Below are 72,089 nucleotides of genomic sequence, written 5' to 3'. Positions count from 1 at the left end.
AAATGCCTTGTAGTTCTAAATCCCTTCATATTAGAGATTTACATAAGCAGTGATTCTCAGAACAATTATTATTTACTATACCAAGCATGAATTCTAAAATGTGTGGCTCTCAAATGGATTGCCAGAACCCTTTCACACCCCACAGATATATTCAAGACGTTTGATGATGTCTGTTCTTTACTGCATACAAATAACTCATTAGTTTTGAGTTTTCTTAAATAAAGAATGAAAGGCTGCAGAGTGGTGTGTTTTGTTCTTTGTGATGTGGTAGACACACCTCCCTTTCTCAAGATCTTTACTATAATGTCTGATGTTTCCTGGTTCTTTCTCTAGTTCCTATCTTCTGCCCCTCTCTTTGTCACTCATCTCCCCTTTCTCCAACATCGCTTCTTAACAAAACTTTGAAAATGCAAGTTCGTCTTAGTCAGTTTTATATTGCTGTGAAGAGACATCATGACCACAGCAACTCTTATAAAGAAAAACGTTTAACTGTTGCTTGCTGCAATTTCAGAGGTTTAGTCCTTTAGCCCTGTGGTAGGAAGCATGACAGCATGTAGGCAGACATGGCGCTGGAGAAGGAGCTGGGAGTTCTGCATCTAGGTTTACAGTTAGCAGGAAGAGAGAGCTTCACTGGATCTAGTTTGGCCTTTTGAAAACCTCAAAGCCCATCCCTAAGGATATACTTCTTCCAACAAAGCCTATTACTTTCAAATAGACCCCCTGGTGACCAAGTATTCAAATCCACAAGCCTCTGAGAGGCAACCTTATTCAAACCCCCACACTGTTTAATGTGACTATTTCAATGTGGAATGATAGTGGATAGCCACTATCATTCCTAGCTGCCTATCCTTACATAAATTGTGTAAGATAGGGGAAGCATAGGATTTAGGAAAGAAGGATTCATTATTCAGGGAGCGAAGTTCTCAATAGGAATCAAAGAGCAGGCTGCTTGGTTGTTGGAACTGGGAATACTGCATGGATGTGGGTGTTTGAAGGTCTGGGCATAAGGCAGGGATTGCAGGAGAGTCGTTACTTCTGAGAGGAAGAAAATCACAGCAAAGGAGTCAGAGTGACAGAAAGCCAAGTGTTGTTAGGGCATAGTTCTACTCAGCCCCTGCCCTGTGTGTCTTCTTAACAGCAGACCAGAGAAAGAGTCTCAGGGCTTAATTAGTCACTGTTTTCTAAAATTGGTGAAAACAAAATATAAATTTTAAAACAAGGATGATGAGATAAAAATGAAGGAAGAATAATATGAAAAAGGAGAATGGTAGGGAACACAGGATGGGAAACTCAGAATGGCTACATGGTTACTAAGTCAGTTCCTGTTATGATGCACACCGGAGATTGATGGGATTCTTTCATTTACAATGAAAGAAGAAACCAGCTTTCACAAGGACACTTAAGTTTTTTTTTCTATGAAGGCTCATAAGGTGAATGATGAATAAAGGTAATAGTAAAATGTAACAAAAGATAATATTCAGAAAATATAATAGCACAAAGTCAAGTAGCCTAATTTAAAATAAACAAAGGACTTGAGTTGACAGTTCTTCAAAGTAAACATATACATGGCTACCACGTATTCAAGAAGATCACCAGCATTAGGCATTAGGATTATGCTAATCGGACTACAGTTAAATGCTGCCTACTATGTGGTAGGTTCCCTAGAGCTCCAAGTGGGTAAATATTGTTAACTGGCAAGGAAGTTGAGAGATTGGAACACTGAAACACTGATTATATGAATGTCCAGCTGAATAGTTGTTGTGAATGGTTTGGTGGTTTCTCCACTCTACGACACAGCAATTCAAATAACTAAAATTTGATAAGTAAACAAAAAAAGAGGACAAAACTTCTTAGGCCTTCTATTCACAAGAGCCAAATGATATGGGCAAGGCAAACTTCATACATAGATGAAGGCATTATTAAGATGCAGAATGTCCATGTAAAAAATATTGTTTAGACATAAAAAGAATGAGAGTCTGACACATGCTACTATGTGGAAAAAGCTTACAAGAAACATACCAAGTAAATCAGCCAGGACACAAGTCCACATGTGCCTCTCTATTTGTATGAAATACAAACCATCAGAAAAAATCCGAAGCCCAGAGTAGGTTATGGTTTGCTCTTAGGAGGCGCTGGAGAGCAGGAGGGAATGGGTTTCTTTGTGGGATGAGGAAAATATCTAAGAAGTGGGTGGAGGTAATGATGATACATCATTGTGTTATCTACTTTAAAATGGTTATATCATAGTATATGAATTTTAACTCTCTTAAAATAGAAAAGTGAAATTTGGAACATGTAGACAGATGGAGGCTCATGGGCTTTGTGAAATTCTATGGAAAATCTCAGAGCTTGGATTTTTATAGAAAGTTGGGACTCAGAAGAAGGAAGTCTTCTCTGATAGAGACCCTAACCCTGAATTCAGCTACTCCGAGGCTTTTAACAAAGAGGGAACTCATATCTGAGAGCACTAAAACAAGTGTGGAATTGGCATGCTCATAGCATGACATTGCCCATCAAACCTCTAATGTGAGCAGAAGACCCACCCTCTGTTAAAACAGAGGCTGTCAATGTGCCTTTATACACAGAAACAGGTCATTGTTCTAATCACAATCAGAATCTGTGTTCAGTGTCAAAATCCTCATGTTTGAGTTTCTAAGCCCCATTCCACCAGGTGAGAAACACTAATGCAGACTTTGAATATCTTGGTATCTTGATAAAACTTTAACGTCCAGGACATAGAACAATTAGAAAACGTGTGAAGCATTTCTAGCCACTTCCTGTATGATTTTTTCAGTAGAATCAATGAGACATTTGCTGACCTATTTCATTAAGTTGTCAATCTAATCAGCAAATTTCAGTTAAATTAATAAATAAGAAATAAATATCAGGACTGTGTGTGTGTGTGTGTGTGTGTGTGTGTGTGTGTGTTTTCCAGACAGGGATTCTGTAGCTTTGGAGCCTGTCTTGGAACTCACTCTGTATACTAGACTGACCTCCAAACTCTCCCAAGTGCTAGGATTAAAGGCTTGTGCTACCATTTCCCATATATATATATATATATATATATATATATATATATATATATATATTTTAATTGTACCTATTTATCTGTTGCCTTTCAGGGTCAATTTTTGTTTATAAGAATGAAACTGTTTTTGAAATGGAAAAGCTTATTTATAACCTGTATAACCAGTGGTTTATCAATCTAAGTTAGAACTGACTATGCTATAGGCAAAGAATCATTGTTGGATTGAAACTCTATGAATCAATGTATTTTAAGAATGGACAAGAGCCAACCCCTCATCATTGGGGTCACAGTGATAACATCAAATAGTAAACTCTTTAAGACTTTCCAAAAGTGTAGATGTCCTGGAACTCTCTCTGTCTATAGTTTGGTCATTATCTGCATACCTTAAAACACTAGGAGAACCCAAAGAGACCAGGTCCTTATACTAGAAAACCATATTTGACACTCACTGTAATTGGCCTAGCCCTGCATTAAATGCATTGAGCCAACTGAAGAGCAGAAGATAATTAAGGGGTACGTGATATGGGGATAGGAGTGATGGAGGAGAATCAATCAAACACAAAGTATGAAAAATATAACAATAAACATTAGCCTAGGTGCTAATTAAAAAGAAAGTAATACAATAGGCTGGGCTGGAGAGATGGCTAGGTAGACACAGTGTTGGCAGGGCAAGTGTGGGTGGGGATGGTGACTACCTCTCAAGCCATTCTTTAAGCTCATTGATTTGTTTCCTTTCTTCAGGTTTAAAGTGCAAGCAATGACCAATTTATGCTGCAAATCATGTTATATTCTTCTTAACTCATTTCTAGAGAAATTGATCAAGAGTATGATTGTAATCAGTAGAGGAACAATCATGTGTAAAAAGGCCTCCTTGGATCTCATATACAATATTGATCTCAATACTTAGATTTGTAATTTTTAAAGTGTACAAAGCTCTTCTGTACTACGTGGTTAACACCTTAAATCTATAAGTTGACTTTTATGTGCTCATTTCATTATGACTGCTCTAGGACCAAGAGTTGGTTGACCACTGCCCGCCTCTCAGGTGCCAGCATTATAACTCATAGGTCACTGTGAGATATTTAATGGTGTTGAGGTATGCACTGCATTGAAGTACAGTTTCTCTAATCAGAACATCCCATCTCACGTTGAAATAGTATTATTTTTGCTAGTGTTCATGGAAGAAGATTTCTGAAGAAACTTCCAGAGAAAGATATTTTTCTGACTCTCTGAACAAGAAATTAACCAGGAGAGGTGACAGGAAAGTATTGGGACCAGTGGGGACTGCAGGGCCCAGTGGAAAGTATGAATTCAAGATCTGTTCTAAGTGGAGAGTTTCAACATGACAATTGCAAAACCATCTACCCTGAGCCTAAAATTCCCAGAAGACATACATTTATAACAACAGAGTGCCCCAAGGGAACAAACGTTTTCCCTCTTCCTTCCTTGCTTCCATCCCTCCTTCCTTCTCTCTCCCTCCATCTCTCTTTCTCCTCTCTCTTCATTTCTTTCAATAAATTTACCCTGAACTAAATTTTCCCAGCTAGATGAGAAGTAACCAAGATGAAAGACATGACAAACAAGTGTTAAGAAGTCCCATTGGTGGAATGAGATACAGTTCAGGTAGAGTCTATATCTAGAGGACAAAATATTTATGTAAGTTTATCCTTTTGTGTTGGGCCACGTCCATAGCCATATGTCCTGGTTAGCTTTGATTGCTTATTTAGCACAGTCTGGAGCCCATCTGGGAAGAGAGAACCTCAACTGAAGAATTGCTTCAATTAGATTGGCCTGTGGCCATCTCTGCGAGTAATTGTTATGATTGACAATTGATGTGAGAGGATCCAGCCCATTGTGAGCATCGCCATCCCTAGATGAGCTACATAATAGAGCTAGCAGAAAACATGTTAGTGGGCCAGCCAGTAAGCAGTATTCCTCCATAGTTCCTGCTTGAATTCCTGCACTCATTTCCCTCAGTGATAAATAAGCTCCTTTCTCCCCTAAGGTACACTTGGCTGTGAGGTTTGTCACAACACAAAAAAGCTAACCTGGTCACTGCCCTTAACCCCATGGAGCCAGAGGCAACAGATTGGACCTACCGTGGCAGACATGTTCTTGTCAGCAGGCTCACCTCTTTCAATCCATTCTTCATGGGACTCCTAGTAGCAACTGAGATGCAAGTGAGTAGGTCCTTTCTCTTCCTCAAATTCCTTCCCCTCCCGACCCTGTGGCTGATGGGAGCTAAGGCCCAGTGCCGTTGTCCAGCATCAGGAGAGGGGATTGGACTATCTGTCCTCAGCAGGGAAAGTATACAAATGCAAAATTTGAAGTATGGTTTTTTTTTTTTTTTAAAAAAACATTCCTTTTGCATGTGTGTATGTGTATATGTGTATGCCTATTCCTTTGTGCACAGGAGTATGTGTGCTCGCACCTGTCACATGTGTACATAAAGGGTAGAGGTGCGTTTCCTCTGGAGCCATCCATCTATTTTGTCTTTTGTCCGTCTTTCTTTCTTTCTTTTTGTTTGTTTATTTGTTTGTTCGTTTGAGACAGGATCGCTTACTGGCCTGGAACTATTCAAGTAGGTTACATTGGCTGGCCTAGGAGTGTGCCACTCTGCTTGATGGTTTCTTATGGGTGGGGGTAGCCTGGGGCTAGAGCTCAGGTATTACGTTATCAATTTTTCAGCCTCTCCAGTTCTGGAAGAATGTTGCCCCCACCTAACTCATCTTATTCTCATATAACCACACCCTTAATAACGGAGTGAAACAGGTAAATGAATAGTGTCACCACTTTAGATGGGGTCCCTTCTCAATCTAAGAAACAAAGTGGGGTAGAATCAAGGGTGTTCCCGATGGTGCTTATTCATTAACTTAATTTTCCCTAGCATTTGCACTAGAGACAGAGCAACATGTCTTTGCGTGGCTGTTTAGTGTTAGCATCCTTGCGCTCACATCTGAAGGAGTATAGAATGTTTGCTTCATGGATGGAATAGGGCAAAGTGGGGATTAATGAGTCTATAGAAGAGGAGAGAGGAGATGGGAGGGAGGGAGAGAAGAAAAGAGGGAGGGAGGGGAGAAGAAAGGGAGGGAGGAAGGGAGGGAGGGAAGAAGGAAGGGAGGAAGGGAGAGAAGGAGTTGTTTACAGAAGCTGGAAACAACCAATCTGGATGGAAGACTAGGCTTTCTATCTCTTACACTGACTGCCTTTCCCGGTTTCTAAATATTTGCAATCATCTTGTCAATGTTCGCATCCTCATTCATGAGCACTCAGTGTTCATTGTGGATGAGATCTGCCTGCACCTGAATGTATGGTGTGCTGGGGTTTCCATTTTCTGCTCCCTGCCATGAGGCAGCACACCTGAGTGAACACAGAAATGCTCAGAAACACTGATGTCTTCAGACAAAATGCTCACTTGGAGGGTGCCTTCATGTCATTATGCTGTCAGAGAGATGACATACTGTACAATATTGTGTCTCTCAGAAGTCATTTTTATTCCTGAACAGTATGTCCTGGTTATAGAACTTGATGGTGATTTGGTCACTAGAAAGGACTGGTATAATATTGTATTGGAGGACTGTGCTGCGTGGGGTGGTTGTTCTCTGAATACTCCTAGGACACATCCCATCTTCCTAACACATGGATTCTGAATGGAATGCTTGAGTCAGTGCTACAAGTGTTGTATGAAGTTAGTGTACAGAATGACAAGTGCAGTCTCTGACTTTGCAAAGGGAACCCATTGTAGTTCGTAAACTGCAATTATTTCCATTACATAGAAGCAAAAATAGGCTGAAAGATCAGTTAGCATTCCAATGTCACAGTGCAGAAGGGAGACTACTGATCAGTTCTTACAGAACGTGTTTGTTTCTTCGTTGTTGTTGTTGCTGCTGCTGTTTTTGACACTATTAGTGACTCCTATATGCTCCAACACACCAACTGAATGGGTAGGCCTGAGAAAATTACGTGCACACATATTTAAAGACTACCCTGTAAGAGAACAGCCTTGTGCTCTCATGGTTTATATTGCTTTTTTTCTGTAACATTTGTACTATTATGGAAGCACAGTTCTACTCAAATTTGTAATATTCAGACTTGGTCATGCAAGCTTCTACTGTTTACATGCTGCATGGTGGCTCAGTCATGACAGAATTCCATGCTTACATGTGGCCGCTAGTGTTTTTCTACTTTTGGTGTGTTGTATTTAACGGTAAGCTGAAGTTTGAGATGGTCTGCCATACTATGCTCCCAGGCAGCAATGAGATTTTCTTGCTCTATTGCAGTATGTTTTCAAGCCCCAATGTTGATTTCTCTCCCTGCCACAGCTCAGTGCAAGTGACCTCCCCTTGTCTTCCACAGTAGACTTTAAAGTTGCAGGCAAGGAGGTAGTTGGAAATTTTCTTCTCAGTGTCTTTATGATGTTAGCATTCCTCTGGCCGAAACCACTTCCTTTAATATAAAATTGAAAATTCATGTCCTGTAAATCCCATATAGACTGTAGTTGCAATCACTAAATGGCATCGTCAATTTTGGTCCTATTTTTTTTACAGAAAAACAAGGAAAACAAAAGCAAGGAAAAGTTTTAAAAACCCTTAAAGCCGTCTTTGAGGCGGCTTTCCACCATGCCAGCATCACGGTTGAGTGGAAATGCAGCGAGCCGCCGTGAGAGCCACACCTCAGCGCTGCTGACAAGCCACACAAAAACCCAACTTTTCACATGAGATGAAGATCGCCTTTGCTTCATTTACTCTCTTAAGACAAATTAAAATCAAAGCTATCACCCCATTTGGCCATCTGTCAATGCTCCCGACACACTAAGAGGGTTAGACTTTGTTCTTGGAAGAGGAGGATGTTTTGTTGTTGTAACAAATGGTTTTAGACTTAAGAGACAGAAATAAATCAATGCAATTTATAAAGTTGGGGTGAAAATGTTAGGTGCAGTTCTCTAAACAGAGAATTATATAGGGATGTACACTAATAAATAAAGGACTGAGTTAGCAATTTACAGAAATATGATAAAGATGAAGTAAATTAATGAAAAGTAGCCTATTTGGAGCTCTTGTGGAATATCTTTTGCTTAGTAACTTTCAAATCCAAGATTGAATGTCATATTGGAAAAAGAGTGGCTTCCAATTACTTTTCTGAAGCTCGATTTCCAAACTTTTGTTTAGGGTAGACCAAAAGCCTGAAAACGCAGTCCCAAAGGCCCCCAGACAATTGTCCTCCTGTTTCTTAACAATGCAGTGCCTTTTAACAATGGCTTGGGGTTGGATTGAACATAATGAATCCAGTTTGCTGACCCTGAACTCAGTCAAGCATAAGGACTGTAGCTGCAGGTGGTCAGTAATGGATTTTGTGTGGCCATCGTCTTCAGAGCCATCACAGGGAACAGAGTGCCCCGAAATTCCCTGACAAGCACACATCTCTTGTTCTCACCACCAAACTCCAAATCTACTCCCTTGGCTTATTATCCGTGGTAGGTGAAGCTCGTGCTTATTGGATAAATGTTACCAGGGACTTTGATTTCTTCAGGGTGAGCAACTATTTAATAGCCAGATAGGCATGACTCTGTAAACACATTTTTTTTTATACAAAACTTGGTGATATAGTCTTTTGGAAACTCAGACAAATATCAAGACAAAAACTATAAAAAAAAAGTGTGGTATTTTAAAATGATAACAGAATGATAAAAAAAAAAAAAAAAACTCAGTCAAAATGGTGCCATTTAAAAGAGCACATCATGTTTTCAAGGCTCTATTTGTTTTGATGAAAATTTCATTTAGCTATAATCATTTTTACTATGTTCCTGGAACACGTAGAATGATAATAGCTACTAGAAACTGTGATGGAGAACGTTCATCCAGCCAGTTAATTGGTGCTCAGTTTGAGCAATGTCTATGTCCTTATTCTGCTTAGCGGTCACAGACTTATGTCAGTGTCTTCTACAGAGATCCCAATCCCTGCAGTAATGAGGGAGAGTTAAGTTCAGCAATACTGTCCCCAAATTTGCCTCAGTACAGAACCTTTGGTTTATCTTGATATTTACTTATATCAGTCAAAACAAATTTTGATGACTTCAACTTTCAAACATGCAGTCATACATAGCTAAAATAAATTCTTAGAGATTTCCAGAGTTTTTCCAACACTGTCTTTTAAAAAATAGTTTTTAATTTCAATTAGAAACAATTTCATTTTATATATCAAGCCCAATTCCCTCCCCCTTCCATCCTGCCATGCCCCCCACCAACAGCCCCATCCCACTCCCCATCATCCTAGGAAGGGTGAGGCCTTCCATGGCAGAACTATCTTAATCATCATTCTAGTGCTATGAAGCAATACCATCACCAAGGCAACTCTTACAAAAGGAAGTATTTAATTGGAGGCTTGCTTATTGTTTTAGAGGCTTAATCCATTGTCATTGTGCTAAGGAGATTGGCAGTTTTGTAGACATGTGTTGCAGCAGTATCTGAGTGTACCATCCCGATCTGTACAAGGTAATATATTAGAATGACTTTTAGAGTGTGGTTCAGCTAGTCCAATAAGGGCTGTGTATAAGTAGAAGTAGTATACTGATGACATCTCAGCTAGTCATCAGTATAAGCTGAAATCCCAAAGAAGTAGGTTCTAATGCCAGTGAAGGAATGGGCTTGCCAGTGACTATGAAGTCTAACAGACAAAGAGACCTTCTTACTTCTATTGGCTGGGGTGGGAGCATTATTAGGATTATATATAGGCTGCTGGAAGAAAGTGTGGCCCAGACTAGATATGAATCTTCCCACTTCAGAAGATTGGGCTTCAAAGTAGGGCTTTTTACTCCAAATGATTTAATTAAGAAAAATAAATCCCTCACAGGTGTACCCAGCTGTAGTCAAGTTGACAAACAAGAATAGCCATCACAAGGCTATCCCTTGTCTACTTGACACAAATCATATCTCATTCTGCCATTCTTAATTTCAAATTGAAAACCATAACCAGGTCATAAGTACACCTAACATGATATAGCTAGCCTTTGTACAACTACAACTTGAGCTCGGAAGCTGTCAGAGAGAATTTCTTCCAGGGCACACTTAGAAAACTTTAAACTGTCTGTGCACATCTGGAGTCAGTCAGTCTTACTATTGAGTTCATTGTTGTTCTTAACCATATTCTGAGATGCTATATGTTGGTTTATTTTATCAAAGAGCTCATTCTTTATCAATTTAAAAAGAGCTGCTAGGAGCAAGCAACCAGCATCACCTGTTTCCTTACTTTTCCATATATTGTCAAAAGTTTTATATACAGAGTCACCAAATTTGTTGCCTTTCACAATTTGTGAGTCAGAGATAATTAAATGTATTTGACTCCTTAAGTTTGTAAAGTTCTCATCATAGATTTTGCATACTCTCTGAGGTTCTAGGAGGTGTTTCAGTGATGGGAAGGCCTTCAGTTACTGTAGGTGTTGGCAAATTAGAAAGCCTATTTCAGATACTTAAAAATTCACCATATACACATATACATCTCATATGTATATGCATGTATATATACACAAACACACATATATATGCATACAGATACGTATATAGGATTTATTAGAATAGTTTACAGGCTGTGATCTAACTAATCCAACAATGATTTGTCTACAAATGGAAGGTCCAAAAATACAGTAGTCGATCAGTTCCCAAGGCTGGATGTCTCTGCTGGTCTTCAATATATACCAGAATCCTGAATAAATTGCTCTAATGCCATGGAGGAATGGTTTTTCCAGTGAGATGAAAGCAAGCAGGCCAAGAGTTTTTCCTTCTTTTATAGGCTGTGGTGGGAGGATTACACAGTATTATATATAGGCTGCCAGCAGAAGGTGTGGCCCAGATTAACAATGTATCTTCCCACCTCAGAAGATCTGGACAAAAGTGGATCTTTTCGCATGAAACGATTTAATTAAGAAAAATAATCTCTCACAGGTGTACCTGGCCACTGCAGTTTTAGTAATTACAGATTTTGTCAAGTTGACCACAAAGTGTGCCATCACAGACAAAAAACAAAATATCTAAATAGTCAGGGAAGATGGCACACACCTATAATTGCAGCGCCAATGAAAATGAAGGAAAGAAAGGAAGGGGGTCTAGAAAACAGAGTGAGTATGACTGATTTCTTTGGGGTATACTGTTTTTTAACCTTTAGCACAATCTGGTTCTTCATGACATTATGACCATTTCTTTGATTTCTTCAGGCACTCCTGGTGTAGAGTTGACTGACTAGCTTCTTAGTTATAGATTAAGGTCCAATTCCTAGGCCAGAATTGTTACTAGAAGTCACCAGCATGCTTTCTCTTCCTGCCCAGTGTCAATGAGGATGGAAATCTTACTTGTAACTAGTCTATCAAACTCTGACAGTATGTTCTGTGCCTTGTGTAGTGCCTGAATATTGAATACCACTGAATTCAAGTCCTCTTGCCTAACTCCTCCTCATGGATTTAAAATATGTTCTGTTTTTTTTGTTTTGTTTTGTTTTTGTTTTTGTTTTTCATTTGGTTTTTCAAGACAGGGATTCTTTGTGCAACAGCCGGCTGTCCTGGAAGTCAATCTGTAGACCAGGCTGGCCTCAAACTCAAAAAGATTCGCCTGCTTCTGTTTCCTGAGTGCTGGGATTAAAGGTGTCCACCATCACCACCCAACTAAAATATATTCTTAAATGTATTTTACTTATAGCTGTGCACCCTGCTAAGTCTGAAGACTTACCCCCCACACTTCCTATTTAGACAATTATTCCATTCACTGGTGAACTGGCTTCAAGCTAGTTGAGCTGGAGCTGTGCCTACTGTCCTAGCCAACTATTTAGTAGTTTTAAGTTCAGTTTTGGATTGTCACCCAATTTGCTTTATTTCCAAAGTTTTGCCAACTTGAACCATGAGATTTTATGTATTTAGATGTACATGTTCCTATATAGTAAATAAATAGATATTCAAATGCATCAAGTGTATTGTTTACATTTTTATAGATGTGACCAAATATCTAAGAATTCAAAACTAAATGGAGGAAGGGTTCATTTAAAAATATATACTGAGAGATGCAATCTACCATGTCAGAGAAGGTGGTGGTGATAGGACTGCAAAGCGACTGGTCCCTTGGCCTCCACAACCAGGAAGAAGAGAACAGGAAGAAAGTGTCCAGTGTTTACTCTAACTAGGCTCCTTCTCCTAAAGAATCTATAGCCTCCCAAACAGCATCCCTAGTTGGGAACTTAGTTTGCAAATATTCAAGTCTATATCAGGCATTTTGTATTCAATACACAACATTGAATAACACAATTAAAATTCCAGATAATAGGAATCAAGTTATGGACCAAATTATAACAGCTTTGAGAGCAGAATACATATTAAGTATGCAAAATATTTATCTGTATTATAGCTGATATTTATACTCTTTATGTAATATTATATATCACATATTTATTGATATAATAAAAACAAACCATTCCCATCACCCATATATGTCATTCATGACTTTGTACATGTATTTTCCTATAAACTCCACTCCTTCACCTGCTGTTGGAAGAACAGAGAATCAATCAGTAGTTTTCATTATTTCCTCCCAGGAGCAATGGACATGAAGTATGGAGAGATAGAGACAAAAGATCCTGTCAGGACATAAGAATATGGAAGATGGCACAAGCCATATGTCAATGTGATGACCATATACGTAATCCCATCCAGGACACAAAATGGACAAGCATTCTGATTGCAATACAGGGTGTTTTACAGCAGCAAGGTCCTGGATCTAACAGAAAGTTGCAGCAGCCCTCTGAAGTGGGTAGCAAAGTTCTCTTTCTCATCACTGCAGTGCACAAGCACAACTTATAAAAAATTGTCTGCCTCCATGTTTTTAGGATTAAGGGTCTGTATTATGAATGTGGACAAGATTATTAATATAAAGTACAATTCTGGGTACACTGATGGTGTTTGATGAGATCCTTGGAACATTAAAAAGAAAAATCATGAAAAGAATTAGGCTGGAATAGGCGTTGGAGGCTTTTTAGTGTGTTTTGGAAGTGGGTATATGTATTCCCAGGCTTTGGATCAGAAAGCTAATGGAAACAATTTCCAAGGTGAACAGACAATGTGAGGAAGAGCCCCAGCTGTTCTTTGCATCTGTTGGGAACACATGTCAGAACAAAGGCAAAGCAGTTGATACTGCTCAGGTTATTAATGCCTTTCACACAGGCAGAGCGGAAAGAGAGATGGCCACCCTCAGACACTCATGAATTGGAGGTAACTTTCATTTCATCCATTCTGTTCCTGAGAGGTTGACATTATAATAATGAAAAACATGGCAGGTTAGTGAGATTTGAATTGAGTGTGCACATTTGTTAGCATTGCTGACTGTGTGAGCCCTTTTGTTGATGGAATGAAGTGCTCCATAATACTGTCATTATTTCTTGCCACTTGTATTAATGTTCTGATGAGCACTACAACATTTATATTGCATTATTTCTTCTAGTTGATTAACATACAACCAGTTATATCTCATCTTTTGGTTAAGATTCCTTTTAGAAGAAAATATTTACTCTTCCTTCCCAGAGAGATTTCAAATACAATGCCAAACAATCAAGAACAGATGAAAACTAAAATGACAGATGGGAAAAATAAGCTAGAGATACGGTGATCCCTCAAATTTTCTATGCAGTCTTATAATTTTCAAAAATATAACATATTTTAAGTGATAATAATTACATATCTTTATGAAATACTGCACAAAAATATTTTAGTGTAGATATGCATGTATGTGTATGTCTATGTATTGTTTTGTTTCCCTTGAGACAGGGTCTCCTTTTGTACCTTAAAACTGACTTGCAATTTCCCTGTTCCCACATCCAAGAGGCTAGTATTACAAGTGTGTGCTACCAAAGCAAATTTTGTACGTTAGTGACACAAGGCATTTATGTGTGGTGATCATTTCAAGACATTTAGATTACTGTACAGAAGTGACTAAAAGAGAAGAGGTTAATTTTAATGCATGGGTCAAGGGCTACAGTGAGAAACAGGGACAACATGGTGGTTGGGCAGCTCTATTGGTAGCAGATAGCGAGGGGTCAGGAAGTGACAGCCCCTCACATCTCAGCAGAACAGAAGAGAAGGCTGGAACCAGAAGGAGGGCTTGCATGCAACTCTTAAGGTTCCCCTGTAGTGACTGCCATCTTCCAGCCATGTCTTATGTTTCATGTCTCATGTCCTAGGCTCCACAGCCTTCCAAACATTTCAAATGGAAACATCTCAAAGTATGTAAAAATTCAGCTCAAATGTGGTTTTTTATTTTTTTGTTTTGTTTGTTTTGTTTTGTATTTTTGCTTGTTTTTTGTGACATATCAAATCCTTTTTTTTCCCTAGGCATTTTGAATTAAATGGTACAAAATTGCTAACTATAATCACTAGCCTGTGTAAGACAACTTATTCTTCTGTCTGGCTGTGACCTTGCTCCTATTTATCAATACCCCTCTCACGCTCCCCTTTCTCTTTTTATCCTACCCTTCAGGTCCTTGGTAAGTAGGCTATTCTTTGCTCTATCACCCCAACTCTCTGTGGTTCAGAAACCTTATAGAAATCTTAAGCATGAAAAATCAAATGCTTAAGTAAAGAGCCTCAGTAAAACTTAAGATGGAGAATTGGAGTAATAACCAATTAGCCCTCAAGAAAAGAAAGGAATTTGCTATTGTCTCCCCAATGCTCTGCTCAAGTGCTCTCTTTGGAGCTCTACAGAGGTGACTCTGCTATGAACAGTAGCCAGTGCTGGCCCATCTATCTTATTCCTGCCTATAATTTCTCTCTATCTTTATACTTTAGAGGGTATTCCATTAAAACAATGGAATGTCAGGGGAATCTAGTCTAAGGAGCAATTGCTGTCCTTAAGTATTCTAGTAAGGGGTCACACTGGTGAAGGGTTTGTGTCTTGGAAGGGTTCCTAAATGTTTACAGCATCCTTCAGCCAACTTGTGTCTGCAAATGCAGCCATTCATTCTCTTCTTCATATAACTCCTGGAACCTGAGAGACCCACTCAGAGCAGTGACAGAGGTAGCAACAATGGCATGCTGAGAATGACTTGCACTTGGCTGCTCTTTAGTCATTATTTAATTGACTGCTTAGCCTGTTTAAACATCCTTTGTTAAAGAAATGGTATTTTATGATATTATTCTATGACTATTCACAGTTACTTTTTTGTTATGAGTAAGGTTTTCCCCTGCCGGCCTGGGCCCACTAATGTGTCAGCCACAAATAACACACAGAGACAATGTACTAGATATAATTTTGTTGGCCAGTTACTAATTTCTTATGGGCTACCTCTGTCTTAAATATTAACCCATTTCTATTAATCTAAGTACTTCCACGTGGTTTTATCTTACCGGAGAGAGGGGCCGGCGTTCTTCTCTCTCCGTCCTCCATCTTGGATCTCCTCCCTACTACTCCCTCTCTCCTCCTTGTCTCCTAGTCCTGCCTGTTTTGCTTTGCTATTGGCCAACAATGCTTTATTCATTAACCAATAAGAGAAACATATTTATTGAATAACATCTCTCATCATCACCTCTTTTCTGTCTAAAATAAAAAGAAGGGTTTTTAACATAGCAAAATATATAACAAAACAGTTATCAAATAAGAACTATAGTTAACAATATTTAGTCCATTAACATTTAGCAAGATTTAAAGAAAATATTTCATCATCTATCCTATCTTTGTGAGTCTAATGTCCTATATGTAACTTATCTTTAATCCTAACTAAGGAAAATGATAACCATAACTATCTGTCTTCAACTCCCTCAAAGACCACAGAAGGATAGTACATAAACTCTAGAAATGACAGAGACAACTCGCCTGGTCAGTCACCCAAAGTTCTTCTGTAATGTTCTATCTTCAGCACATAGGCCATAGTGGCAGACTCCTCAGCAAAGCAGGAAACTTTAAACTGTCCACCTGTATTGGCAGTTTGTCAATCACTTTTCTCTGTGTCCTGCAGACTGTCTAGCAGACCCTTCCATGAAGCAAGAACCCTGTAGCATATGTCCATCTTGTATCAGCAGTCATTTTCCTGTGGGTCCTGCATGTCCAGTTTATATAGCATAAAGTCGAACAGTCCAGGCAAGAGTAGTTTCCTGCCCATATAGCAAGTCTTGCCATATTGGGAACAAACTGCATAACAAGTTTCTTCGATGTCCATCTTCCTTTCTGATGCAGGTGGTATTGCCAGGAGCAGTTGTGCCTCACTGTCAAGAAAAGCCCTAAATCATTTTAAATGTCATATTCAGTATATCTTTGAAAGGTTTGAAGAATGCCTATCCATCTCAAATACATCTTAAAAATCTAAGTAACTTAACTCTTAAGTTTTGACTATCATAGGCAAATATCTATAATCTGTACTAATTTATACATTACATTTCTAAATCAGCTATATAAACACAATACCTAAACAAGAGAAATATACATATCACAAAATTGACCTTAAATTTTTATTAATAAATGAATATCCATTCGAAAACAAAGTATTCATATCTATACCACAATTCCATTTTTACCTTTAAAAAGATTGGTTGTGGTCCCTGACCATTTATAACCATCCTATTTAAATAAAAACAAACATTTATAAACAATATTTGGCAATTTGGGAGTCATTCTTTCCAAAGTGCTTCCTGCTGGTAGGGGGCGCTGTCATAAGGGGCAGAAGGAGATGCAGAAATCCTGGTTGTAGTCTGTAAGGCTTCCTTGTCCCAACTGTTTTCAATGTTTGATCACCTGGGACTCTGTTTCACGGGGTCTGGCTTGATTAAACCACATTAGTCTAGAAGGAATCCACAGCTTTTCATTTTCTGTAGAAAAAAATTAGAAATCCTTTTCCCCTGTAACCTGTCCTTAGACTTAAATTTTGAAGTCAAAGCATTTTTAAAATATATAAATTGGATTGATCCAGGAGGATTTCTTTTAACAGTTGTTATATCCTCAGCAGTCAAATGATACAAAGACAACAGAACAGCATATAGTATCCACACTCTTTTTGTGCTTCCCATCTTTATGTAGTGTTTTTTATTACTCTATTTTTTATACTTCTATTTTTTCATTTTTTGAGACAGGGTTTCTCTGTGTAACTTTTTTCTGTCTTGGAATCAACTCTGTATACCAGCTTTACTTTGAAATCACAGAGATCTGCTTGCCTCTGTCTTTCCTGAGTGCTGGAATTAAAGGCATGTGCCAACACACTCAGCTACTCTCTGTCTTTTTAAAACCATTCTTTTCCTCTCCCAAGCCTACATATATTTTAAAACACACTGTAAACCTTTAGTGGATTTTCTTAATGTGAATCTGTCTTTACTACAAATCTTTATCTTTTTCTGGCCACAAGTCTTTTATCTGTTAATTAACGACATTGCTAAAATGAAAGCCATAGCTGTATTAGCTGTGGTCTATCCGAGATGGGGGTAGGTACTTTTACCGCCAGAACTCAGAGGTGTGCTCACTACCTTGGTCTACGCTGCCATCCAGCCACATGCTGCTGGCTTAGAGATATGTTCACTGCCATTGCTAGTTCTCGTTCTCATACACACCATTCAGTTGTTAGCAGAGTTCTTTAAACGCCTTGAGGTTTTTGCCGCTTAAGCCAAGTCAAGAAATCTCCCTTAAGGGAGCCATGCAAATCTCTGTTTATTTCTAGCAAAATGGAGTCCAAATGAGAAAAATGCTGTTACCAAAAAGCCTTGCTTGTCTCTGTTCTTTTGTTTCTAAAACGCTTTTTTAAAGCTTTTGTTATGTTTTAAGTGGAAGTTCTTATTAGGCACGTGGGCAACATTTTCTTATGAGTAGGTTTTCCCCCTCCAGTCTGGTCCCACTACGTGCCAGCCCCAAATAACACATAGAGACTCTGTATTAGATATAATTCTGTTGGCCTGTTACTAGTTTCTTATCAGCTAGCTCTGTCTTAAATATTAACCCATTTCTATTAATCTAAGTACTTCCACGTGATTTCATCTTACTGAAGAGAGGGGCTGGCATTCTCTCTGTCAGTCCACCATCGTGAATCTCCTCCCTAAAACTTCCTCTCTCCTCCTAGTTTCCTAGTCCTGCCTATCTTGCTTTCCTATTGGCCAACATTGCTTTATTCATTAACCAATAAGAGAAACATATTTACAGAATGACATCCCCCATCAATTTTTTTCAAATATTCAAATAATTTTAATTAACAAACTACACAATGGAATGTATATTATTTAAATATCTTGTTTTTGCCATTTTTATTTTTTAATTTCACTGATTAAATATTTAGATATAAATGGTACATTTGTTGACCACTGAAGATACATATTTACAATGTAACAATTTTACAATTAATTCTATTTGTTATGTACTTAGATCATGGGGCTTAACTCTAAGCTATTGATGTTAGGTCATTTTAAGGTCATAACAATATAATGAGATCATTTTTAGGAAGCACCAGTGCTTAAAACATGCTTTGCTTGTTGTGTGTGCTGGCTCCTGTGGATAGCCTCAGTACATGGAAGGCTGAGGTAAAAGGATTGCTGTAGCTAAAAGGGTATTCTGCATTACGTGATGAGTTTCAGGATAACCTGGCCTACCCTGTCTCAGAAAACCAAAGCAAACAAAACAAACCAAACCCAAAACACCAAAGGAAGAAACAAAACCCAAATGCTTAATTTGGGCAAAGCTACTCAGCTAGTGAGTGGTTCAACAGAAATGTGAAGTCATACTGTTTTAGGCTGTTCCTCATTTTTAAATTTAATTTATCAGAAGTTTACTAAAAGAAGGAAGTGACACGTGCCCTTATATTCTAATTATAATCTCATGAGCAGAACACATCAATATCCAAGGCTGATCCATCTTTTTGCTAAAATTAGTTGAAGTTTCATGGGATGTCCCTCTTTCCATGTTATTGTGTCTATTTGTGTCAACTATGATTAGGTCATGCTTAGGCAGCCATGTTGATAGTGTATCTTCTCTGACAACTTTAGGAATGAAATCTCATTGGAAATTTCCTTTGACTCTTCCAATCTTTACATTCCCTCATCTGGTGTGATCTTTGAGCCTTGTGTTTAGTAGTTGTGTTGTAAAAGTATCAGCAGTGACATGGTCACTATTCAAAGAACCACAGGCAATTAAGGATTGCTGAGAGTGGAATAAATTTCTCCCAAGGAGTGACTTCCCTAATTGGCTAACTAATACCAAGTGGTCAACTCTGAAATCATATACATACAAGTAACTTATAAGAACTTAGTAGGTTGTATTTATATTAGGGACACACACACACACACACACACACACACACACACACACACACGCACACAGAGGTCATGGTTTTAAGAGACAGATCAAGGGAAAGTAAATGTGAAGTGTTAGAGTTAAAGGGAAAGAGAAATGATGTAACTATATTTTAGTTAAAAATTCAGAGTATTTTCAAAACCTAAGTTTTCTCTCCTCATTCTTTTGGATATACCAATTTCTTTTCAACATATATTTTAAACACGTGAGAGCCCATATGTCTATGTTTTCACCTCCCCAAGGAGCTAGGCTTCCCTCATCATCCTGAATGTTTGCTTTTCAAACTTTTTGTGTTTTCTTCCTTCCTTCCTTCCTTTTTTTTTTTTTTTTTTTTTTTTCATTTCCCAAATGGTGTTATCCCTATAAACAACTACAAAGAACTGGGACTTGAACTAACCCTTGGAGATTAAGAATTGTGCTTGCCTCAGGATATTATTATAATTTATAGCAAGTTTGAACAGTATCTTCCTACTTCTTTACCATTGTATCTGCAACCTCATTTCTGAAGCCTTGGTCTACCTTGAACAAAATTCAAGAAAAAAACTCACCATGGAAAGGAGGGAATGGAAAAAATAGCTTTTTTAGATATCTGAAAAATTAATCCTGGAGTATATTTCTATATCAGGCCAAGTCAGTCTAACTGCTCTATCATTAATATCACATTATCATTTTTTATGAGTGACTCAAATTAAATCACAAACATTTCCATCATAGCCTGTAAATTCTATTTGCCAGATAATTCCATCATAATTTCAAGTGACCAACATTTTGTTATTGTGGTAAATAAGAGGTTAACTTGGTTATCAGGGAGATACAGATGTCTAAAATGATTCTCTGTGGGGTTCTAGATAAACTGAAGCTCATTGAACAAAATTACACATGTATGTAGGACTATAGGGATAATAAAAATATTATTTATGAAAATTAATGAGGTTTGATACCTCAAAGTTATCAAAATTTTCAGCATATTAAAAGTAACTTATATTTATGTGTACTTACATAACTATATGCCTTTTTCTCGCATAGTCCACAATTTTTCAGCGTTTCTTCATTTTATACTTGAGCATGCACTTCAATAAACTACATTTACATTTCCCTACAGAGACACAATTCCATTGTCATCCTTGACATAATACTGACTCAAACATGAATTATTGAGTCTATTCAAATTTTAGCAATTGCTGTCAAAGCATTTTTCATAATTATTTCCTTAAAGAAATTAAAACCAGTACAGTCCAAAGATAATGTGTTCCTATCATTTTGCATCCTCTTAGATTTCTTGCATGCATAATTATTCCATTGACTCTTTGAAGGGATGGATCCAATGTCTTTAGAAGATTTCACCTTTGACCTATCTGAACGTTTCCTTCTGGTTTTGTTCCTCTTTCTTCTGCAGTTCCCATACACTGGAAATTAGATCTAAAGGCTAAACATCTAAAGATCTGGAGGCTAAATTCAGTCGGAATATTTTTTAGCAGCAATGCTCACAGGTGAAGCTATAAGATTCATGTTGCATCATATAAACCATTCAGCATGCTTGGTTGTATTTAGATGACAATGAGACAGTCAGTGATGTTCACAAAAATAATAGCCCTCTAGCTTTAGTCTGAGAAGATGTTGGCAGTGCTACTTGACCAAGATAACTCTCCCATTGTCTTCATGATTTCTGGACTGTTAACATTGTTAACCCCTGTTTAAATGAGTTGTGGATATCCTCTGGTAGAGCTGACCCCCTAGAAGCTACCCTCTTCCATTTATACTTTATCTTGAGCTATATTATTAGGTTATATGGGGTTTGATCCATCAAGGTGATAGAAAGAAAAATAATAGTCTTGGAGGAAAGATCAGGGAGTCAACTTGGCAGATAATACTGTAATTTCTCAAATATTTTGTAGTGGGCAGTCTGGTAGTGTAGGTTAGGGAGTTGACATTGGGGTGGAATGAAAGTGGGTGAAAAGAATAGATTTTAAGATGGTCTGGGATCTAGGGTCTAGCTCAGCATACTCGAACTATCATAGCCAGTTCTAAAACACATAAGGAAAAACCCTATGAATGTGATTAACAGAGCAACCAAAATGCACTGTGGAGGACTAACCTGTTGCCCTGTGACACTGATGAGAGAGTTAGGAAGTGGTTCACTGACCTACATCTTCATTCACCCTTGTAACCTCTTCCTCCTCTGTCCATAAAGGAAAAAATGACTTCGGAATAGTTAAGACCAGGACCTGGCAGCCCTATTCGGGCTTTTAAACTTTGTGTGGTTCAGAGTTGCTGCCTTTACACTTCTAGGCTTCTTTTAACCATTATCATGTCACCGCCTCTTGCTTTGGCACAGGACCCCTGCAGTCTTAGCTCCTGTTGAGTCTGCCATCTAATAACAGAGGCAAGGAAGCAATAGTGCTGTTGAATAAACAAATGCGTGAGTCACCAATACACAGGCTGGAAATGTTGTGTTCCATTGCTCTCGTTGCACTTTCCATCCTCTTACCTGTCTTTCATAGGGTTCACTGGAAGAGGATGTACTGACTGAATGAATAAGAAACATACTCCCTAAACCAACACACTCCAGATGCACATACCTCATAGACAATTCTGATATACCCGACGGGTTGTCTATAGCTGTCTCATGCATTTTGAGGTGTATTTCCTTTAGTCACACATTTGAAAGATGAGGAAAGAACACGATGACTCTTCAATGAGATCTTTTGCTCTTCTGGTATTAGGACACACCACGTCAAAGGGACTTTTGGCATCAACGCAGGCAGAGAGCTTTGGTAGATGAAAACACAAGTCCATATAGAAAATAGTCTTCCTGAATTGTTCTCCAGAGAAAATAGTGGATGAGTAAAGCATGAGGAATTTGGGATGCTGACCTTTGAAACTCTCCCCAAAGCTGCGTGCCTGCTGACGGGAAGACATGAAAAGTCATTTCGCTTATAATGAGATACCAAGTGGACCTGTCTTCTCTTAAAACCTGGCATTTAAAAATACATTTACTTCCATTATGGACTGCCCTAACCTGCACAGGCTATTGCATATGACATATTACTAGAGCAGATGTTTTAGACAACATGCTGGCAGCAAGGCAAGCCAAGAATAAACTTTATAGTTTTGTTTCTTCAATCTCAGACTTATACAATTGAGAAAGCTTTTAGATATGGCAATTTATTGCAAATGTTGTATAAACTGCCTATTAATTTTATGCCTACTGTGCAGTGGGATTGTTTAATATGAAAAAATGAGGAGACACAAAAATGAAGATTATTTCTTTTCGTAAGATATCTTCTCACTTTAGCAAAATATTTTGCAGACAATTTACCTCTGACCTTATGAGTGAAGAAGCAGGCTAGGGAACACACAAATATTTAGAGACTGGCACTTCCTCATACTTAAATAGGGAAAGGGAAATTGGGGAAAAAAAGGCGTGCTGGTAGGAAGCTTTGTAGTTTTACTGTTTTGAGCAGTTGGTCAATTGCAGAAGGAGCAAAGGACTCTGAAAACAATTGGTCGAGGGAAAGAGTTGAATTCATCTTACTGCCGAGACCTCTATTGCCATTTATATTATGAACTCAAAGTAAGCTTCTTTAATATTTCATTAAAATGCATTTAGCATAAACATGCAGTATCATGTCACATAATACATGTGCAAATCCATATTCACATGTGGGAGATTTCTGTATTCATGAAGTGATGACCATTTTCAATCAACCTTTTGTTGAGCAATGTTTTCACTATTTGTTATCAAAAAGAAAACTCAGTGAATGCTCACCTGGGAGGAGCTACAGGAAACAGTATTATTATCACATTAGCACATTTTGATTTTCAATTTACTAGTAGGAAGTCAGCTGAAAAAAGACATTTTTGCTTCATACAACTGAACTTTCCTTTCCCACTAGTCCATATTAGATAATGTAAATGATTAAATGCAACAGGAAATGGAGATAACAAGCAACTGTGTCTCCTAGCTGCTTATATTTTTCATTACCACTCCACTGATAATGGACAAGGAGTTCTGTGTTTGTGTGAGACAATCATCAGCACTGCTCTGAGACTCACTGAAGAGGGGTATACTTCGCTTCAGCATGGAAAGTTTTCAACAGTTCCCTTTATTATTATATTACTTTCAATTAGTGTTTCATACTATATAAATTGAACAAAAATAAAACAGGCATATGATTTGACATTTAACCTCATCCTATTTAAAAACTGACAGACATCATTCAGAAAAAATGATCTTTGCTATTCATGATAGTTTATGTCACCATCGTAGTACTCACTATCAAGGTACAAACCTTACATTATTTCCTTGTTTTATTCTGTACTTCTGCTTAGCTACCAGGCTTTGATAAATGACTTGGCAGAGTTCTTCATTGCTTAAATTACAGGTAGCCTGGGAGAAAGTTAAGCGGCCTCCTCACCCTAAGCCTTTTGCTAACTCTCATTTATTGCATACAGCTTTTTAATATCTTTTAAACTTTTTATTGATTCTTTGTGAATTTCATATCATGCACCCAGCCCACTCATCTTCTAGTTCCTCCATATCTACGCTTTGCCTTTGCAACCTCCCCCTCAAAAGAACACAAAATGTAAAAGTGGTAACAAGACAAAAATAAGAATCTCAGCCATGGAAGCTGAGGTTTGTCAGGTCGTGTTGCCCAGTCCATCCTTTTGCTGGAACGGCTTTACTTGCAAATGTTAATTGCAGTGCTCACTGGTCTGGCTGCAGGCCTCTGGCTTCTACTACACTAGCAATGCTGGATCTACACCAGGACCCCTACTACATATCCTGTTATCCTGTGTCATGGAGATTCTGAAGCTTTGTTTCTGCAGGACCCATCACTTCGCATGCTCCAGCAGTTCATACATAGGGCTAATATTGGGGTGGGCAACTCAAATCCCCAGGCCTGTGCCTGGGTGGTACCGCAGTTGGTCACCCTCCTTGCACTCCTGGCCCAGCTCTCCTGCTTTGCCCAGGTGAGGGGAAGGGCCACCCATCTTTCCTGCCTGTGGTTGGTTAGGGGCAGGACCAGCTCTTCCACCCTCGTGCCATCCGGTCAGCTTTCTGGCACACACACCACCAGGGTCAGCTCCACAGCATTGCCCAGGCAACCATCAAGAGGTGGGACCACCCATCTCTCCTGCATCCATACCCTCATGCTACCCAGGCAGGGCCAGCTCTCCACTCTACCATAGGAAATGAGGAGTGGGGCCATCTCTCTCAGGGTTGTATCCTCAGGGATGGCTCTCCTGCACCCACTCATTCAGGGCCAGCTGTACTCTGCTTCCTAGGTATGAGTCCACTCTTCCGAGAGCTGCAGCCAGCGAGGGGCAGGGGCATCTCTCCTGTTCTTACAACCAGCTCTCCTACCTGCCTTAGGTGGCTAGAGGCAGGGGGTCATATTTCCCTCATCCATGCCTCTACACAGCCCACAAAGGGTGGGGTCAGCCCCCCCCGCCCCGCCCACTCCCTGGAGGAGGCTCACCTGTACTCCTGCCTAGAGGGCTAGCTACGAATACTCTACTGCCCATGCCCAGGAGAGATGCAGGGCTCACTCTCCTAAGTGCTGCAGCTGGCAAGAGTGCAGAGCCAGCTCTCCTACACTGACCAGGTTAGGGACGGGCCCAGCTCTCTCCCAACCCTCAGTGCCTCAGCAGGTGAGGGACAAGGCTAGCTCTGCACAGCCCTCAGGCATGGCCCTGGGTGGTAGCCCAGACTAGGGACATCCCCATGGTCTTTGGTGATAATATGGGCCACAGACATCAAACCAGACAGCTATTGCTGCAGGGCCACAGACTCAGACATGTCCTTTAGAAGCAGTGAGTGCCAGAGAAGCTCCTTGGCCTCAGGTGGCAGCTCAGGCTACTCATGAGAGGCTCTTCATTCCCATCCTTTCATCTAACTTTCTTCATAGTGCTTCTCTCTCTACCATCTTGCCATCACATACATGTTCCTTGTAGTGTCACCTGCCCCATACGGCTGCTGGTAGTGGCTGCTGGTAGAGACATCTCGTGTGTCTTCTTTCTACCCATGTTTCCTCTGCCTTCCTGGTGCCCATGACTGTCCTGCACCATGGGCTGAGCATACTTAGTGCCCTTAATGCTCGCACATTCTGCATCAGTGCTCTGTACAGCCTTGCCATTTCTTACAAGGACTTAATTAAACTGCATATCAGTAGAACGTCAAGCAACGTGGATACCAGTCTCTAGCTACTCTCAGATCTTTGCAGTTAGAAGAGACAATAAATGGGAGACATTAACAGAACCTAATTCCGTGAAGTTGACCGAGTATCTCTGAGCAGTGCCACCGGGAACCTGTGCTACAGTGATGTCTAAGCTTGATGCCCCCCCCCCTTATAGTTTCTTCTTCTGAATTATGATAATGATGAAGTTATTATTACAATAAGCTCCAAATGTGTTTTAATATATTAAATCACTTTCACAAAGATCCCATGCCCTGATGCCCATGACAATCAATGTAAGACGTGTGTGGTCCATAATAGACTGACATTAACTGGGTCTGTTTCAGTAAATTAAAATTAAGTTTAAAAAGCTCATGAGTGTGGGCGTTACAGGAAATGGGGTGAGGATACACATTGCTGGGTTTTCTTGTTGTTTTGAGTCATTTTCTACACATTTGCTTCAAGCCTGGTTCTTGCCAATTTCAGTTAGTATGCAACCTAATAAGGGCTGTTCTCACACTGGAGATCCCTAACACCCACCTCCCCCCTCCCACTTACTCCCATGGGCTGGTGGGGGGACACTCCTGCTCCCATCAGCTACCATCAGGGATTGGGACTCCTGTGACAAGCTGGTGTCTGGTAGGGTGTAGAATGTACTCTTCCAGAAGATGATTGGAAGGCGATTGGAGCAGTAGGACCAGGGAAACCAGAGAGACCTGAACACGATGCTCAACATCCACTACATCACTTTGGATTTGAACTGGTCTTAACCTTGCCTGGGAATGCAAAAAAAATAAAAAAGTTGTTTGAACATTAGATAAACTGCTTCTTGGTAGTTATTGAAATAAAAGTAAAGCATTTAATAAGAATTATTCTTCAATATAGCCATGAGATATTTTTCTTGCTAAATTATTCCTCAGGAAATTGGTTTGGTGAGAAAAGATGCCCCCACCCCCCAGTAAAGAACAAACAATGTGATTGCTTGAGAGAGGTTACTGAAATGAAGGGTTAAAATGCACTCTGGGGGAATAATCATGAATTATATATAATTAATTTGAGTAAATGCACTCAATTTGAGTAAATGAAGTGATAGTTTTTTCAAACATTAGAGATCTACTTTTTTTTTTTTTTAAGTGAATGCATTCCTAATTCTTTTACATTTTCAGTGTAATTTGAAGGTCATGATTGGAAAAAGTGAAGTTATAAGAGAAAAACTATTCTAAGCAACAATATTCAATAAAAAGAGTTTTAAAGAATTGCCCCATCCAGGGAGTCTCAAGGCAGACTTTCCACAGAGAGAGCTTGGGACCAGCAGGCCTCTTCCTCACACCCTGTGTGGTTCAAGTGATAGATGATTTTGTCCCTAAATGTACAAAGACGTTATTCTGCCATTAGAAAGCGACTCTACATGGCAACCTGTCAACTTGAGCACTGAAGGAAAGAAATCACTGGCATCATTTAACAAGATTCATTGCTTGTTATGTAGGCGAATACAGAAAAATCTATTTGGAAGTCTGGATCATCAGTAGGGTACTAAATATTTGTCTGTGGTGGTACCAACAACCTGGGATTCAAAGAAGATGACCACTTTAACCTAGGAGCTTGAGATCAGCCTGGAAAACACAGGGAGACAATATAGCCAAAATGAAAAATCTAGATTGTGTCTATCAACTTGTATTCCATTTCTCTGACACTAATCTGTTGAAATTTATTTGCTGTGGGCCAAGCCCTTGCAATTCATATTAAGCTCATAAATTCACCATAGCCTTAACTCTTTAGAACATTAACTTCTCTCTCTCTCTTTCACTCTCCCTACCCCCCTCTCCCGCCCTCCACACTTTGCTTAACTAGCAAAGCATTAATAAAGCTAAAATAATAAAAGTTGGCTGTAGCAATTCTTTCAGTAACTGGGATAGCAGGATGAAAAATCAATGGTAAGAATACAAAAGATGTGAACCTTATGATTAACATTTAGTCAAACAACATTTAAAAATTTGCACACAGTAATACAGAATATGTATTTTCATGTGCAATGTAGTATTCATAAAATGACCACATTCTAGACAAAAAAAACGTTTTTCAGTAAAAATTGAAAGGCTTTGATTATGGATGTTATGGCCTGTCACAATATCGTCTATGGATGAAATGGCTTTTACAGGAAAATATATAGTAGTAACGCCACTTAAAATGGATGATGGGTTGAAAACTTACTTTCTCTATTAGCTATTTAAAGATGATAGGAGAACAGAAAAGTGAATCTCAGTGAAGTTTAAGGGAACACACAGAAGGATAGAGCCAATGGTGGGCAATTCTGGCCTTAGTCACACTGTCCATATTTGGGCAAAACTCAAATTTTCCATTTAAATTCCTCATGTAAGATCTATCTTCATTGATCATGGGGGGGGGCAAAGTAGGGGATCTTGGGCTACTTTCCTCATTCCTGATAACACCCTATGACCATGAATATAGCTTTAAACTCCTTTGCTATTACTTGGATCACACAACAACAGTTCTTTCTACAGTCCCTAAATGTGATTGCTTGCCTTCATAATCTCTCTTTCTGTAAGTACACAGGTGATCAATTCCTATTTGATGGCACAGTAGCTCTTCCCAGGGCTTAATTGGCAACTTTTATCCACTTGTACTTTGAAAATAAATTAATTCCCAAAGGGTCCATCTGAACTTTAATTTACAAACTCTGGCTATTGGCACTAGGCCAGCATATTTGTGAATGACAAAGCTCTGTGGGTTTCTTATTCAGGAGTTGACTTCTCAGTGCATGGAATAACACATCCACATGCTCCTTCTGCAATCAGTAAGTAAGGTATAAGCATAATTTCTTCTGATAACACTGGAAAGAGAGAAATACCAGATAGAGAGTTCCATCAAAGAGAATTTCAGTGAAAATGTTTCCTCACACCCAGAAATGCACAAGTTGGTGTAAAAGACACTGAACTTTGCAGGATCCACCAGAGATGAAAAGATGGGCAAGTGGATAATAGGTACATGTTACCTCCTAGATTCACAAAGTTTCAATTGTGTTCATGAATAAGTAATGTCATAATTTAGATCTAGACAGTGTATTTCACTGGAAATATAATGCACAAAATAAGGCCTCAATAGTGCAGAGTGATGTGGGCACTGTTGTCCCTCAGAGGAATAATGACTTTAATGGGACCCAAGTCTCCATCTAATATTTGTTCTGGTCATTTCTTCTCTCAAGACCTGCTTGCAAACAGTTTTTAAAAGTCCCTATATCTTTATTATTTTGACTTTTATCACACTAGGTAATCCAAATACTACTCATAGAATCATCTTAACTTGAATGTAAAATGCTTCCATTCATTTAGAAAAAAAAATCAGTCTTTCCATGTAACTTGTATTTCCAACAGAGCTAATTCTGGACCTTGTGTCCATCCTCTCACGTGGTGGTTTACTCCTTCTCACATTGCATGTTTTGGAAACCTGAGATGTCACATCCTCTGGATAGCTTCTAGCAGAGTGACACGAGGAACATTAATTACTCAACAAGAAAACACACATTCTTTAGCCCCAACTGTAAATGTGACATGACATATTCTGCCAAAATAGATTTTCGAAGAATCTCCTCAATCACCTATCACCACAGCAACCAGACTGGAGATATTGGCTAAAATAACACAAATAATACAGAGGACAGCCAGGACTCAGATTCTGCAGATTAGATAGGGAGACAAAGCACCTTACCCTGGTGGGCATTCCACTCCAGTGAGATGAGTACCCCATAGGTAAGAAGGCCTGTAGCAGGCATCACCCTGAGAAAGATGCGATTCTAAGGGAGCAGACCTTGTGTGAAGTCTTGAAACCAAGTAGTTGTGGACCTTAGACTAAGCATTAGCATCGTATTGAGTTCAGCCTGCAAATGTCTTGCAGAGTACAGGGATGCTTGATCCACCACATGCTCAGCAAAGTCAGGAGGAATGTGGACTGCAAGTCAGACCGGAGTCAGCTTCACAGTTGATTTATTCTAGTTTATGAATGTGGCAAAATAAATACAGTGACTTATTAAAATCATGGAATTTATTAGTTTGCTTATTAGAAAAGCCAGTATTTGCAACTTACATTTTGAAACTCTGATTGGAAAAGCAAAAGGCAGGCCTTCAGTCTCTCCAATGGTGCACTTCTGGGATAGGTTTTTGGTTTCATTCTTGCCGATGTCATAATATCTCTCAAATGAGTAGTCCCAGGCCTGCCTTCTATCAGTAACTCTTTGATCTATGTGGTCACAAACCAAATGATTAACAATGTGTTCTAATAGTTGAGGTATTTTAAATTTTGCTGATGGATAACATCGTTCATCTTTTACATCTCCTTACCTCCCAGAACTGTTTTATTGTTAGTACCCTACTCCTTGATCATTCTTTAAAATTTATGACTTTAATAATCTCAGGGGAATTTCTGCAGGTCATTGGGGGTATGATTCCTTGTAAACTACCATTACTTAAACCAAATAGTTAATTTTTTATAGCTTTTACCAAATCAATTATATTTTATTTCTAAACATTCCTTATATAATTTTGTCTATCTGTTCCACCCCTTTTTCCTTTGACAAGGCTTCACTATTGCTCTACCTCTGTCTTCCTCTCCCTCTCTCTTTCTCTCTCAGTGTCATATGCTAAGATGTAAAAAGCATTTCAATAAATACTTAATAGTTTCTCTTGTCACTCAACAACATCACAAAGCCACTGCCTTGAGGATGCTGGGGGAATGTCAGATATCTTTGGCTTGCCATCCTACCATCTGCTTCTCACTACAGTTTCTGTCTTGAACCTTTGCCTAGGCACATAGATGATTCACTTTCTCATGGTGCTGATGACATTTCCCCAAGTGTTAAAGCTCGGGCTTGTGGTTAATCAATTCTTGGATCATACAACCATTTGAGTTTGATGACTCTTTCCACAGAATGCATGTGTCCTTGGTGGGGCTCTGGGCTCAGGTCTTCAGTATGTCAAAGGCTCTTGACATGCTGGAGTGAGATGTCAGAGTGTTGCCAGGTCTTTGCCGGCAGTGTGAGCACCTTCACCCAGAGCATTTGCTTCTCTTGCTAACCAACTGTTCAGGGCCTGTATAAGAATGAACTGTTTTTGAAGGCTTTACAAGACTTTGGAGAAAAGTAGACTAATGTTATGCTGAAGACACAGAAAGCCAAAATTCCAAACAAAATTTCATCAACAAGCCATTCATTCTGAAAATTCCAATGAATGGAAAAGTCTAGGGAACATTCAACACCATCTGAATGTAATAATTAAATGCTGGAGTTGGAAGGGAACTTAGAAATAACTTAGCACCTCCCTTCAATTTAACTTTCAGGGGGGATTAGACCCAGAAGGACTGAGCGATATGCCCAAAAGTAGTCCTATAAGTTGTCACATCAGAACTACTCTCCAACACTGTGACAGCAAGCCTAGACAAGATTCCTTTGAAGAGACTTGCCCATCCTCACAGGCTGTTCATAGGAAATGGTGTACACTGGTCATAACGAGGCAGGGTAAGGTGGCATTAAAATCAACAAGAATGCTCAGGCTGCAACATGCACTTTCATAAGTGAAATGCTGTACTAGGCTCAAAGAAGAGACTGTCCATATTTTTGCAAGTGGTGAAACCAGAGGTTTAGTTGGCTTTCAATGGCAATTGAATGTGCCTGATGTTGATGGGAGCAGAAGGGGTGAAAATGATGAAACTAACGAATTGAGGACATAAGTGAAAATTCTAAGTAGTCAAGGTAGAGGTTAGCAAGATTATTCTGTCATCAGTAGGAAAGTGTTTTCAACTTTCAGTTATGATGGATTTATAGCCAAGGGGTAAAGGAAGAATTGTTACAAAGAACAACTTCAGTGGAAACATCTATATTTCTCAAAAGGCAACTCATTGAAGACTGTATCTCTTGATCCCGGGTTGAATCCAATGTAGCCTCTATGGTGCCATGATCCTACTTGACAGGCACATCCCTCCACAGTGGTTCTTGTTGCAGGAGTGTGATTAGACATAGAATGACTTTTGTTGTTTTCTTTGCTTCTCTGAGTCTGTTTCTCAGAGGGCACTTGTGAAAAGGGGGTAGAACAATGCTGAATTGTGCAATACTGGATCATTGCAGACTGGCTTTGCTATTTATAGGCATGTGAGACACTCTACCCTTTCAATGTATGTCACTTGTCACACTTGCCACCATTTTATTTCTTCTCCAACAGCTAAGAAATTTGCCCTTCAGTTTTGTATATCTGGCCACAGCCAGGGCAGCACGCAGAGACTTTTAGAAGTTTGCTTCTCTTGAACATGCATAACAAGTCAGCCACTTTGAAAAGCCATGCTTTGGAAAAAAGAAAGATTACTTTTAATGAAAAGAACTCTACATTTGCCATCTATTACAAAAAAATACAGGCACACAGAGCTCAGAGCAAAAAGACAGGACAGAATAAACCAGTATTGTGTTGAATCATAAAAAAATGCTAGGAGGAAAAAGGCACAAAAGACAGCGCATTGAAGAAGGATATAAGGTCACAGTGGAGGCAAAAAAAAGTGAACTACAGTGATAAGAGAAGGTGAATGTAATTGTGTGTACCTGAGGGTAGGAACTGCGGAACCCTAAATCTCAGAATTGCTAACAATCAGCTCTTGGAGAACCCTTATACTTTTGAGTATGGAGCACTGCAAGCCAGGGGATCAGAGAAATGTAAAGGAAGTGAATTTATGCCACTGAATATTGTCTGAATAATTGTACATACTGTTATGAAAGAAACCATTATTTAACTTAGAAAATACATAGTTTTGCAGTTGAATGAACAATCAGGTAGAAAAATTTGTAAGAAATTTTGTTGAAAAGTGATGAAAGAAAAAGCATTATTGTTACCTCTTTATTCTGGCTGTCACATCTGGCTTCCCTCTGCAGAAATTATGCAGCACGGTCTCCTTTCTCTCATCTCTGGGCTCAATCAATCCTTGTTAATTGTTGAATTATTCCTGTGTTCTGTGAAGTCATTCTATAGCCATAATACTAAATAAGCTGAGCTTAATACAGATAACACATTTTTACCTTTCCTTCTCTGAGTGAGGCTTGAGATAAATTTTCTGTAGATGCTTAAAAGTTAATCAATATTGATATTTGTGTAAACTGTTGCCAGTCTTCTAGGAGGATGAAGGATGTGGATAATGGAAGTGCTATATCTGTGGCTGTTTTCTTTCTGGCAGAAGTGTGTGTTTGGCTTCCACATTCCAGGAGTGCTTGAATCTGTTTGCACCCTCTGCCTACAATGCCTTTTTACCCTGAGTCTGGAGGTCTATTTGTGAGTCTTCTCTTTGTTCCTCACAACAGTTCCTTTGCTCCAAAGTTCTACCCTGTGTCTGCCTTCCTAGATGGTGCTACCTTATGGACCACATTTCTTTGAAAAGTCTGTAGTTGTAGGCTTGCATGAGAAGTTCCCACAAGAGTTTGATATGAAGAAAACTTGCCTTCTCCCTACTGTGGGAAGTGACGTGTAACCTGGTATGGTTCACTCCTTATTTCTCATGACAAAACTCAAAGCACCAAATTCCTCACGCAAGCACCCCGTTTGCTCAAGTCAGTGTCTGAATAGCACCCATGCCTTCAAATGATACCCATTCTGGTGTATCCTGAAATAGATGTTCATTAGCAGGGGATATTTAGGTACTTATGTATAGTCAAGTTCAAGTGTGAGTCCTCTTTGCCTCAGTGGGGTATACCTAGAAGCCCATCCCTTTGTGTGAGAAGAGATGGAACATCGAGAATTCCTTGAGGCTTGTTGGTTAATATCTCCTGGTCTTTGACATAATCTAGCTTTCTTTCCCTCTAAGGAAAGTTTGCATCAGCATCCTCTTGAGAGGTTCCAACTCGTATGCTCACACGCAATCAAAGCTTTCATTTCATCAGCTCATCGTTTCCTGTAATGAGGGTTTTGTCTTTATACATGTGGGAAAGCTTTCAGTTCATACTGTTTTCTTAGTCTGCTCCAGTCCCCTGACCCTGTATCTATCTGTACTCTCCTGATCAGACTGCTCCTACTTAGGGCACCCTTCCTGATGACAGTGTCTGGGCCACTTTTTCATCCCAGACTCTATCAGCAGACGACTCAGAGATACTCTCTGGGCATTACTTTCTGCATACCACACTTTGATGCTTTTCCTTCTGTCCACAGCTGGCTCCTCCTCTTTCTCTTCCTTACCCCCACCCACTTCATATTCTTATTCTTCTTCATTTTCTCTTCCTCCTCCCCCTCCACCTACTCCCCTTTTTTCTTTTTCTTAATCCTCCTCATTTTCCAGTGACTGGGACAGGTATCAAACCCTTACACCCCCAGCCTACCCTGTATCCACTCCTACCAACAGGTAAGGTCTCCCATGGGGAGTTGATAAAGTCTCTAACATTAAGTTGGGGTAGGACCAAGCCTCTGCTCCCTACTTTAAGGCTAAGGATGACATCCCACAATAGGGAATGGGCTCCAACAAGCTAGCTCAAGCACCAACCAGCGATAGGTTCTGGTTCTACTGCCAGGGGCTCCGAGGTATCAAAGCTTCAAACTGTCTCCCACATTTTGAGGTCCTAGCTCGACCCCATGGAGGCTTCACAGCTGTTGGTCCAGAGTTCATGAATACCCAAGAGCTTGGTTCAGTTATCTCTAGATTTCTCCATCATGTTTTGACCTCCCTTCCTCATGTATTCACTCATCTCTTCAACTGTATTCCTGGAGCTCTGTGGCGCTTGGTTGTCGATCTCTGCTTCTGGTTCCATCAATTACTAGATAAAGGTGACATGATGACAGTTGGAGCATTCACTATTCTGATTACAGGAGAAGGCCACTTCAGGCCCTTTCTCTGTTATTGGTATGAGCCTTGGCAGGGGTTATCCTTGTGCATTCTTGGTAATTTCCCTAGCACCAGGTTTCTCCCTGTCCCCTTAGTGACTCTCTCTATCAAGGTATCTCTTTCCTTGTTCTATCTGCACCCCAAAATCATGTTCCCTCATGCTCTTATCCCTCATCTCCTCTGCTGACCCCTTGCTCCCAGTTTACCCAGAAGATCTCATCTAATTTCTCTTCCCAGGGGAACCCATGTGTCCCTCTTAGGGACACAGGCTACCTAGTATCTCCGGGGCTGTAGATGTAGATTGCAGACTACTCCTAATATCAACTTATGAGTGAGTGCATATCATGTTTGTTTTTCTGAGTCTGGGTTTCCTCACTCCATCCATTGGCCTGAATATTTCATGTTATCATTGTTTTGTTTTGTTTGTTTGTTTTTGTTTTTTTTAACAGCTGAGTAGTACTCTATAGAGTTAATGTACCACATTTTCTTTATCCATTTTTCACTTGAGGAGTATCTAAGTTGCTGTTAGGTTCTTGGTATTATTAATAATGCTTATATGAATAATGTTGGGCAAGTGTCCTGGGATATTATTGAGTATTCTTTGGGTATATGCCCGAGTGGTATTTCTGGATCTTTTTTTTTTATCAATTTTTATGATTTCTATATATTGTTATCTATTAAGAACATTGACTAATTCAAGGTAATAAAATGTCTTCCCATGGGCTTCTTAAGGTTTTACAAATGGTGTATGGTCAACTTCAAGTGAATTTTTGTAATGGACTCAGGGAGTTTGAGATCTTTACTCAAATTCTTCTATCCCTTTGTCTTTTCCTGTTTCTCCATCCCATCCCCTCTCTCTACCTTCCTTCTTCTCTCTCCCCTTTCTCTTCCCTATCTCTTTTTCTCTCTACCTCCTTCAGTCCTTCTGTCATTTTAAAAAAAACCTTTTCCTGTCTCCTTTCTCTTCTTCTTCCCTTCCACGGATAAACTGAGGCCTTCTCTTATCCTTGCCTTTGTCTATTTGTACTTCCTCAGATTCCTCTGTCTTCTACAACTGCTTTTTCCCCTTCTGGTTTCCTCTGATCGCATGTTTTGAGGAAATAGTTGCTTGTGTATCTGTCTGCTGCTTATCTACTGTATTAGTTGTCATATCTGTAATTCTATGTTGACTTTATAGGTTCAGTTCTTTATATACACATGTAAATTTTATATTGGACCCTTCGTGTATTTTGTTACATTAATCTCAAAGTGGTTCAGATTAGATGATTTTATGAATAAACCAGCATTTAAATTTTCATTTTAAGTGTACATTTCAATGGAATTTTATTTCTAGACATAGGCAATAGATAATCCCACTTTACCAGGAAACAAAAGACAAAGCAGGGCAAATATACTAACAATACCACCAACAACAACAAATCTAAAACAAACAAGAATTAACAATCAATGGTCCTTTCCCTCAATATTAGTGGTCTTAACTTGCCTAAAAAGAAATATGATAGCAGAATGGATACCAAGGCAGAATCCACTCTTCTGCTGCATACAAGAAACATATCTAAGCTTCAAAGATAGACATTACCTCAGGGTAAAGGATTAGGAAAAGATCACCCAATCAAATGGACCCAAGAAGCAAGCAGGTGTGGCTATCCTAATATCTAACATGTTAGACTTCAAACTAAAATTGATCAAAATATGAAGAAGGTAATTTCTTATTCATCACAGGAGAAATCCATCAAGATGAAGTTTCAGTTCTGAACATCTATGCACCACCAAAATTCATAAAAGAAACACTACTAAAACTCAAAGCTCATATAAAACTTCACACACTCATAGTGGGAGACCTCAACACCCCACTCTCACCACTAGACAGGACCACAAGGCAGAAATTTAACAAGGAAACAAAAGAAGTAACAGAAGTTATGCCACAATTGGCTTTAACAGATATCTGTAGAATATTCCATCCAAACACAAAAGAATATACCATCTTCTTAGCTACACATGGAACCTTTTCTAAAATTGGCCACATACTAGGTAATGAAACAAACCTCAACAGAAACAAAAAAATTGGAATAGCTCCCTGTATCTTTCCAGATAACCATGCTTTAAAGTTGGAATTCAACAACACAAAATGCAGAAACCCTATAAACTCATGGAAACTAAATGCACAATTGCACCATTCCTGGATCAAGGAAGATATAAAAAAAGAAATTTAAATTTCCTAAAATTCAACAAGAAGGAAGACACAACATAACTGAACTCAGGGGACACTTTGAAAGCAGCACTACAAGAAAAGTTGCACTAAGTGCTCGTATGAAGAAAACAGAGGATAGCCACATTAGAGAATGAACAGCAAAACTGAAAGCCCTAGAACAAAGAGAAGAAAACTCACCCTAGAGGAGTAGATGCCAGGAAATAATCAACTTGAGGGCTGAAATCAATAAAGTAGAAACTAAGAAAATAATACAAGAATCAATGTAACAAAGAGTTGGTTTTTTCGAGAAAACCAACAAGTTAGACAACCCATTATCCAAACTGACCAAAAAGCAGAGAGAGAATAAGCAAATCAACAAAATCAGATATGAAATGGGAGACATAACAATGGACACTGAAGAAATCCAGATAATTTTCAGGTCATTTCTTTGAAAACCTGTACTCCACAAAATTTGAAAATTCAAAGGAAATGGACAAATTTCTGGACAGTTATCACTTACCAAAATTAAATCAAGAACAGATAAGCATTTTAAACAGCCTGTAACCACTAATGAAATATAAGCAGTCATCAAAAGCCTCCCAACAAAGAAAGCCCAGGACCAGATGATTATAGCAAAGTTCTACCAGAAATCCAAGGAGCTAATACCAATACCTGTCAAATTGTTCCACACAATAGAAGCAGAAGGTACATTACCAAACTCTTTTTTATCAGGCAACAATTATTTTGGTACCCATGCCACACAAAGTCACAACTAAGAAAGGGAACGACAGACCACTATCACTCATGAACATTGATGCAGAAATATTCAATAAAATTCTGGCAAATCAAATCTAAGAACACATGATAAAATCACCAACTATGACCAAGTAGGCTTCATCCCAGGGATGCAGGGATGGGTCATTGTGATCCACCATATAAATAAAATGAAAAAGAAAAATCATATGATCATCTCACTAGATGCTGTAAAAGCCTTTGACAAAATTCAACATCCTTTCATAATAAAGGTCTTAGAGAGATCAGGGATACCTGGAACAGAACATACATAAACATAAAAGCAATATACGGTAAACCAACAGCCAACATCAAACGGAATGGAGAAGCGCTTAAGGCAATTTCTCTAAATTCAGGAACACAGCAAGGGTGCCCACTCTCTCCATATCTCCTCAATATTTTACTTGAATTCTAGCAGAGCAATAAGACAACAAAGGGAGATGGAGGGGATACAAATTGGAAAGGAAAATGTCAAACTGTCACTATTTGCAGATGATATAATAGTTTCCATATGTGACCTAAAAATCTCTACTAGGGAACTCTTACAGCTGATAAACACCTTCAGCAAATTGACAGGATACAAGATTAACTAAAAAAAAAATCAGTAGCCCTACTATATACAGATGATAAAGAGGCTGAAAAAAATATCAGAGAAACATCACCCTTTACAATAGCCACAAACAACATAAAATATCTCAAGGTAATGCTAACCAAACAAGTGAAAGACCCACATAGCAAGAACTTTCTGTTTTTAAGCAAAGAGATTAAAGAAGATACTAGAAAACAGAAAGATCTCCCATACTCTTGGATAGGTAGGATAAACATAGTAAAAATGGCAATCTTGTCAAAAGCAATCTACAGATTCAAGGCAATCCCCATCAAAATCCCAGCACAATCCTTCACTGACCTTGAAAACATAATACTCAACTTTATATGGAAAAACAAAAGACCCAGGATAACCAAAACAACGCTGTACAATAAAGGAACTTCAGGAGACATCACCATCACTGACTTCAAGCTCTATTATAGAGCTATAGTCCTGAACACACCTTGGCACAAAAATAGACAGGTAAACCAATGGAATCAAATAAAAAATCCTGATATTAACCCATACACCTATGAACACCTGATTTTTAACAAAACAGCTAAAAGTATTAAATGGTAGGAGGAAAGCATCTTCAATAAATGGTGCTTGCACAACTGGATGATGGTGTGTAGAAGACTTCATATAGACCCATGTCTATCACCATGCACAAAATTTAAGTCCAAATGGATCAAAGACCTCAACATAAATCCAGCCATACTGAACCTCTTGAAAGAGAAAGTGGAAGGTACCCTTGAACAAATTGGTACAGGAGACCATTTCCTGAACATAACACCAGTAGCACAGACACTGAGATCAACAGTTACTAAATGGGACCTCCTGAAACTGAGAAGCTTCTGTAAGGCAATGGACAAGACCCAAACTAGGAAAAGATCTTCATCAACCCCACATCTGACAGAGGGCTGATCTCCAAAATATACAAAGAACTTAAGAAACTAGTTAACAAAACACCAAAGAGCCCTATTAAAAAGTGGGGTACAGAACTGAATAGAGAATTCTCAACATAGGAATCCAAAATGGCTGAAAGACACCTTAGAAAGTGCTCAACATCCTTAGCCATCTGGGAAATGCAAATCAAAACAACTCTGAGATACCATCTTACTCCTACTAGAATGGCTAAAATTAGAAACACCAATAACAACTTATGCTGGAGAGGATATGGAGAAAGGGGAACACTTCTCCACTGCTTGTGGGAATGCAAACTTGTACAACCATTTTGGAGATCAATATGGCGGTTCCTCAGGAAAATGGGAATCAGTCTACCACAGGACCCAGCAATCCCTCTCTTAGGCATATACCCAAATGATCAACATCCATGCAACAAAGACATCTGTTCAACTATGTTCATAGCAGCATTATTTATAATAGCAAGAAACTGGAAGCAACATAAATGCCCCTCATCTGAAGAATGGATAAAGAAGATGTGGCACATTTACACAATGGTGTACTACTCAATGGAAAAACAAAACAAAACAAAACAAAAAAAAAAAAAACAATTGATTCTTGAAGTTCACAAGAAGAAAGCATCCTGAGTGAGATAACCCAGTCACAAACAGAGGGATATGTTATGTACTCACTCATATATGGATTTTAGACATAGAGCAAAGGATCTCCAGCCTATAATTCACACCACCAGAGAACTAGGATACAAGGAGGAATCTAACAGATTTATACAAGGTCCCTCACAGAAGGGAAAAGAAACAAATGCTCCTGATCATATTGGCAGTATGGGGGCAGTGAGTGGGGAGGGAGTTAGGAGAAAGAAAGGGAGGAGAGGAAAACATATGGGATGGGAGATTGATTCAGGGAACAAATAGATAAGAGCAATAAATAAATAAATAAATAAATAAATAAATAAATAAATAAATAAATAAATAAATAAAAAGGATACCATAATAGAGGGAGCCATTGTAGGTTTGAAGAAAAACTTGACTCCTGACTCTAGAGAAATGTCCACAGACCTACAAGGATGACCCCAACTAACAATCAGAGCAACAGTGAAAAGGCTACCTTAAATGCCCTTTCCTGATATTGAGATTGATAACTAACTTATATGCAGTCAGAAAGCCCTCAGCTGGGAGTTGATGGAAATAGAAGCAGATACCCACAGATAAACACTGAGCCAATCTCCTGGAATCCTGTGGTAGAGAGGGAGGAGTGATAACAAAAGCAGTCAAGACCAGACTACAGAAACCCACAGAGACAGGTGCTCTGAACAAGGTGAAGCTGATGGACCCCCCAGACTGCTAGCTGGGAAACCAGCATTGGACTGACTCAGACCTCCTGGACATGGGTCCCAGTTTGAAGACCTGGGCAGTCTAAGAGACCTCTGACACAGGAACCAGGATGCATCCCTGATGCATGAATGGACTTTGGGTGTACATTCCCCATGGAGGGATACTCCATTAGCCTAGAGGCAGGAGAGAGGGCCTAGACCCCACTCCAAATGACTTGACAGATTTTAATGATTCTTCCTGGAAGGCATCAACCTCCCTGTGGAGTCGGGGGGAGTGTGATAGGAGAGGGGTCAGGAGTGTGGGAAGGAGTGAGGGAGTGAGGGAGAGTGAACTGGGATCTTTATGTAAAATAAGAAAAAATAATAAATACACACACACACATATGAAAATAAATAAATAAAAGCATGATTGTAGATTTAGTAATATAATTGCCCTGTATGTATTAGTCTAAAATTTTAAAGCATTACTAAATTAACTTATTTTTATTTGATGTAATTGTTATGTAATTTGTCAAGTAAAGACAAAGTAAGGAAAATTTCTTCTGTTCCAGTCTTAAATCTCTTCCTCCTTATTTCCCACTTGACCACGCCCTTTATCTTACTGCTCTGATGCCTTCATTTCAGTGTTGAGTGAGAACAGCAGTAACAGATTTCCTGAGTCCTAGGAGGAAGATATTCAGCACATCATCATTTTTTTTTTTTTTTTTTTGCAAGTGAAGTCAACTGATATCAATTGGTACTCATGAATAGTTCTTTCTCATTGGGCTAAGATTTTTTACTCATTATACACCAGTGAATTATTTTTAATTTGACTAATTTAAAAGTATTTTGAACTCTTGAGATAGCCAAATGAATCTTTTCTTTCATGTTATTTATATAGGAATTAAATTTTTTTTTCAATAAATGAGTCAATTGTCACTTCTGGAATTTGCCTGCTCTTGGCATATTTTGTATTTTATATGTAATACTAGACCAGTTTTATAAAACTTATGTTCATAATTTTTTTAATCTATGCTCGTCATTGACATTGTTCTATAGTTTCCTATTTTGGTGATTTATTTATATAGTTTGGGAAATTTGGGGATATAAAAATTGTATTATAATTACAATTGAATTTAAAGTATATATTTCATGGTTTTTAGTCATTAATTCATTATTATTTCATAGTCCACAAGACAGAGTTTCTGAGTGAATGTTTTAATATAAAATTGAAAGGACTCATATTGTTACTAGGTTAAATTAGCCTATATATGTTAATGAGATTATACTGGTCAAAAATTTAGGTTTTGACTCTTTAGTTTATAATTCTTGCATTATTTTCTGAGAAGGGGTACAACCCCCCCCCCAACTGTAGCTGAGAGTCTGTCTCTTTCACCTTTCTTTCATACTGATTTTTGTCTTATGTGTTAGACTCTTCTTAATTATACATAATTTTGTTTTCTTCTAAAGAAGCATTCCTGTCATATTCTTCATGCAGTGATTTTTGATGTAGAATCCCCCAGTTAGAAGATGGGAAGTAATTTTTGTCACTCATCCCCAGTCAGTTGCTTATCTTGTAATTTATGTTTCAGGTATCTTCCTCATTGTCTCATTCTTTAGAGAACAGAGGAAAGTTATTTCAGTAAGTCATCAATGCTGAGGGTACTGAAATCAACCCAAAGCAAATGCATTAGTTTTAACTCTTTATCTTTGGCTGGTTTTGACCTCTTAGCAAGCTCAGATGCCAGGTAGGTATAGCAACAGTTCACTTCTCAGAGTGGCACCCTAATACCAAATGAACAGCTTAGCACAGAAACTCCCACACAGTGATTATTCATCAAATGTTTCTAGACTACTACAAATACATTCTCTAGTTATACCTTTCAAGGATCAGTAGATTATAGCTGTTATTATTTCCATTTTATAAATAAGAATGTAGAAACTTTGTGAGAAACTAAGTAACCTGGTATTATACAGTGGGAAATTTCAGTTCATTCCTCCCATTCAAAATTCCAGCTTTAGCTGTTGTATTGAATTTAAAATTTTACTCTTAAGAAAAACAGGTGACAATATTTAAGGGACAAGAGTGTGCCACAATTAACTTGTAAGGTGTTCACTACCACACTGTAGAAAAAATTCTGATATTTAAGTGACACCTAGCTTCTCTTTCTTTCTTTCTTTCTTTCTTTCTTTCTTTCTTTCTTTCTTTCTTTCTTCCTTCCTTCCTTCTTTTTGGTCTTTGGTTTTTTTTTTTTTTATTTTTGAGACAGGGTTTCTCTGTATTGCATTGGATGTTGTCCTAGAACTAGCTCTGTAGACCAGACTGGCCTTGAACTCAGAGATCCGCCTGCCTCTGCCTCCCTAGCGCTGGTATTAAAGGCATGTGCCGCCAATGTCCGGCCATATAGCTTTTCTTAATATTGAAGAGTGTAATAAATTTCTCATGGTAGTCTTCTTAGAATCCTGAAAATTAAGGGTATGATCCAGTTGACATCAAGTCCATAGAAACTGTACCAATGGACTTAAAATAACTACTTATTTCAAAAGAAAGTCTACAATATCCAACACATAGTCATTTGCTTAAGTCTGAGAAGGAATGTAGTGATGTAGTTGCTCTCATAATGCTGTCCACCATATAAAACACAGTGGGTGGAGTCTTGGTGTGATTAATAGTTCATCAAAATCAAGGCAATGTTCCCTCTACCCTTCTTTTTTCAGTTTCCCTAAGATTTATTTATTTTGTGTTTGGAATTCCCGAATTGCCTGGGAGAGGTGAAAATGTGGCTTCCTTAAGAAAACTTGGTCAGATCCATTACATCAGTGTCTCTTTTAGTTCTCCTCACTTTACCTTTCTAAACCATTCTTGTTTTTTCTTTCTTAGATATATTCACCTAACAACAGCCTTATTTCACTGACTTTGTGAGCACTACTATTTCTATTCTATGGAATCTGCAAACATGCCCTGTTTGCTCCAATGTAATCTAATTACAATGAAGCATAATATATTTCCCCTGTTTATCAAATTTTCATAGATGATAGAATTCAGGATTTCCTGAAGAGGGGTAGAATTCAAATATGTTGTCCTAGATGGCAGCTCTTTGTGACTTTTATAGATGATAAACTAAACCACCTAAAATGATTTGCTGTTTGACATGTACAGTAATTGGTCTGAAGAAAGAACAATTATGAAAAATAAATTCAGCAAAACACAGTACAAAGAAAGATCAGAATATTTGGGATGATAGGTGTTGTGGTTTGAAAGTAAATGACCCACAAAGGGAGTAGCATTATTAGTCAAGATGTAGAATTCTCAGCTTCAGCACCACATCTGCCTGCACACTGCCATGCTCCCCTTCATGATGATAATGGACTGAAACTCTCAAGTTTTTATTGAGCCCCATCAATTAAATGTTTTAATTTGTAAGAGTTGCAATGATCATGGTGTCTCTTCACAGTAATATGACAACAAGTAAAGAAATATTAGAATAATATCGGCCTGCAACTTACTAGTCGAAAATGAATTTAGATATCTCCCTTTCTGTCTACTCCAGCAATTGTTTCACCAAAGTAGATGAAGCTTCTGGTTATAAATGTAGAGCCATCTAGTTAATCTTGGTTTTTCATGAAGTTGACTTAGATTACATCATTTACCTTGTAAGTGTTTCCAGGAGGCTTTATTTGTTTCTCATACATCTTGCTATGATATTACTTCAGGTATCATTCTGTTCAGCCAGGTTATGAATTAATGGCATTCATTGCTGTGACTATTACATGGAGAGTCCAGTGTTCCAGAAAATGCTCCAAATCACTGCTTACCTACTCTAGACTGATGCAATAGGCTTACACAACCTACAGAAAGTGAAACAGAGGAAATAGTACAGGTAACTGAAAATTACCTGACTAATTTCAAGACACTTAGACAGATAGTCAAATATAAGACAGGTTTCAGCTTACCCAGACCTACCTGAAGTCATAAAATTCACATTATCAGAGGAACATACTTTGTTTTCATTAAGAGGCATACACAGTAATTAATAAATCTGAATTAAGTCAATATATAATCTCTAATGTACTTGGATGCATCTAATAAAATGTTTTATTCAATTCACTTTGCATTTCTCAATGTATTTAATAATTAGTCATGAAAAAAATACCTTTGCAGTAGGACATTTGAAAGAATTGTGCCATAAAATTAATATCTTAAGTCTAATCATTGAGGGCATATTTGAAATGGCTTTAAATGTTATATCCATACTTGGAAATGAATTCAAAACTGCCTTACTATATGTCAATATAGCTATATAGCTTTAATGAAATTGAAAAAATAATTTTGAATTACAATAGACCACTCATGCAGAAAAATTCATACACAATACTGGTCTCCAATCGGAGACTGATTTAATACTCATGTTAATGAAGTGTCAAGAAGAAAGAGAATAATACAGTCAGTTTCTTTTTCAGCAATTTTCAGAAGACCTTTTTTTTCCCCCCATAATAGAACTTTTTTTATAAATTTCCTTTGGAGTTACTCTAGAGTCCGAGAAGAGAAAAGGAAGATGCAGAGAGATAAAGGTGAGAAAATAGTAGAGAGATGAACATTTCTTGGAGTGGAATAAACATTTTCTTGATTATTGTTAAATTATATTGACTATATGCGAGAACGAAACCCATCTTGTACATTAACTAAACTGAACAGTATGCCAACAATGGAAATGGAAAATGCAGAGACATTTGTAAGTGTCCCAGTGTCATTGAAACATGTGTCTCTGCTATGAACTTAAAAATATTGCCCTTTCACCAAATTTGATGAGCCACAATACTCATCTCAAAAGTAAACTAAAAATGTGCTTTATTGTTGCACTTCAACATAATTTCAAAAAGATTAGGTTAACAGCAAAGCATCATCTCTAGGGACTGAACTAATTCAGTGGACATAGTTGTTCTAATTTCATGACCACTGTTATTAAAAAAAAAAATCTGTAGGACTATATAGGTGATGCTTTACCTCTTTGACATTGGCTTATTTGAAAAAGTATCCCACTTGTTGCAACTATAAAGTAAACTCTTATTTGATACATATACAGCTTTTACAAAGCGGAGGTAGACCCTGGGTAGAAGGCTCAGTCATTGAATAAGGAATATTATAAGTGCTATGCATTTCAGAAGGTTCAGCCGCCTTGTGAGGTCTTCTCAGTGGGGCTGAATTGAGAAGGGTACAAGGATCCCGCCCATTCTTAATACACTTAGAAGTCTAAGCAGGGCATCCTTTGCCATTATTTGTGAAGTGCCTTTCTGTGCCTGTCTCTGTACATTAGCCTGTCTATTTGTCTCAAGAATACAAAGAATGGAACTTTTTAAATTAATCTTTGGAAAATAAAGAAAAAAATTGACTATTTCTCTAAAGTTGTGTCTGGGCTTGCCCTATGTCACCATCCTCTTATTCCTTATATTAGCATATTTTAATTAACATGTTTCTAATGAGTCTTTCTGCTGGAAAAAACTGGACAACTCTGGTGTCTTTTGCATCATTAGGTGTATGAATGCAGAAAACTATATCCTCTAAATATGTTCCATTTCCTCAACTTACTGTTTTCTATTTTAAAATGCTACTCTGGCCAGATTTTGTTTTCTCAGCAAAAACTAACAAAATACTTTTCTATTTCTCACTTTTTCAATGTAACCTTCTGGCCTGATTTGGAGATCTCACTTGGTTCAAGTGAGATCAGTTTCACATTGGATGCTAATTTTCTCATGAAGCTTTTCTGATCTCTCAGCCAGAAACCATGACGTTTCCCTCTGCATATCAATGGCAGCATCTGTACCTCTCAAATTGTAGAAACCAACATCTTTCTCTCTAGATTTGTAATAATTGTGAATATTACCTGAATTATTATACATTTTTGAAGCATTTATCTATAGAGAATTAATTCAAGTTATGTAGCCTGGAGTCAAATGCAGACCTTGGCAGATAAGACTAGAATGAGTTTGGGAAAATTTAAAAAATACTTTGAAACTCAGTTTCCTGCTTCTTGTGAATAATATTAATTGCTACAATGGGAAAGAGTGATATTTTTCATAGGCCATGGATATATATATAATATTTCTCTTTTGTCTACTGCTGAAATTTTAGAGCAGTGGTTTCTTAATGTATGGGTCACAACCTCCACAGGGTAGCATATTGGATACCCTGAATACCAGATATTTACATTACAATAAATAACAGTAGCAAATATACAATTATGAAGTAGCCACAAAATAATTTTATGGTTGAGGTCACAATAACATGAGGAACTATATTAAAGGACCGCATCATTAGGAAGGTTGACAATCCCTGGTCTAGGGATGCTAGGACAATCCATCATTCTTGTGTGTAAACCATATTAACTCAAAATATATTTGCTGACTAAATGTATGAATCTCATATGCTAAAAGGAATACTTTGGTTTAAAATTTCTATATTTTATTTTTTATCAAACTGTACAAAATTGTAAATTTTTGGTTGGTTCATGTTATTCAGTCATCTATAAATATTTTCTGAGCATTTATATGCAAATCGGATAGTAGAACCAATGGATGACAAATTGCACAAACTTTGTCCTCAAACTCAGCAATCTTGGAAGATGGGAGTATGCCTCGAATGCACAAAGACAGTGTAGGGAAAAAATGCAAATTTTTGACTTAGAATGATCTGAATTTCAATTTTTCTTCTACATCTAAAGTATGATCAAGTTCATAACCAAAGTGTATCTTCCACAAATATATCTATACTAGCCTGAATAATAATCACATCATAATTTATAATGTTATCCCAGAGGATATTGTATGCTTTAGTAGTTCCTTACATATTGGCATACATTAAACACCAAATAGACATTATTTTTCTTCCCCAAACAATGCATGTAGAGATTTATTTAAAGTAGTAACTTTAACTATATGTAAAAACAAGTCATTAAGACATCTATGGAGGGAGTCTCCTGGCCTGGGGACATCATGGTAGTAGTCCCACCTCCAGCCACCTGGAGAGGGAGAGGTGAGTGTGGGCCCTTCTCCTGCCCGCCTGCTCTCCTTGGAGTCTCCTGGCATGGAGACTGCACATAGGTGGACCAGCCCTGGCAGGCCAAGCCATCCAGAATCTGCTGACATTGCAGTCTTAGTCCTATCTGCACCCATGGGGAGAGGGAGTGTCTTAGACCAACTTGACCCACCAGAAGAGCCATCAGATTATTGGACCTGCTTGCATCCACAGGAGAGAACCTTGGACCCACACCTACTAGGAGAGGGAGAGACCCCACCTGTACTCACTGGAAGAAGGGATGGAAAAATGACAGTATAAGAACACATTCAACAACAGAAAGACCAATAAGTTGCCACCAGAGTCTAGGAACTCTACACCAGCAAGACCTGAGCATCCCAACACAGATGAAGCATAAAAGAATAACCTTGCAAAACAACTTCATAAAGATGATAGAGATCCTCAAAGAGGAAATGAGAAAATCCCTTAAAGAAATGGAAGGAAAAAAAGCACAAAAACATCTATGAAACAGTAACCTGTATGTTCAATTTTTTTCATATTTCAACAAAGAAAAACTGCTTCCTACTAAATATAAGATGAATACAGTGGGAAAATATGGAAAGAATGGACCATGGCTTTGAAATATGAACAGCAGACCATGTACAGATATATTTTTAGGATGATAGCGTTTATTATTTCTCTGCATTTACAGAGTTTCAATTAAAAACACTATGATGTGCCTATGGATTGAGAATATGTCTGTTTTGAAGGATTTTGAATGTTGTGCAGATTTTGTTACAAGTTGAGTTTTAAAGGCCAATATAATACTGAAAGGTAGGATAGGAAATTGTACTTACCAGTTAGAAATAAAAATGTATATGAGAGAGCATATCATATGCTCATAGAATAATGAAAACTCATCTTATTTGTTTACACAGTTCATTTACAAAACCTAGGTGAGGGGAATCCAGAGTATATTTGACTGATTTATGGATTTGGATGGTGGAGTTGGTCTGAAGACTCCCTGTTGCATATAATCATGAAGAGGATGCCACTGCCCAAAGATTCCCACTGCATATAACAGAGAAGAGGATCCCACTGATGGTATTCAGGGAGAAAAGCACACAAGAGACCTCTAACTGGGCTACAGAATTCCTTGTTTGAGCAGACATGCTCAACTATATATATATATATATATATATATATATATATATATATATATATATTAATCTGAGTATAAGCTTATTTATATAGAAATAAGCTCTCTAAGATGTTGAGAGGAAAAAAATCAACTGAAATGGATTGCGTATTCTCATTCCTGCCTGAAGACAAAGGTGTGAAAATTTTTAATCAATGGGAAAATGGGACCTGCATTTATTTAAATTCAACATACTGGCTTGGGTACCAATGATATCCTGGTTATTATTATTTTTATCATTTCTCATTTTCACAAAATAATCTATATGACTTAGATTATATTCTCATGCAGGTAAGTAATTACCATCATATTTTTTACAGCTTACTATTACAGGAGATAGAACTGCAACCCAGAATCCTCATATTGCTCTTCAGGTTACAGGTGGAGGCTGTTAATTAGCTGCATGTAAGAATGACACAGTGTGCTCATTGAGGCTTTCTTTTGTAACAGAAGATATATTGAAATTCCAGCAAAATTTATCAGGCATTTCCTGGGAATCTGTAGGTCACCCATGACAGCAAGACAGAAAGTCTAACTACATATCTTCACCTCTCCCTCAGCTCCTTGAAAACCAGTCCCCAGTCTTTGCTTTGTAGTAGACAGCTTGCTATGAATTCTTCTTCTCTTGCCCTATCTCTGGTTCACAACAGAGAGCTTCCTCTTCAAAATTTCCTCCCCTCAATCTTTACTTTACCCAAGCTGCCAACCCCAGCAGGCCCTCCCCAGGAACCTGAAGACCACTTCAGTCTAGCTATACTAAACCTGATAGAAGAGAAAGTGGAGAACAGACTTGAGTTCAATAGCATAGGAAAGATTTGAGATGTTTGATTTAGTAAGTATAAAATGAAAAACCAAAGCAGTATGCCATATTGATTTTATACCAGTTCATCTTTTAAGATGGTGACCTTTTGGGGGAAAGCAACAGTGATTGTGAATGATATGTAAAATGATTATGAAAAAATATTGAAATTATGATTGGACTGATTCAAAAAGTACTGTTTCTTATTGTTGTCAAATAGCACTGTATGCCTAGTATATTTTACTAAAGAATAATAATAAAGACTTTTACCATATACCTATACCAATCTAGTAAAATAGACATTTGCATATTTAAAAAGTTTGATGTTTCATGTAAGGGAAGGTGAATGCCTTGCTCCACATTCTACCATTGTGTGGAAAACAGGCCAGCACAGCATTTGAGTGATGGGGTTAACTCTTGAGTATGTAATCCCCTACAAAAACCCTAGTTCACTTTGAGCTACAATACACTATGGCTGGGTTGACTTATTCTTAATAAGAGTGTGGTAAATGAAGCTGCACACATATATAATTAATTAGAGGTTCTCTTGTTTGCAATCACCATGATACAATTATAGAGGAAGCCAAGTGTCTCCTCTGCACATTAGGGTCTCCAGTTTTGTCTAAGCATTGAATGTTACACACACATTCTATTACATGTATTTTCTATGTCATTGAGACTTTTCACATGGAAAATGAATACCCAAAGAATCAGATTTGGCCAAAGCCCTTGTACTAGAATACACAGAATAATAAATTACGAAAATACAATAATAGAGAAGTGTTTGAACTAGAGTGTTTAGTTGAAGGAAAGTGTTTGGTATAGGAAAAGTTAGGTTAGTAGACTTGTCTTTGTAGATTTATCTTGACTTAGACTTCCTCTCTGATGAGAGTAATGTCTCTTTTCCTCTTGATACAGCTGGACCCCTGTCTGGCGGAGACGTTACTTCATGTTTTTTGGAGGGTAAAAGAAGGTCATAATGTCTTTGTATCTTCTGATTTCAAGAATTTCAACTCAAAGTAATCACTTCACCAGAATGGCAAATACTGAAGTGACATGCTAACAATATTGTAAGAACTGGATTGGTAAAGCATCTAAAACTAATGGATTCAGTTTGGGAAGCCTCTCACCTTTCCATACCAAGTACAATTACAAGTACTTTCCATAAAAATTTTTTCTTCATACCCATGTTGTGGGAAGGATTCTCTCAGCCAGGGGCTCTACTGACTTATTCCATGGGCTTCTCAAGATGAGTTCTCATTGATAATTGCTGCTGTATACAACAGCTTCAAAATGACTCAGATTTTAACTTTGTAAGCTCTTCATTGTTGCACAGAATCAAACTACTTTCAGAATTACTGAAACTGTATTTCTAGAGCATATATTTCCACAAAGAAGGTTGATGATACTATACCATCCCTATACACTTACTGAAAACCAACCACTTTTTCTGAGATAAGAATATTTTATAGACAATATACAGGTTTTACAAGGTACAAGTAATATATAACTTGGAATGTGAAGACATACTCGTTCTTTTATTTGGAGGTATGAAATACCCTTAATGAATGAAATAATTTTGTTGCTGTAAATTTTGTACCTAGTAAGGAAAAAAGTCAGAGGATGGAAAGCTGTATAGATAAAGAGGAAAGAGATTTTAAAATCAGTTTGGGATCATCAGTTAGCTTTTAAGACTAGTGGAAATTGGCTTTCTTCTCCTCTCAGCATTGCCTTTCTTGATCCAAGCCCAGAGACGGTTAGGTAACTCAGTACACATGTTTTGGTCTGTTGAGTACATTACAGGTATGGAACTAAGGTGAGCAATTTTCCATATGAGAAAAAAAGAGGGTATCTATATTTACCTTATCATAAGGAGAAATTTTATTCAAATCATGAGATAAGCATTCATTTTCACAAAATCTATATGGTACTAAGGGTCCAAGGATATTACTCAATATTTTTTGTCTTCAAATATTTTTACTTGTGTGGTCTGGAACCAGTGACTTGTTCCACACAAAGAGAATATGGAAAAAGTGAAGAAAATTTCTTCCATAACTATATTACAAAAGCCTTTGGCGTTTTTCTTGGCCTCTTTCTAGTTCTTTCTTAGGTGAATTCTTAAAAAAAAAAAAAAAAAAAAAAAAAACAAGCAACCCTGTGTGTTAAGGGTTTGGGGGTTATCCATGGATTACAGTCATAGGATAGTGGAGACAGTTCATGGTTCATGTCGACAGTCCCCAAGGAACAAGTCTGCTAAGGCCCACACACTTATTTGGGAAGAGGATCTCTCTTTTGATCATTCAGATGAGAATTGTTGACACTTAACATCAAGAGTGCATTGTGACAGATGCTGAGAGAAAGTCCCATATATACTGAAATCCTTACCCTCAAAAACAGGGTCATAATGACATATGTTGTAACTTGTTAGTTTAGGTCAATTCATATCCTGAAATTTCAAGGATTAGCCATTTTGCAGTAATTTCAAATATATTATAAGCTCATAAGTTTTATCATCTTTAGAAATGAATCCTTTTAATATCTTTTTTCTGATTCTTCCAGACTATCTCAGCCCATCCTGTTCAAGCCTTTTATCTTTCCCTTTGTTAGGTAGATGCTTGCCAAAATATTTTTCAGATTTTACTTTTCAAATTCACTAAATAATTCTAAGTTGGTATGTTCTAAAATATTTTTCCCTGAAAAGAAAAGGACTGGATATTTTAATATAATTTAAAGTGTGGGTATGGGTATCAAGTGGAATAAAAACTATGCTTTAGACACCACAACAACATTATTTGAATAGGTATCTAAAAAGCAAATCTGGTGTGTGTGTGTGTGTGTGTGTGTGTGTGTGTGTTTGTGTTTGTTTCATTTATTGTTTCTTTGATCGACTTTTGCTCTATTATATAACTATCCCCGAAGGCTAGAAATGAAAGGTTGAGGTTATGGAAGGAAATCTTCATCCTTATACTGGGGCTGGAATCAAATATACTAAATTTCATTTTCCAAAGGAAAAAGATACTAGAAAATCAGGATTTATTTGGATACTGTCTTTTGCATTCTGAGTACATATAAATTTTTTTCACACCACATAGAAAACATCTATTCTATAGCGTATGACTGGGGCCATGTGTGTCTCTGTGATTCCTTCCTGTTACATAAAACTATCTGTGGCATCAGTAACCCTACCCAGACTCATCCTTGCAGACTATAGTGATGACATTTCTTTCAGCTCCTTAGATAATGTTCTATACCATAAATGTTACACTCCCCTAGCAGATACCTTTTGACTGGTCAGGATTGTGAACATAGCCTTCATTGCACAGGTATGGTGGTATCTAATAAGTATGGAGAATGTGTGCTTACTAGATGAGTCATGTTTCTTCTCTCACATTGAAATCTCAAAGATTTTTAAAAGAAATTTTCTGGTTTTGAATTTTTAAAAAATTTTATATGTCTGATATAATTCAAATATTTTAAAAAGTGTATACAGTCCAATAATTAAAAGAAAAGGAGATTTTAGTGTATAAATTCCAACATCACACATAGTACAGTATATTCCTTTTTCCAAAAAGGATTGCTTTAAAAAATTCTATACAGAATATGAAAGAAACATAAATCACTGCCAGTCTCCACCTTGCAGATGTAGAAGCAATGAGAACCTGGGTGATATTCTTTCATATTTCTCTCTCCAACATCTTGAAGTTATCATCACTCTCATGACCACAAGGAATCTGGACACTAAAGAGAAAATACTCGTACTATCACTTAGATTGGAGACATATAGAATGCATAGAGAATCCTTATTTCTGGGAAAAGATTATTCATGTCTAATCAATGGCACTTAATAGTAGAGAACACAGCCCCAGAAAAGCAAACACATACGGGAACAGATTCACATCTTTTCTATCTCATCCCAGTGACTACACTTTAGCACTCTATTGGCACCCAATTAACAAAGAATTAAAGCCTCCAAGAGTATCACTTTCCATTTAGTTGTATAGTTAAGTCCATCTTTTTACACTTCCCTCTTACCAGCTTCCTATAATACATAGAAATTTTACTACAATCACTCCTCTTGCCAAGTGAAATGTCAGGAAGCTAAGAGTTATTAGAGCATTCTAATTGAAATTTGAAAACTAATTAGAATGCGTGTTCCTATTTAGGAGCTGCTGAACTAAAAACTCTGAAGCAAAAATAAATCACTGTGTTTACAGTATAAGTGTCATATATTCTTAAAATTAAATCCAAACGTGAGACTTTTGATTTACAACATAACCAAAAATATACACCACAACACTTTGAAGTTCTTCAAAAAGTTGTGAAGATATTTTTTAAACTAAATAGAAATAAAATCTGCCTTTCCTGGTATAAACTAACAAGTAAAATAGCAAGTAGTAGAATTTTAACAACATTATGTGGAAAATATGGCAACACTGGCCAATACTAACAGTCTCATTCACAGCAATTGCTGGGATTATACTTCTGCAAAGAAAAACTTGGCAGGCAAAGTTGTCAAACTCTTTCCAGAAATCTACTGACAAAGAACAACTTCTCTCTCTCTCTCTCTCTCTCTCTCTCTAACACATACACACATACACACACATGATATGGGGTGGAGACAAAGAGAGACACAGAGCGACAGAGAAACAGAGAGAGTCCCAAAAACTCTGATATCCCCAAACCTGCAAAAGTAAAAATGTATGGATCCTAATTGATAATTTAGACATATGTGATTAGTTAAATATGGGTTTTAAATATATTTTCAAAAGTAATAATGCCATTGTGTTCAGTCATCTACCCACTGTTCAGCTACCCATGATATAGTGATACAGGTTCACACACAAGCCCACATGAGTAACTCACGGAAGAAAGTGGGGCAAGGTGTCAGAAAGGTGGCGGGGAGTGAGGGGTAAGTGGAAATGACAGACATACAAGAGGGATGAATGTTCAGCATGCATTATAGACACATATGAAATCATCAGAGAATAAGTTACTTGAACACACACGAGTCATGTTGAAAAGGATTTGAAAAGTAGTTAATAAAACTAGTTAACATATATGCTCAAATGTTTCATGTAGACATTCAAAATATCATAAAGTCTAAAATACCATATTTAAATGTGTATTTGTAATTTAAGGTAAGTACAAGTATAATTAGTTTTGTCACATCTTTCTGAAAATAAAACAAAACAATATTTCACAAAATGTTTGTACCCTGGAGACATATGTAGAAGATGTTGTACTGTGAGATAACTTAGAATAAAACAATAAGTTGCAAGTATAAGAGGTAATGACACCCTTCTTGCACACAATATCCAACATCTCTGGGTAAGGATTGAGCCTGCAAGCCACTGTCACTAGAGAATATGTAGGTATCTGTGGTTATATGAATAAAAATGTCCCCATGGTTTCTTTTATATGAAATTTGTTCCCAGTACATAAAACTTTTTAGTATGGATCATGAGTTATGGCCTTGTTGGAGGAGATCTGTCACTAGGAGTGGGCTTTGAGCCTTCAAAAGCCCAGACCATTCCCAGTTAGCTCTGCCTTCGTCATGATTGTGTCTCAAGATGTAAGCTCTCAGCTACTGCTCCAATGCCATGCCTTCCTGCCCATTGGTATGCTCCCCATGCTAGTCATGCACTCACTGTAAGAAACAATAAGCCCCCAATGAACTTTTTCTTTCATAAATCTCTTTGGTCATAGTGTCCTGTTATAGCAATGAAATAGTAACTAAGACAATATCCTAGACTTTTCCTCTGCCCAAGTTCCAGGGAATATTCATTTCTCCTAGGCAACACATATATCTTTCGTGTCCTCCTAGAGGCTGCCTTTTAGTTGGAGTCTATTCACATTTATTCTCAGCTGGCTAAGTGACATTTAATTTATTGAACAATGTAATGTTGGAGACATAGTAGTTGCTGTGGTACTCTGAGGTGAGAAAGAAGACAATAGAAATAAAATACATTTCATTTATAGTAAAACAAGCTTATCTCAAATTTAAATAAATATATTATAATAGTATGCATCTATTGTCACAATGTAACATATATATAGGTATTAAAGATTGATACTATATTTCAGAATATATGTCTCCATATGTATGTATGTATATATATGTATATACATATACACTATCTATCATCTACATCTCTCTATCATATATATATATATATATAATCAAATAATTGGCCTTTTTATTAGTTTAAGCATGGCATAAGTCCTAAGATTTTGCCTGGAAAGGCTCTTAGGACAGACCTAGGATTACAATCACACTGGGCAGTCTGAATTCTTAGAGTTTGCTGGGGACAAAGTGTCTCCTTCCTATGGGTAAACAGATTGCTGTGAGGGAGAATAGGCATCAGTTTACAAATCAATGGTATATTAAGAAAAATGTGGAATTCAGGACTGAGGAATTGGAATGGGCTAAGGAAGATAAGTAATGTCCATTTGTAGAATGTCAAGTCCATGTTCCAGGAAGATAGCAAAGAATGCAGTGAATGGCTATGAGTCCAGCGGACAATGGCAGACTTGCAGCCTTTACTACAGTACTTACCTGAGATTTTGCTTGGTCTTTTTCCCTACATGAAAACCATATTTACCAGACCTGCAGAAAGGAGAAAGGACTGATGGCTAGTATTGGCCTCATCAGCAGAATCCCAAACTCAGAGGTATGAAAAAGTTTATATGTGTGCACACATGTGCATGAACCAATATGTATATGTATGTGTGAATGTGTGAAGTATGTGAATACATGTCCACACACCATTGTGTGCATGTGTATGCATCATGTGAAGCTGTCTGTGTGTACATATGTGCACATACCAGTGTATATATGTACATGTGCATGTGCATGAGATATGTGTAACTGCATTTGTGTGTGTGTGTGTGTGTGTGTGTGTGTAAGATATGTGTATGTATAAATGCACAAACATACACGTGTATATATACATTCATGCACCAATGTAGATGCACACGTATGTAGACCAGTTTAAACTAACTTTAAAATTCTGACTTGTCCAAGTCACTGGATATTTTAATTACTAACCCGATGATCTTGATATTTTATTTGAAATACCATCTTTAGTTTCATTATCCTTAGTATGTATCCACCCAGCACATAATGGATTTTTTGACCTTGATCTCAGTGCAGTGTTGCAGTCAGACAATCTCAGGATATGGTCTCTTTTAGAAACTCACCCAGATATCTCATCTAGCCAAATAAACTCACCCAGACATCTCATCTAGCCAAATGATAATCCACTGGGCTGAAACTCATGTATCCAGTATATCTGTGCTTGAGGATGTGGTTAGTGAAGGTTGAATATGTGTGTGATTAGTAACTAAATTTTGTAAGTTAGTGTGCCTTAGAGTTGATATTGATCTTACAACGAAATTGATCACACATTAAACTGTATTGATCTTAAAGATGGCCATGATAATCACAGTATAGTACCAAGTATCAGTTGTTTTACATGAGTAGATACAGCCAAAGTGAGGCTCTTAATGCACCAATTAGGTACTGGTGCATTTCAGGTGATAGATTTTTTTTCTGAAAATTGGAAATAGCTCCCATTTGAGTTAATATGATACCTACCTAAATTAAAGGAACAATTAGGAATCAAGTACAAATTGTGGGATATCTTTACATGGTGTGAAAATGTATTTCCAATGATTGGTGTAACAAAAGCTGAATGGCCAATAGCTATGCTGGGAGGATAGGTGAAATTTCCAGGAAGAGAGAAAAATGAAGAGAAATCTAAGTGCAAAAATTACTTCAGTGAGACACCTGCCAAATGCAGAATGAGTCAGACACATAGAATAAGACAGAGGTAAAATCCACATGGTACACCATAGATGAATAAAAATATGGGTTAATTTAAGTTATAAGACCTAGTTGAAAACAAGCCTAAACTAAAGGCTTAGATTTCATAGTTAATAATGTCTCCATGCCACTATTTGGGAGCTGGCTGGTAGGACAGAGAAAGACTCACAATAATCAGATAATCTTTGTAAAATTGTGTCATTGATGGTTATCTATCACAATGATCCTAGTAAAAACAACGTGGAATATCGCCTACAGAAAACTGCTCAGCATGTTCACTCAGATGCCACACTTTCTCACACACTGTTGAATGACTTTAAACTGAACTTGAATTTTATGATCTGATATAAATAGTCATTAAATTTGAAATGGCTTATGCAATGCCTTCATTGCATGCAACACCCAGGGATGTGTTAGCACAGGAAGAAATAAAATATTCCATTTCAGTTTAATTCTAGATTGAAGAATGGAATGGTGTTGAGAAGTCTTTCAAGGTGAGAGAAAGGGTGGTATTGGTGATCTTGTAATGTGCTGAACCTGGAAACACAAACAGGCTATTCTGATTGAATGGCAAGCAGCTGGTAGATGTGAGTGAGATATGCTAGCCTTTACCAGATACCTTGATGTAAATACAAATGCATCCCTTTTCCTTAGTTGTATTGAGCAAAGGGAAGTAACTTATACCTCCTTCTATTTGAAGATGAAACCACACCCCCTTAATGGCAGTTTATCTCAGTTTCATAGCAGTCCACAGCTACATTATACAAAGAATCATAAAATTTAATTTGGACCCAGGGAAGCAGAAGTTAATATTTATCTACTGAGTTCCCTATAAAGGCTAGACATTATACAGATTTTTCCATACTATAAGATATTGGTAAATCATTCATCATCACATTATCATAAAGAAAGAGCAGAAGCCATTGACTTACAGATAACATGTTTATTTAGTTAATAATTTGGAGGGCCCAGTCTATGACTGCTGATCCCCATTGCATTGGGCTCCTGTTGAAGCTACAGGATAGCAACAGTAGAAAGCACATGTCAGAACAAACTGTTATTTAAATGCCAGGAAGAAGGGGGGGCAGGGGGAATCAAACATTTTTTTGAGAACACATTCCCAATAATATAAGTGTCCCAAAGTGCCAATAGTCATGCTCCTCTCCGTGGTGGGACCAAGCCTTAAACACGTGGACGACTGTGGAACAAATTGATTCACCAATCAATACTACAAATAACAGTGAAGACGTAAGTGTATGTTCATGATAATAACCTATCAAATATGTGTGTGGATTATTAACCACACAGAAGAGGGATTTCCCAGAAAACCCCACCCAGCTCACAGTCCCTAGTCAATGACCAGCACAAGGCTACCATTGACACAAATACAATTTATTGCTGGCTGTGTGTGCTCAATTCAAGGGCAGGCCATTCACATCCAGTAGTGTGGCTTGGATGAATACTGAGTGGCATCAATCCTGTTTCCTCTTTCTGGCATTCCTGTGGAAGCCCAGTAAGGGGAGGTCTTGAGCTAGCTGAAATAGACTCTCAATGGACAGAATCACCAGCTGGCCAAGCAGTAGAGGCACTTAACAGTGTGACTCTGGGGTGCAGATCCAATTCAGGCTACATAGCCCTTAAAGCGATTTGTAGTCAAAAGATTCCATCTGCTTTCTAGGTCTTGTGACTGCTCTGAACTTTGCATTTCTGGAAGACCACAGCATAATTCCTAGCATACAGCACACAGTACAGAACTGTCAGCAGAAAAGATTATATATATATATATATATATATATATATATATATATATATAATCATTTTTTTTACCACTTTCAACTTTTACTGGAGCTCCAGTTCTTTGTAAAGCAACCTTAAGCTTGATGGGACTTAGTTTTTGCAAAACATAGGTCCATACAGTGACTTCTTGAGAAGCAATTTAACTTAGGCAGATTTCAAGAAACTGCTCCTAGATTCAGCCCATTTCTGATAGCTTCCAGAACTCTATTCTTCTGACGTCTCGCAAATATTCAAAGTGCAGGCACGAGCCACATTTGTGTTCAGGTATACCAAGCCCTGTACTGTGAAGATGAGAAGACTGGGGTACATCATCTTCAAAGGTCTATTCTGAAAAAGAAATTAGAGAAACAACACACTTTTCAATAACCACAAATAACATAAAATATCTTGGGGTAATGCTCTGCTGGGGGTTACATAAAATATGTAGATTGCATTAGGTAGGATAGAACACCTTCCTTTTTTTTTTCTAGGTCTCCTTCATTGAAGGTAGAAAATTTAAAAACGTTTTCTTTAAATATAGCAAAGCACAAAGCATTACACTACTAAATATAGGAAAAGAAAACAGAAAACTTTAAAAATAATAATAATGGAAGTCATGTGTTGGTAGCACACATCTTTAATCCCAGCACTCAGGAGGCAGAGGCAGGAGGATCTCTGTGAGTTCGAGACCAGCCTGGTCTACAAGAGCTATTTCCAGGACAGGCTCCAAAGCAATACAGAAAAACCCTTTGTTAAAAAAAATGGAAAAGAAAACAGATTATTCAACAATGGAAACACTAATAAAATTATATCAACGCATACAGATCAATACATACCGGTGATACAATATAAATTAGTGTTTTCAGATGTAACAAGAAAAAAAAGTACTGTTGAATGTAGTTTTTAAAAGTGAAGCACAAGAAGCAAAAACAAAAAGTGAAAGAAAAGAGGGAGGATTTCATTTAAAGCACTTTCTGATCTCAGAATTTGGAGCCTACAGTAATAGACATGGGCTGGGTATGTGAGGAGGAAAAGCAGGAGTTGAGTTTTAACTGCTTGTCATTCCCATAGCTATCCCTGCATTGGATGAGTGTCTGTGTCTGCTAGAGCTGTGTCTGCTTTAGAAACTCCATTCTTCTGTAGCAGGGACGTTCACTAACCACAGTTAAGCTTACAGTTTGTGGTTTGGGCTGTACATCTCACCTTTCTTGAGCAGACAGAGGAGGCACATGAGACTCTCATGGTATATAAATGTCAGATGTCTGAGTAAGCTGAAATTCTTATAATGCAGCAAATTTCCAAAATTGGAACTTGAAGCATTATCAAACTAATGAACTCATAGGTCTTCATAAGAAGTTCTAATATTTGTCATGAAAATAACAAAGCAAAGAACCAAGACTATGGGGGTGGAAAGCTAATAGGAATAATTGTCCTATATGAATATAGACACTGGAGAGCTGTAGAATTAAGATACAAATTAGGAGAAGAATAACTATCTAGGGTAGTGCATTTGAAAATTGACAATGGACTGACACCTCATTTTCTGGAGGAATAATCAATGATTTCATAAATATGGATGGAGAAATTAATTATCTGTACAGAAAGAATGACATGAACCTTATTGCCTTCTGTTATCTAAAAGTTTTAATCTTACACACACACACACAAACAGAATAAGAAAGTTGATGAGAGATCTTTGAATAGGCAACAGTTTGTGCCTCACAAGCCTAGTGACTTCAATCACTGGAGTCCATAAAGGTGGGAAGATACATTGGACTCCAAAAGTTGTCCTCTATACATGCATCATAGGTATGTCCTATCATGTGTGTACACATGCAATAGTAATAAATTCAATTTGAAATAAGAGAAAATAAACATAAATGCTCAGACTGAGCACATTAGAAATACCTGTGAGAATAATTTTAAGAACACAGGTAAAATTAAGATATTTTGAGTGTAAAACACAAAAGCAACATTTCAAATACAATGCTGATATGATCAACCTGGTTTTGACCTGGATGAGTGCAAATTTTCTGTTGATAAATATCTAGCATAAAATCCTTGAAAACAAGATGTGAGAAAACATTAAGAAGAAATATTTTCTATATATTTAAAATATACACAGAACAAAGATATCTATATATATATTAATAAGAGAAAATGGGCAAAATAGGACAATTTAACCAATAAAGAAGAAATAATCTAGTAAGAAAAGAAGAAGTTTCCAGACAGTGTACGGGCATTACTCCTTATGCTATTAATGAAAAAGCAATGCAATAAAATAATGTTATTAATTTTTTTTTAGAAAACAATGTCAAAGGGAAGTCATTTCCATAAAGGAAGTGTGTATTCTAGTCCTCAGTCTGGCTGAATGTCATTTTCTTAGAAGGCCTTCTGTGTACTATACACAAGAGCATATTCTCCTTCCATGTTGTATTATTTGTCATAATCAATGTAGCTTTTCATGCAATTGTTTATGTATCAACTGCTTCTTTATTAATCCAGGTGATCAAAATATCTACTTTGCTTCCCATGACTTGTACCAAACACAGCGCCTGGCATAAAGCAAGTGTGAGCACAGGTTATTGAGTCAGTCAACACTGGCAGGCACATGTCCACAGGTCAGGTATTTGCATCTAACCAGCTTCAAGTGCTTTTTTGTCTTCTCCATCAGAAATGTCTTGAAAAGACTGGTAATATATTTCGTTTTTGCCTTTATCACTATATATTACAGCACTAGCAGGAAAAGATGTTTCAGAGCAGTGGAACCAATTCCTGTACTATTTTGTTGCTCACTAACACAGCATCTCACACAATCCTTAGCTGGTGGTATGTTCAGTTTTATAGATAAGGTAACCTTTCCTCAGCCTGTAAACAATGGAGATGTGATGCTCTGGATTTGCGCTCTGATTGCATGATATCTCCTTGCCATCTGTTCCTGGGATTTCTGCTTTACTTGTAATTTGGATTCTATCACAGACTAGGATAGGCTTAACCATGAATGAAAAGGTACATTTTTACTCATATATCATACGTTCTTAATGTTTGTAATTAACTATCAGCTCTCTTGATGGAGAGAGTGGTATTAGATGTTGGGATTGTCTTATAACCTATCAACGAGTCTATATACCTAACTATAGATTGGTGCTGTTGACATTTCGCATATCCCACTCACACATTTCAAAACCTAACACCAGGTGGTGGATAACTAAAACATCTACTTTTGTTTACTGGTGAATCAGCAGACAATTTCTACAGAGCTATTGTCTGACTTTCCACATTACATCATTGTCATCCACTTTATTCTCCTCTTGACAACGATGCATATGATGCATATGTTTCTTATCTATCTGGACACTTAAGGTTGGGCAACTCGGGAATCTGTTCCTTCACTACTGAGATAGATAAGTGCTTTCAGCTTTAGGCTTTGAGAAGATACTTTGGCCAGGTTGCAGTGATGACCAACAGAATGAGCATCCTTTGATTTCTTTTCCCTTTGTCCGTACCTTACTGGATGCCTCACACAAATTACATATATGAAAGAGGTTGTTAATGATACCGACAACAAAGTACCGTGTTGAGATAAGGGAAAAGGAATGGATATTGACTGCTCTCTCTCTCTCTCTTCTCTGTCTCCCTCCATTTTCTGCCAATCACTTGTGTAATTCAGTTTTCTTAAGGGATCACTAAAATATTATTGTGCATACTTTTTCTTCATCCATTCATCTTTAACATTCCCCTTTTACTTATCTAGATTTTTAGTCTAACACTATGTCAGGAAGATAATGTCATGAAAGGTAGTGAAGTATGAGAGTTTAGACACAAGAATAACTGAGCATTTAAATGCCAGAATAATAATTTTCAAATTAATGCATAAATAATGTACAGCTTCCAAGTATCTTTTAGGAGATATTTATTAATGACACCTTTAATTGAAATAATCTTCTGGTAACAATGAAGCTGGCTTTTTCATAGTATCTCACCCAGATTGCACCTGATCTTAAATTGTGCTTCTTATTCTTGGTTTCATTTTACCATGTGATTGCACAGAGTGTGAAGACTAATATCATTATCCAATTTTAGCATTCAATAAACATTAAGGTAAATACCTCACTTTGTTTGCATTTCTCCATGATTTGTATTTTGTCCTAATTCACATATTGTGCTCACATTTTAATTTCTAAGATGAAACTAAACTTACTACATAAATGTAATATTTATTCAGTTGCTTTGTGTAGAATGCCTATCCACCAGCATTGAAAAATGTACAATTTGGTATCATGATGATGTTTCAATGTATAGTAGTTAATTTCCACATTTGAGTTTGGAGTCTAAAATATAAAGGCCAAATTACCTCAGGAACCTCAATAGCCAAACATGATTCTCTCATGATTTTTAAACAGATCTTTTCATTCTCTGTGTCTTAACAGCTAGGAGGCCAGGCCTGGTGTGCTAAATATTGTATTCTGTACTCCACTTAGACTTTGATTTGGTTTTAAAATTCAAAATCACTCCCATCATTTCTATCCTTGTGAGTGTGTGCCTGTGGGGATATTAAAATAGAGAAAGAGCTACTTGGAGAGATGAAATGATTGAATTTGATGCCTAAGGCCAGAAACCTCATTTCTCTTATGTTAATATGTAGAACTTTCTGCACTGCAATCCATGGTTAGTCTATGCTTTTTTCCATTGGTTCTGTGAAATTCTGCATTGTGTGTTCCTGTTGAGAACTCCATTTCTTTTGTTACAAATAGCATGCACAGTCAATCTTATTCAACACCGAGTCTATTAACGGAGCCCAATTAGAAAATGGTTACATAGGATTGTAGAAAATGAGAACTTCTTCCTCTGCTCTCCCCATGCTGTCCCTTCCCACATTCTTCCTTCTTTCCATTGGGAGTGCTAAGAATGAACTCACAGCCTTATACATGTGTGCTGCTCTTGTAAAAATGTCACTTGATTTCAGGTTGAAGAATGAGACCCTGGAAGCTTAGGTAAAGTGGAAATTATAACAGATGGGATGTAGAGATAAAATAATAGAATTCAGCAGGCATTTTGATGAATATATAGGAAGACACAATGCAGTTCAGAAAGTGCTGGTATCCTTTGCACGCCACCTGCAGGACAACACTGGGGCAAAGGCATTTGTCACAATTACTTTTAAATTCATTTGTTGATTTGTCCACTTTCAAAGAAAATATCTATTCTATACAATTTCTTGGAATTCAATGATTAATAAGAAAAATATTATATTTGCTGCTTGCAAACTCATTTTATTGACAGACTTGAGAATTTAAAGCATGAGGCTTGATTACAAGGGGAAAAAAGGAAAAAATAAACTTTTAAAATCCGAGGTAACAAATGTACTTGTCTACCCTTAAGATGACTATTAACACACGCAATAAGAGGTAATTCCTGAAAAAAAAATCATAAAATACTTCTCAAGCAGAGACGATACATCTAAGCCAAGTCTTAGAGTTGCAGGGGAATTTTCCAAGAAGAGAACTTGGATAGGATTATTGTTATGTGTGATGCCTGGTTCCTAGAAATGTGTCACATTTTAGTGATGGGAACAAAGCCAGATGGAGCCCCTGGAGAAGGGTGGGAGGACTAGGTACCAGTGTCCTCAGGCATTAAGTGCTGACATGTATCACATGAGGTCCTATAATTGTGCAAATTATTGGCATTTTCAATAGAGAATACTTTTATGAGACTTGTGTCTTTCAAAACTACCTAATATAGAATGTAATGGAATGCCTTAAGGTGGAGGTGACTGTCACATAGAAGGAAGACTGGGGATGAGTACAAGGCTGAGGCAACTGTTTAGTTGAGACTCTTCCATTGGAGTCTGTGACTGTGATAAAGTAGTTCTGACAGCAGCACCAGAGATTTCTTACTGATTAATGAGATAACAAAAGTGCAAGATGAGACACATAGAATCCTATAACAGTGGTATGGTCACCATCAACAAGTCAGCAATGAAACCAAGTTTGGGGTTGCAGGTCCATAACTCCAGCATAGAGAGGGCTGAGACAGGAAGATTCCTATGAGTTCAAATCTCCCTGGTCTAAAAACCCAGACCCACCTGAGTCTGGCTTTCATCCAAAGACATGGAATGAAGTAGGAAAATATGGGGACAAATAAAGATGCAATATATTCCCAATTCATCTTTATATTCAAGGCAATCCTCATCAAAGACCTGCAATGCTTTGTTCATCCTCCAGTTATAAAACCTGATGGGGATATAATATGTTGAAAACGGGCTTTCTACTCCAACTCTTAATCCTAAGATAATCACGACAAAGTAAACCAAATTCCAAGAGAGGGGCCCTATGATATACTTGACTAGTGGTCTTCCAAATGTTCAGATCATAAAAAAAAATGAGAGTCTGAAACTGTCAGAGTCAAGAGGAGCATACGTAAACATAATAACTAAATATAAGACAGTATCCTGAATGGAGTCAGGAAGTAATTGCAGAAAAAATAAGAATATCTTAATAAATTATGAACTTAAGAATAACGTGAAATATTAATTTATTAATGGTAAGAAGCATGGAATACAAGTGTTAAATATTTGTGACTGGGAAACAGGTTGAGTGGTAGGAAGGGCTCTACAAAATCGCTGCACTACACATTCAATTACTTACAATTGTAGAACTTCTAATAGGAAAGCATATAAACAAAAACATATATCATAGTGCTTCGCACTGACACATACAATATTTAATGATCTGTGTATATCAAACCTAGAGAGATCTGCAAGCAGTATTCCATGGCAAAAATGGAGTTCAACCAAAGACTGTATTGGGGTCAATATGCACAATTGTAAAGACACATGACCAACACACTCCACACAGAAAAATGTAACTTTCCAAATTCAATATGAAGTTACAATAAAAGTTCTTATTAATCTAATAAGAGAAAGGTAATTTTTAAAGCTGATAACCAAAGCTTTACACCAACTTCAGGAATCAAATAAGAATGCCCTCTCTAAATATAGCATTTTAGTGGCTCTCTTGGCACATATAACAATTCTAGAAGATGAAGGGCACGAATATTTCAAAGAATAAGTTAAAATTTATTTTATTTGGGAACAACAACATTTATAAATATTTTCCAGTTCTCTTTCAGAAAAAAGTTAATAAATATTAATAAATTAATATTTATGATGAAAAATTAAGATGCAAGAGTAATGTATTTTTTATAAGTTCTAGTCTTATATACCAATAATACACATTTTGGAATTTTAAATAAAGCTACTGTTCACAATAGCATCAAAAGTATGAGCTATTTACAGAGGAGATGGAGGTGAACTGAAGACTACAAAATGCTGTAGACTTATTAAAGGCAATGTAAATGAATAGGATATGTGCCTCTAATGGATGCCTTTTTCACATCTGTGACAATTGCCTGACAAGACACAACTCAAAGTGAATGGGTTTGTTCATCCATATATGTAGTAAACTCTCAAGTGTTATCTTCCTGGTCTTGGAATTTCAGGATAGTGTTTTGTTGCCAGGTCAGATCTCTTCTAATGCTCCTTTTGAGTAGCCCATTAAGATGAGTATCCTGTGAGGATATGTTCTTTAAAAAAAATGATTTTTTTTTCTAAATCCTTTGATACCTATCAATAAGATTCTAGAACAAAAATCCATTCTTTTGTACAGACACAAGCAGGGAGTAGAGTAGGTGGTCCTCAATGCTCTCAGGCCATGGACCTGTTTTGATTTGGGAAAAGCCTGAAGAGCTGTAGGTCCCAGTCAACCATGAAATGTTGCCTTGCCCTATGCATTCAGGAATAGAGAGAATAGGCGAATCACTTTCCTTATCTATCTTTTTTTTAGGTTTCCTGGATTTAGAAGTATAACATAGTCTAGCATAGGTACATTTTTTTTAAACTCCCACACATTGAATACATTAGTCTTTTTCCTAGCAGTCACATTGTGGAAGACATTATGATTTAAAGGTATCATTGCTTACTATGCAACTCTTCCCAACTGCTGAATTGGATCTAAGGAGATAATGATGTGTGTTGAGCCCCTTGAAGCAGAGAACTAAAGTTGTATTTCTCTCTGGGAAAGATGAGAGAGAGAGAACTCCCTACTGGTTGAAATAACATTAAATAAATAAATAAATAAATAAATAAAATGGACTTCAAATTAGGAAAGTTAGACAATTCACCAAAAGAAAAAATTACATCTTTCTAATCTTTACATCCACTACATCCTCATTTGTTCTAACTCACATTGAGCCATCAAATTTTGTGGCAAGCTATAAAGTTGTTGAGTCATTAGCCTGCCTGGTTAATGGAGGAAAACTAAATTCCTGTTCCTGCATAATGATACTTATTCACTGTAGACATTTGCATTGCTGGGAAACGATAAAACCTCATCCTTCATAATGAAGTTCTGGGCTGACAAAGAGGAAAACATAGTGTTGTGGGACCACTATGAATATAAAACAAGCTTAATAAAGAAATAGTGACAAATTATATTATGCAAAATGTAATGCAATAAAAATGTTACTAACTCATTGGAAATGTCATAAATAATATAAATAGTTTTTGACTGTCAAGGACTTGAAAAATACATTCCTTCAAAGATGACTTGCCACTTTAATTGCCATCACAATTTGACAATGTTGAAAGTCCCAGTCTTTGGCTTATTTACTAAATTTAGGTATGTTTTCATGATGAAATGAAGAGAGCAATATGATTAAGCAGGTCTATACCCTGTTGTTGATGTACAGGATAGCTATTGTCATTACCTAAACTTGAGGGTGGCTACTTTGGTTTTAGACCAGTATTCACATGATGCTAAAACCAGTGTTGACAACTGTCTCATCCATTTAATCATTGAGAGATGGTCATTGTTATTCTTGGAACACAGAATCTTACTCTTGAACAACCTAGCCAGCCTTCCCATAGCTACCCAATTGAAACTCTGGTTCTGTACCAGGAGCTTCATGTAAGAAAGTTACTTTTTCTCTTCTCAGTCTGAGCATTTTCCACAGAAGTCTCTGCTTTTATCATATTCAATTCCATACTAATATTCCTTGCTCAGAACAATATTGGGTTATAACAAATTCAACCACCCAGCATGTATTTTTCCCTTTTATTTCATCTTTTGTGTCTGGAAGACTCTATCTGGTTTTAAAATTCATCCTCATTTTGCTTCTCTATCGCTGGACAGGAAATGTTCTATAGCCCAGGAGTCTTGATCTTGTCATGACCTCCTCTCATTCTAGCCAGAGCAAATGGACAATGTCACCCAACATTTCATGCCAGCCATACAATCAACAGAAGCAAGAAGACATGAATGACTATTTTCTATTCTGCTCATGGTGCCTTGCCTTCCTTGCCTCCTCAAATCTACAGCATTCTCAGGGGTAATTCTACATTTCACTTATTCAGACTTGTTCCCTTCTGGGATACAGAAGGTGCTGAGTTCAAATGCTGTGAGAATTTCCCAAGATGCATTACATAATAGAGGCCTCTCCACATTTCCTTCCCCACCATTTATCTCCGCATGCTCTTACATTGAGTAATGTAAGATGGCTTTGATGTGGCATCTTTGTTAGAGCATTGAAAGCATTCCCAAGGCAGAGTAACCTTTAATTCCTTGTAAAACTGTGAGTTAGTATTGATATAATCATGTAACATACAACACTTTTGTTAGCAGCATTAATGCAAGGAAGATCCTACAAGATCTCACCCCAGTGGGCATCTCTTTGGGTTTCTGATCCTACAATCTAAAGTTTGGAGGAAGAAATCAACTAAGCATTTTTTAGATTATTTCCCCATTGTTAATTGATAAGTGGCTTTGTATGTATACACATCACTACGTCAGCTCTCTGTGTGCATATGATCTAATGATATATGGTGTATGTGATGTATTGGGATATATATTGTATATGCTACTTGCAATTTTTATTGCAGTCAACAATTACTTCATAAAGAACATTTATCTTTTTGTTGTTCAACTGGTTGCACTTCTTATTCTGAAATACTTGTATAATTGAGCTTTGTGTTTGTAATACATTTTCTGAACTATTATCTATGACAAATTTGTCATTAGGCTGTCATCTAAACAAAACTAAAATATGATTTTGTGTTCATTTTTTATTAAATGTAATCAATACCTAATTTTCTTGATGCTATTATTAGTTCTCAACTATTCTATATAATTAAAATTTAAAACTTATGCTTGTTAAAAGGATAACAAGTCACAGATAAGGAGGAAATGTTTACATAACAGATATCTGATAGACTTGTAAATGCAAAATATTTGAAGTACTCTTAAAATCAGCAATAACAAAGCAGAGCAAAACATCTTAAAAAAAAAAAAGAATCAGTGCTGAATAGACACCTCACCAAAAAATAAATAAATAAATAAATAAAAAAGGTACAAGCGCAGCAAAAAAATGAAAATATGCCAAACATCAGGTTCATTAAGGAACCACATATTAAGACAGCGAGGAAGCATTGCACACCTATAAGGGTGGCAAATTTCAAAACATCAGCAACTTCCTGCATTGTTGTGTGGCTCCAGGAGCTCTCATTCATTGCTGGTGGGGATGCAAATTACCAGGCCACTCTGGAAGGCAGTTTGGCAGGCTGTATTGAAGCTAAACATAATCTAGCATAAGAGTCAGCAATTGCATTCCTAGGTATTTATCCAAATGTGTTGAAAATATCTGTCTACACAAAAACCTACACAAGAATATTTATAGGAGCTTCATTCATAGTTGCCAGAATGAGGAAGCAATCAAGATGTCCTTCAATTCATGATCAGATAAACTGGTACATTTAAAAAAAGGATATTATTCTATGTTAAAAAGAAATAATTTATCAAACCACAAAAAGAAATGAAGTTTAAATATACATTATTAAGTGAAAGAAGCAAGTATGAAAAGACTTTGTGTGCCACATGATTGAAACAAAATGCCAAAGAAAAGACAAACTATATGGACAGTAAAAGTATTAGTACTTACCTGAAGTTTGAGGGAAGTCAAGAAAGAATAGATAGTACGCAGAACATGTGCTAGACCTATTAAGTTGGTTTAATCTAATCTGCAATACTTTTTTTTTTTACAGGGCATTATCTAGTTGTTAAAATCCACAAACTGAATAAACTGTGGTGATATATTACTCATAATCTAAAAAAGCTTGCCTGGAAATCAAATGCAAAGCTAATCATAGCCATAGATACTAGGCAGTGGTGGCACAAACCTTTAATCCCAGGACTCAGGAGACAGAGCCAGACGGACCATCCAGGGCTACATTGGAGTGAATCGGTCTAAAAGAGAAATGGAGATCACACCTTTAATCCCAGCACTAGAGAAGTATATAAGACAGGAGCCGGGGCTCAGACGTGGAATTCAGTCTTTGACTATTAGTCTCTAGTCATTTTGAGGACAGTATTGCCCCCACCTCTAGCAGAGGTAAGAGTTCTTTGGTGCTTTTTCTAATCTAACACTTGAATCCTAATATCTGTCTGTGGGATTATAATATTCATATTAAAAAAATAAAGCATAGTGCAAACTGTACACTCAAGGTAACAACATTCAAGATATTCCTTCCTGGGTTTTAACAATTCATCCTGCTAATTCAAATTGTTACCATTTGTGGAAACTTGTTACTTGAAAAGTGCACTGTAAAGTAATTATTTATTCTACATAGGTTTTTTTTGTAAGTGTGTAACTTATCTGGTAAAAACCAACAACAAACCACTTCTATATTGTCTTCTGGGTTCCTCATCTCAACTTTCTCTTTGATATGGTTTTGCTTTTGGTTGCCTAGTGTATCTTGGCTTATTTTTAACTGCAAACTTTATATGGACCAGCCATAGATTTCTTAATATTCCTAAGCACTTTTAATATATTCTAGGCTCCCCAACTTTAATTTCAATTACTTGTAGTTTCACATATGCAAAGCTGATCTGTGACATTTTGACCAAGAGATAAAATATTAATCTAAGCAACTGTAAATAACTTTGCTGAGACTGATGCAGTACAATAGGCAGACACGAACGAATGATCAGAAACCATTAGGTATGGGACATTTGGGAGGGCAAATTGACATAACAACAAAAGCGCAGTATTGAAACCATGGCTGGCTCTACTTCTGGTATCAAATTTGGTCCTCAAGTAGATTGTGAAAATACTAAGACTCCACATCATGGAAATGGAGCAGTAACTACTGCTTGCTGGATAATATATGAATACTTACTACTTGACAAGTATTGACCTTGGGCTTGACCTGTATAACCGTCATAGAATTTCTATAGCACCAGGGCCTTTCTCATTCCAATTTTACAGATGATAGGAAATCATCATGTGAGCTAAGCAACCTTGGTCAAATATTCAAAGTTAAATGAAGGGTAGAATGGGAATTTGTCTTTTTGTGACTGGCTTACCTCACTCAGGATGTTTTCTTCTAGTTCCCTCCACTTGCCTGTGAATTTCAAGATTCCATTGATTATTTTCTGCTGAATAATACTCCATTGTGTTAATGTACCACATTTTCTCCATCTATTATTTTTAAAAATTAAAAGCATCATTAAGATTTTGAAATAAAGATTAATATTTTTTAAAGGAGTTTTTAATAATTAATTTTTTTTCCTTTGGACTTAATATCAAAGTCTTTGGTTTAGTGTATCTGTGCTACATCCTTACTGTTTGCTTAGAAGATTTCACAAGGAAGACTGGCAAGATTGACAGGTAAACAAAATGTGAAAATCATGCCTACAATATAATCCAAAAACTCTTAGTATTTATTGGTCAAAGCTACCATTTTTTCATTAATACCTTTAAAATTATTCACAGGGAATTATTGCTTTTCAAGTTTAGTCTTTGCAAACAGCTCCATATTCTAAAGTTTGCCAGATTGCTATTTATCTATCAAACAAACATATGTGGCAAACACCTTTCTATAAGATATAAGACTGAAGTGATTGAAATTCTTTTTTTTTTTTTTTTTTTTTTTTTTACATTGAAAGAAACTGAAAAAAACAACTGGCAACAAATACTGCAACTTCTTATTGTCTAAAGTTCAAAGACTTTTAAATGTAATCTTCTTGTCACTCTCACAGCATGCAAAGTTCACAGAAAGCGTGAGGGGTGACGGCTATGAAAAAGGCCTGAAGATGCTGTGAGATGGAGAACTATCATTGTCTTTCTCATCTTAAAATGTGTAATGGAATAAAGTGGCATTTATCAACTCCCCACGATTGTATTGAATTGTGCTATAAGAATTTGAATGGCAAGGCAAATGCTTCTGTAAGAAGAAGGTAGCCAGCAGCATGTATTTGGAATCTTAAGACCATATATCA

The sequence above is a fragment of the Phodopus roborovskii genome, unplaced genomic scaffold (genome assembly GCF_943737965.1).
Source record: "Phodopus roborovskii unplaced genomic scaffold, PHOROB, whole genome shotgun sequence".
Classification (NCBI taxonomy): domain Eukaryota; kingdom Metazoa; phylum Chordata; class Mammalia; order Rodentia; family Cricetidae; genus Phodopus; species Phodopus roborovskii.
This window is presented reverse-complemented; position numbering follows the sequence as displayed.